Raw genomic sequence first — 72089 nt, 5'->3', positions numbered from 1 at the left:
TCTAGAATGTTCTTAGAACTTTTTCTAGAATACCTGCTGAGTGTCTTCAGGGGTCATAGAATTTACTAAAACGTTCTAGAATACACTCAGAATTTTCAAGAATGCTCTCAGAAATTTTTCCAGAATGTTTCCAGAATGTTCTTGGAATTTTTCCTGAACACCAGGTAGGCATCATTGGGGTTTTAGAAATGTTCTAGAAACAATGGTGAATATTCTCAGAATTTTCTAGAATGTTCCCAGAACATGCAGTGAAAGTCTTTGGGGGTCCTGGAATTTTTTAGAATGTTCTCAGTATTTCTAGATTTTTGTAGAATGTCCTAGAACATTCCAGATTGCCCGGTGACCATCTTGGGGGGCCGAGGACCTCTTCTGATGGGCTGGAAATTACTACGGCCCCCAGAGATCAGCACAGGATGTCCTGGAGTGGCCACACCCCATTGACTCTCCTCCCATGTGTGCAGGTGCTTAGGCTATGTGTGCTGTGTAAATGTCAGCCGGGCTGGGCACAGCACCAGGACACCCGCCGTACCTGGCTGGGGAATTTCCACTCAGACCTGCATCCCAGAATAACCCTAGGATCACTAGGTGGCATTTTGGAACATTCTGGAACATCCTACAAAATCTCTAGGACATTCTGGGAAAATTCTAGAATATTCTAGAATGCTCCAGAAGATTCCAGAATCTGGATTTTTTTTTTCCAACTTTTTCCCTGCCAGGTGTCCAGGCATGGTCTTGTGAGCTCCGGGGAGGTCATTCTGGGTCTCTGTCTCTCAGTGAAAAAACTGGCTTGGAGCAGTTTTGCAGCATGAAATCCTTTAATCCCATTTCCTACTCCAATGACCCCAGGGTTCTGGCTGGCTCCAGCCAAAACAAACTGCCCAGGGGAACCACAGGAGTTTGTGGGGGGCCCCCTGAGAACAGGCAGTGCCGAATCTGGAAGATGCTATGGTGTTCTGGCTTGTACTCTCTTGTACAAAAGTGGTTAAAAGACATCCTCATACTTAAGAATGAGGTATGCCTCCTAAGTAGTGGTTTACCCTGCTGCACCACAATGCTCATCCTTGGCATTTTATCTGATGTTTCCCTGGCATTTGGACTTGATTACCTAAGTTCATTTGTTGGAGCCAGTGTTGTGATGCATTAGGATAATCTGTTGCCACTGATGCTGGCATCCCATATGGCCACTGTTTGTGTCTCAGCTGCTGTACTTCCCATCCAGCTCTCTGCCAATGCATCTGAGAAAGCAGCAGACAACCCAAGTTCTTGAGTCCCTGCCACCCATGAGGGAGACTTGGGTGGAGTTCCAGATCCTGGCTTTGATCTGACCCAGTCCCAGCCATTGTGAGTATTTGGTGGGTTGACCTGCAGATGGAAGATCTCTCTCTCTCCCTCCCTGTCTCTCCTTCTTTATAACTCCATCTTCCAGATAAATAAATCCTTTTCACATATTTGTTTTTCAACATTTTTTCTCCTTACTTGCTAGTATAGCATTCTCCCTTGGTGCTGCTGCTCTCTGTGGACTTGTCCTCCTCAGCCTCTGACTAGAGCACAGCCACCTCTCCAATGCTGACATCCTCTGACACATGTTTCACTCTTCTGTTCTCTCTAAACTGCAGACTCTTGGGCAACCTAAGTAACACTCATGCATAAACTTGCATAGACACACACACTTGAGGACTACTTAGTCTTGGATTTCAGGTTGTAATTAACTTTAATTTTCAGAGGACTGGTGAAAAAACAAGTCTGGAAGCCAGGGTGCAGCCTTATGGTTCAGATGTCTGTGTCCCACATTGGAGTTTTTGGGTTTGATTCCCTGACTCCAACTTTCAGATAATGTAGACCCTGGTAGCTAGCAAGTGATGGTTCAGATGATTAGGTTCCCTGCTCCTGGGCCAGCCCTGACTGCTGTGGACATTTCAGCAGTTAACTAGAGGGTGAATACCACTTCTCTGTCTACTTGTTCATTTCTTTGCATCTCAAAGTAAAAAACAAAACAAGTATGTTTGCATGATCCATTAAAATAACTTCCTCAATGGAAAAAGTAGTGTCATTGTTATTTTTGGGGAAAAATAATGCTTCTTGGTTGTAAATGATATTTGAATAATGCATAACTGTACATCAGACTTCCATTGTGGACAAGGAAGAGAAAGATGGAAGCAATAATTTTTACTTCTGGCTTTGGTACTTGTCATGTAACCTTGAAAAATTCATTTAAACTCATGGGGCCTGAGCATCCTTAAAATTACAGGCTCATCTAGTTGAGGCAGGTGGTGTAAGGGGAGGTGGCAGGAAGCTGAGAGCTTTCCTTGTTTCTGTGCCAACAGAGCTAAGTGACATTAGCAAGTCATTTGACCCCTCTGGATCTTCCTCCCTTGTGAGATAAGATTGTCTTTATAGTTAAAGGATTTATTCTACACAGTCCTATCTTATGGTAAGGTTCACATGACTGTGAAGTGTTTTATAAACTGGCAGTGTAAAAATCAAGTTGGCACCGAAGATGAAATGTTAAACAGCATAGAACTTCTAAGGCTTGTAGTTCTATGAGGAGCTACACAGAAACATTCAAGTTCAGGGGCATTTTTAAATTTAAAAACAGAAACATTGAATCACTGTTCAGAATCAGTATAGTTGCTAAAATTCTTATTTATAATCACTGAGATTGGTAGTGTAATTACTGATAGCATACTCCTAGTGTTGTATATTTTAGTTTATACAATACTTAGACTATATAAAATATAGGTAGCATGGGAAGTGCGATACACAGCAGTCTTGTAGAATGGCAGATGTCCTAAACAGCACTCTGGCCTCAGAATCAGCCCTTAAGGCACTCAGATCTGGCTGAAGAGCCCATGAGAGTATTTTAGGTATGGAAAGCTGTGGGGAGCAACTCGGACTATACTGTTACTGGAATTAAGACTTATTCTATGCATCTGCTCTCCCACAATGTGGTGCTGGGAGAGGAGCATACAGCTTCTACCCAGCTGCCCCTTACCAACTTGATAAGCTGCAAGAGCCGCTCCTGATTGGAGGAGAGCGGCGCGCTCGGCGTGTGAGTAGCAGAGCACGGATTGGTGGAGAGGACTATATAGGAGGAGAGAGACGGCATGGTGGTGTGGGTTGGTTGGAGAGTGCGTTGGAGAGTTCGCAGGGAAGTTCGTTACTTCATTCTTTCTCACTTCTCTCTACTCATTCTTGCTTTGGGAGTTTGCTGTTTACTTATTCTTACTTTACTATAGAAAGGACTTGTAAAAAAAGGGAACAACAAGCGTCCAGTCCGGTGCGGCTCCTCCGTGTGCGGAGGAGCAGCAAATGGTGCCGTGACTCAGATAGGAAACCTAGGAGGGAAAAAACGGGAAGAAGTGGGAAATTACCGGAGAGAGAGACTAGCAAAGAGCCTAGGGGAAGGCCGGACGGAAAGAGTGCCGGTGAAAAGCTAGTTAGAACCCAGGAAAAAAGCCATGGGGGAAGAAAATTAGAAGCTAGGAAAGAGGTATTAACTGGGAACGTCTGGGAGACTCAGTCTTCCATTACGCCCACCGCTCCAACATGTCACAGACGGTACAGACAATGGAGTTCTTTGGCTACTCTTTGCCCACTGGCTACCTCTTCCTCCTGCTAGGCACCATTCTCTATTTCTCCCTAAAGATCATCCATTGTGGGCTGAATGTGGTTTCTCTCTCTTCCTACTCCCCACCTCCTCGCAGCTTTTCTTCTAAGCGAGGGAAACGAGGGGGCAGGAAAATTCATGCATTCGTAAGAGCAGTCGTGGAGACGTCCCCCTGGTTTCTACAGCAGTGGAGGCAGGTGGGACGGAAATTACGTGAGGCTGGGGAATTGATAGAAGTGCTGAAGCTGTGGCAACTCGTTGATCAGGTGCTTCAGGACCCCACGGAAGGGATCGAGTTGTTGCTTAATGAGGGGAGTGAATTGCAGGAAGAATTATGGCAGGGCAGCCAGGCGAGCAGCTATTGTAACAAACAGGTGAGAAGAAAATCAAAGAAGGATTTAGAGAGCCAGGAAGCTTACGTGGGGGAGAAGGAAGCTGAAGAGGGAACCTTGCCCCCGAGAGAGATGCCAAGAATATATCCTGGCCCTACAAGGCTGGCAAATTCAACCATAAAGGATGAATCACCACCCCGGTATCGCCCATTAGTACTACCAAAGTTTCCTCCTGTAAAGAAAAGCCCCTTTTTTCCACATGAGATTGAAGAAGAGTGGGAGGAGGAAAAAGGAGTGATGGAGGGAGTAGGTATGCAGGAGGAGATGGAAAGGCCGAGAACCGAAAGCAAGCAAAGGGGAGCTGTTTATAGAAAACCTGCTTGGGAGCAGTACCAGGAACCAGGCCAGGTGTTTCCTGTAATTCAGGATCAACAGGGAAACAGGGGTTGGACGCCTCTTGACCATAAATTACTTAAAGAGTTGCAACAATCAGTACAATTGTATGGGCCCCATGCAAGTTACACTCAGGCAATCCTTGATAACATTGGGCAGCAAGGCCTAATACCCGAGGATTGGAGAAACTTAGTAAAGGCGGTGTTGGGCGGGGGTGACTTCCTCTTATGGTTAGCTGCTTATAAAGAATTCACGCGAGAATATTCAAAGCAGAACTATCAAGCAGGGAATCAAGCATGGGATGAGGAAATGTTAAATGGAGAAGGGCGATTTGCCAATCCCGATGAGCAGGCCCGATTACCAACAGCTGTCCTCTTACAAGTGAGAGAGATAGCAAGAAGAGCCTGGAAGGTGATACCCAGAAAAGGAGAAATAAGACACAGCCTAACTAAGATAGTACAGGGCCCTACTGAACCTTATGCGACTTCGTGAACAGATTAATGGAAGCAGCAGGAAACATTTTTGAAACTGTGGAAGAAGCAATGCCCTTAGTCAGAAGATTGGCGTATGAACAGGCCAATAAAACATGTCATGAAGCTCTTAGAAAATGGCAGCATAAAGACATCCCTACCTTTTTGAAAATCTGTAGGGATGTCATGGATGATGTAGCTTCTGGATCACATGCTGCAGTAGCTGTAACCCGACAATTTAGACAGAAAATGAGGGGACGAAAATGCTTTAGATGTGGTCGAGAAGGGCATCTAATGAGGGAATGTAGGGCGAAATTTCCAGCCCGAGATCGGCAGGGCATAGAGAACTCGAGAAGACCAGGCCTTTGCCCACGCTGTAGAAGAGGGAATCATTGGGTCAGTGAATGTTACTTTAAAATGAATAGCGCAGGCAATCCCCTGAAGATGCCAAATGAGCCGGGCCCCATAAGAAGATCAGGTGTATATGGACAACAGCAAAAAAACGGAATGTGGGCCCCTGCACCCTGGGGCCAAAACAATCGGTGGGTGCCACGGTCCCAACAATACAAAAACCAAATATTTACTGCGCAGAGTTACGAGCCACCGAATATTCGGTACTAACACCTCAAATGGGGCCACAAGCCATAGAGGTGAGGGCAGAAACAATTTCAGCGGAGCATAAGGGACTTGGAATAATCATAGGAAAAGAAACAAATGCTTTAAGAGGCCTAATGGTCATTACCGGAGTCATTCAATTACCTTTTGATAAGTTAAAAGTGCTAATACAATCTACAAAGGGTATTATTCAAATCAAGCCAGAAGAACCTGTGGCTCAAATGCTGATCATGATTGGAGCACAGGATGTTCATGGACCCCAAGGGGAGAAATTTGCAGCCTTGTCCCTATCTTTAGCAGATCGACCTCTGTGGACCTTAACCATTAGAGGAAAGTCGATTCAGGGCCTGCTAGATACAGGTGCAGATGTAAGTATAATTTCAGAAAATGATTGGCCGAAGTCATGGCCCCTTCAGCCAGGAGATAATACTTTAGTAGGCCTAGGTGCGGCCATGACACCATCAAGAAGTGCTCAGGTGCTTCATTGGCAGGATCAAGAAGGGAACAAGGGAAATGTGCAACCTTATGTTAGTGCACTCCCCATCACATTATGGGGAAGAGACATTTTAGAACAATTGGGACTGACATTAACAAATGAGGACCAATTGGAGAGTTCTACAGGACGGCGTATTATGTATAAAAAGGGATATCAGGAGAGAGGATTAGGCTCCAGAGAAGGCAGAAGGGACCTAGCCCAGCCCAAAGGCGATTTTAAAAGATAGGACACGGGTTTTTCGTGGGGGCCACTGAGATGCAGCTGCTGCCATTGTCATGGCTGGACAACAAGCCAAAGTGGATACCACAGTGGCCCCTTACCCAGGAAAAGTTGGCTGCGGTAAATGATATAGTGTTACAACAATTAGAGGCAGGCCATTTGCAACCATCAACCTCCCCATGGAATACGCCAATATTCGTGATAAAGAAAAAATCGGGGAAATACCAGTTGTTGCATGATTTACGGGCTGTTAATCAGCAGATGCAACCCATGGGGGCATTACAACCCGGACTCCCGGTTCCTACTATGATCCCAAAGCATTGGCCATTAATAGTACTCGATCTGAAGGACTGCTTTTTTAGCATACCTCTACATGAACAAGACATTCAGAGGTTTGCTTTCACCGTACCTTCCATTAATCATCAAGGTCCCGACAAAAGATATGAATGGAAGGTGCTTCCCCAAGGAATGACTAACAGTCCTGCCATATGCCAGCTATATGTTGACCAGGCAGTAGAGCCGGTTCGACAACAGTGCCCAAAAGTACAAATTTTACACTACATGGATGATTTGTTAATAACGGCTGAAAGTGAAAGTCACCTTATGGAAGCATATAAGCTGCTGCTATTATATTTGGAAAAAGTTGGGTTACAAGTAGCGCCAGAGAAGATACAAAAAGGGGAAGTAGTACAGTACTTAGGGCTTTAAGTAACTTCTGAAAAGGTGACCCCATTAGAATTTGAAATTGCAATAGATGGGTTGCAGACCCTTAATGACTTCCAAAAATTATGTGGCAATTTAAACTGGTTGAGGCCCTATTGTAAATTAACCACCGAAGATATGATGCCATTATTCAATATTTTAGAAGGAGATGCCCAGCTTGATTCCCCTCGTAGATTGACAAAAGAAGCCCGCTTGGCGTTACAGAAAATCGAAAAACAAATTAAAGCAATGCAGATTGAAAGATGTGATCCACAACAAGCCCTAGAAATATTAATTTTTATGGAACAGCTGTATCCCTTCGCAGTCATTTGGCAAGGAGGACCCTTGTTGTTTGTATACCCACATTCACATGCACCGCGTGTACTATACACCCAAGGCATAGCGGTGGCTGATTTGATATTAACAGCAATAAAAAAGGTGACAGAAATGGTGGGGAAGACTCCAAAGCGATGTGTAGTTCCCTTTGCTCAAGAGGCAGTAGAAGCCTTTACAAGGGAATGCTGGCAATGGGCATACATAGTTCTCATTCTACAAATAGAGATTGACAATCACTACCCTCGCCATCCATTTGTTAACTTCTGCACACAGGTTTCAATAAAATGGGTGCAGAAGGTGCGAAGGGATCCAATTCAAGGGGCAGTTACCATATTTACGGATGGAGCTAAAGGCGGAACAGGAGCAGCTATATTTAACAATCAACGATATTTTGTCTTAACAGCATCCCCTTCTCCACAACATGCAGAATTGGCTATTATCGCAACAGTATTACGCAGAGAGAGCGCACCCATGAATATTTTGTCTGATAGTGCATATGTGGTGAATGCAGTTCAGATGCTTGCTACACAGTGCCTTATTCTTAAATCCTCCTCAGTCTATTCTTATTTAAGTGAAAATCAGGGGTTATTAAATCAAAGAGAGCATGCTATTTACATAGGCCACATAAGAGCTCATTCTAATTTACCTGGCCCACTTACTCGAGGAAACATGATGGCAGATCATTATTCAAGATTCTTGCTTGCATGCACCGCTTTGGAACAAGCTAAAGAATATCACTCTAAATGGCATGTTAACACCCACACTTTAAGTTTTAAATTTAATATTCCCCGCAAGCAAGCAGAAGATATTATTAGATCCTGTGAAAAGTGCGTTGTTACCATAGTTCCAAAGATTCCTGCGGGAGCCAATCCCCGTGGCCTTAAACCAGGACATATCTGGCAGATGGACGTTACACATATCCCCTCTTTTGGGCGACAAAGCTGTGTTCACGTCACTGTAGATACATATTCAGGTGTAGTTATGGCCACAGCCATGAATAAAGAAGGAGTACACAAGTAATCCAACACTGCTTGCAGGCTTTTGCAGCCTGGGGAGTTCCTCATGTGATCAAAATGGATAACGGCCCAGCATATACATCAACTCGTTTTGCTGCATTTTTGAAAGAATTCGGAATCTCCCATATTACTGGTATTCCATACAATCCACAAGGGTAAGCTGTGGTAGAACGCACTCACTTATATTTAAAAAATTTAATAATTAAACAAAAAGGGGGAATAGGGGAAATGGCCACATCCAACAAGGATGCCTTGGCCCTAGCTCTTTATACAATTAATTTTTTGAACAAGAAAAAGAACGGTAAAACACCTGCAGAAATGCATGCTCAATCAGCTGATAAGGAATCAATACAGTGGGTAATGTGGAAGGATTTACAGGACAACCAATGGAAAGGCCCATTCCCCTTACTCAGAAGAATACGAGGCGCCGTTTGTTTTTTTCCACAGGTGCGGCACAACCAATATGGACCCCTGAGAGAAGAATTCGGTTGGTAAACCTACCAGCAGAAGAGCTAGAAGAAAAAAACTCTATTTGAGGAAGAAAAACAATGAATAACCAATCCCTGGGATCTTGAATATGGGACATTTTTCAACGAACTCTGAAGTAGCACGACAAACAAGACAGTCAATAGCATGAAGATCACGCTGAACTTTACACAGGCGCGTATCAACGCCAAAAAAATAAAAAGAAAGGGGGATCTGTGGGGAGCAACTCAGACTATACTGTTACTGGAATTAAGACTTATTCTATGCATCTGCTCTCCCACAATGTGGTGCTGGGAGAGGAGCGTACAGCTTCTACCCAGCTGCCCCTTACCAACTTGATAAGCTGCAATAGCTGCTCCTGATTGGAGGAGAGTGGCGCGCTTGGCGTGTGGGTAGCAGAGCACGGATTGGTGGAGAGGACTATATAGGAGGAGAGAGACAGCATGGTGGTGTGGGTTGGTTGGAGAGTGCGTTGGAGAGTCGTGGGGAAGTTCGTTACTTTGTTCTTTCTCACTTCTCTCTACTCATTCTTGCTTTGGGAGTTTGCTGTTTACTTATTCTTACTTTACTATAGAAAGGACTTGTAAAAAAAGGGAACAACAAGCATCCGGTCCGGTGTGGCTCCTCCGCGTGCGGAGGAGCAGCAGAAAGCCACTCTGGCAAAAAAGAAAAAAAAAGGACCTAAATAAAAGATCTCTGTGAGTGAGATCCCAGTAGAAAGAACAGGCCATCAAAGAAGGAGGTACCTTTCTCTGAAGGGAGGAGAGAACTTCCACTTTGACTATGATCTTGTCTAAGTAAGATCGAACTCAGTGAACTCAAGAGGCTTCCATAGCCTTGGCAACTCATGACTAGAGCCCAGGGAGATTTCTGATGCCATAAACAAGAGTGTCAGATTGTTAAGTCAACAACAGGAATAACTGTGTGCTTACTCCTTATGTGGGATCTCTGTCCTTAATGTGTTGTCCAATGTGAAGTAATGCTATAACTAGTACTCAAACAGTATTTTACACTTTATGTTCTGTGTGCTGCAAACTGATGAAATCTTAACTTAATATAAACTAAATCGATCTTCTGTGTATAAAGATAATTGAAAATTAATCTTGATATGAATGGAATGGGAGAGGGAGTGGGAAATGGGCGGGGTGCTGGTGGGAGGGAAGTTATGGGGGGGAAGCCTTTGTAATCCATAAACTGTACTTTGGAAAATTATATTTACTAAATAAAAGTTTAAAAAATTTAAAAAATAAAAAATAAATAAAAATATAGGTAGCAATATTTAATGCTTCTCTTACTGTTCCTGGATTGGATTATAGTATATGTTAATAAACCCTTTTTAAAGATTTATTTATTAATTTGAAAGACAGAATTATAGAGAGAGACACAGAAATAGACAGAGATGTTCTGTCTGCTGTTTTACTCCCCACATGGCTGCAAGCAGCTGGAGCTGGGCTAATCCAAAGCCAGGTGCTTCTTCCAGTTCTCCCACATGGATTCAGGGGCCCAAGTATTTGGGCCATCTCCTGCTGCTTTCCCCGGCACATTAGCAGGGAGCTAGATTAGAAGCAGAGCAGCTGGGACATGAACCAGTGCCCATAGGGGATGCCAGCACTACAGGTGGTGGCTTCACCTTATATGCCACAGCACCAGCTACAGCCTATTCATTTTAAATTAATAACTAAAGATTATCTGCTGTTCAGCCTCCAGGCTTTGGCTTGGCCCAGCCTCTGCTGTTGTGGACATTTGGGGAGTGAACCAGAGGTTGAAAGATCTCTTTTCTTATGTCTCTCCCTCTCTAACCTTGCCTTTCAAATAAATAAATGAGTCTTTGAAATAAAAATACATACACACACACACACACACACAGTACCAACACAGTGGGTAAAGCCATGGCCTGCTGTGCCAGCATCCCATATGGGTGCTGATTCAAGTCCCAGCTGCTCCACTTCCAATCTAGCTCCCTGCTAATGTGCCTGGGAAAGCATCAGAAGGTGGCCCAAGTGCTTGAACTACTGCATTCATGTGGGAGGCCTGGAAGAAGCACCTGGCTTTAGATTGGCTCAGCTGAGGCCAATTTGGGAAGTGAACCAGCAGATGGAAGATCTGTCTCTACCACTTCTCTGTAACTCTGCATTTCAAATAAATAATAGATTTTTAAAATGGGGGAAAAGGGCAGTTTTGTTGCCTTCCCTTTCCTTAGAGTAACATAATCAAAATCTGTTAGGCAAATGAATAAGGGAAATTCTGAGATCATGTATTGACCACAGAAGAGAATGGATTCCTTGTGCATTTTCTGCAAGCCCATGCTAGTTAGAACCAAGGGAAGCATAACAAAAAAGGGGAGTCCTATATCCCTCTTATTTGTCTTCTTTGTTCATTGGAGCAGTGGAGAGTTGAGTAATGTAATATTGGTGTTTGTCTCCATACAGTTCACTTCTATTTAGCTGGTTCTTTTTATTTTTGCATTTCTTTTTTATTTATTTTAAGAGATTTATTTGAAAGGCATAGAGACAGGGGTCTTCCATCTGCTGGTTTGATCCCCCAATGTTTGGGTGAGGTTGAAGGCCGATGAGCCCCCTTCCAGTTCTCCCATGTGGTGTGGGGTCCAAGCACCTGTCCATCACCACTGCACCTGTTGGCTGGAGTGGGACAGGAATTTGGGCGGCAAGGACTTCAATCAGCAACTGTGATGCAGGCCCTGCAGTTCTGGTTGCACCCCCAAACCATGGTGCCAGCCTTGATAAACTTTTCTTTAAAGTGGAATTAGGGGTAAAAACGATCTGAGGTGCATGTGCGGTTCCATTGTGAGAGGGGCTGAGGCCCCACGGGTGACCAGGGGCCAATAGGAACACCTGCAGCCTTGGCCCACAGGTCCCAGGCATCTCCCCTCTCCTTCTGCCCCACTGACAGCAGCCCGGCCCAGGCCCAGTCGTGCCTTAGGGATTTCCACCCCAAACTGGTCAATTCAGGTCACTTTGTGATCCCTGAACAGATTCAGTAATGCATGCTTCTTCTCTACTACAAAGATCTTATGTTGGTCATATTTCCAGTTACCAAAATCAAATCAACTCACACCTGGACTCTGAGTATTCAATGACATTAGTTATCAAAATAAATGTATTCAAATATTCAAAGACCACTTCAAAGCTTAACTGCCTTCAAGAGTGTTTGGCACTGGAACAGCCACTGTGGTTTTCTACACATGAGCACTCACTATTTTATATACCATTTAACAATTCAAACATCACTTCAGCTTCAGCAATACACAACAATAGAATGGATGATTCTACATAATAAACATGTTACATTAGTTTGGACTTAAAACCTAGAATTAAAACCATGTGGTAATGTGGATGGATTTAAGGAAAGATGTAGAGCTAGGTAGCTAAGGCCACAGAATCCCAGACCTATTGATTTTAAGTGAGTCTAGAACAACAGCATTCCATTGCATTATCTTCCATCTCAGAGTCCTGCTTTTCCAGTGAGACCCACCCCAAATAGACCACGTATTTCCTGCCTATGTCTTCACGGTGGTGGAAGCTGTTCTGATACAGGCATCTCCTGGACAGTCACCAGCTTCCTGATTTACTACCTGAACTGGAATCAACAGTTGTGAGGGATGTTTCCCAAACACCCAGGCTGAACTGAATGTTTGTCTCTGGCAGTCAAAAACTTCTGCCTTAGGAAACAGAACATGTCCTCTACTCTGGGGCTCCTTTTTCTTCTCATGGGGTTCTGTGGTGATCTGTGGTTTTCAACACAAGTCCTGGGAGCATTCTGACTCAAAAGAAAGACCAGGGATAAGAGTTCTTTCTGGGGGCTGGTGTTGTAGCATAGCAAGTTACACTGCTGCCTGCAGCACTAACATCCCACATGGATGCCAGTTTGACTCCCAGCTGCTCTACTTCTTCCCTAGCTCCTTGCTGGGTAAAGCAGCAGAGAATGGCCCAAGCACTTGGTCCTCTGCCCCCACATGGGAGACCTGGAGGAAGCTGCTGGCTTCAGCCTGGCCCAGCCCTGGCCATTGTGGCCATTTAGGGAGTGAGTCAGCAGATGGACCTCTGTCTTTCCCTCTCTTTTTCTCTCTGTAACTATGCCTTGCAAATAAATACAACTTCAGAAAGTTATTCTCCATCAAGCAATACACCCTTTTCCAGGCAGTTGTAAAGCTGGGAGTCATAGCTTCTCTTATATTTTGGATAATAAGAGTTTTGGTTTGAAAGCATGTTCATCTGAGACAAAGATCACTCATTATCCTTTGTTAGAGAAGGGGGCTCTGCTCTTTGAAAGTGAAAATTAGAAGCGGTAATGTGTGATGAGCTCCACCTGCCAGGTCTGGGGAGACTTATTTGAAAGACAGGACACCAGGAGAGGAAGCTTTTCAGATTCCCTGGCCCTTGCTTTAGTCTTATGTCTTTACTTCTTTTGCTGCATCTTGATGTCAAGAGTGTACTCTTTATGCTGAAATGAGGAATTGTGTCTTACCTCTTTTGGGCCTTTTTCTAAGAAGAGTGTATATATTTTTCTTGCATATAAGGATGGTTCTGGGGTGGGTGGATCATTTTTGGAAGTTTTCACAAGCCAGCCAGTAGCCTATATTTTCTTCACAGAATTCAGTTTTTAGAAAAGCCTCCAATACAGCCAGACCATCTGTATGTAGGGAAGAGAAGGTAGAAAAATAAAAAGAAACATGAGGAATATGAGGAAGCTAATGATCAAATAATCCCTTGTGCTTTTCTAGTACTAGGATTAGCTATTCTCTAGTTTTTACTCAATCCTGTAATCCTGCGGATTTAGCTCTTTAAAGACAAAGATGCCTGTAGGTAAAATACTTCAGTTGGTTCCATAGTACTAAAACAGAAATACTTCAGTTTGTTTTAATGCCAAAAATGTATTTACAGGAGAGGCATAAATCCTCAGGGAACTAAGTCTCTTGCAAACACTGCATGCAATGAAAAGCATCCTCAGCCTCAACCAAGAGCACTGCCATTGCAGAGCTGAAGGCTGATTTATCTTCCCCACCTGGTGTGAATATGCTGCAAAATAAATGGAGATAAACAGACCTTCTAGGTTAAGTCAAATTCTCCCTGGTGAGCTGCTGATTTGAGGACACAGCCTTTCTGCACTCTTGTGATACTTGCAATGGATTCAATTCAAGCCTAATTCACAATTGCTGGCCAGCAGCTCCTGGAATGCTTCTGACCACAACAGTGCTTCCTTCGGGGAAGGTCTGCAAGAGCAGTTCTCTAATGAGTTGTGCTCAGAGCAGTTCCCCTCCCAGCTCAGCAGTGAGCTCTTCAGATTGCAAACACAGGAATCTCAACTTACTTGATGAAAGCTTGCTACCTGCTTTTCTTGCCAATTGTGGCCTTCCCAGGAATGGTGGAGTTTTGCCATAGGTAGCTCAACCTGGTCTTCAATACTCTTATTCTTAAAAAAAAAGACAATTCACTAAGTGGTTATCCTTGAATACACTACTGAGCCTGAATGTATTTTTACCAAATAAAGTTGCCCAATAGCTATAAACCAAAAGCCAACAACAGGCTTGCCCATCTAATATTACACTCAGCCCCGAAGTACTGAGCAGTTTCATCAGTTCCTCAGAATGTAACTACGCTCTGAGGACTAAAGATAGGACTGCCCAAATTTTAATTATCAATACACTGCACAGCTAATAAAGCAGATGCTGTCTCTGGCCCACAAAAGGAGACAATTTCCCTGCAAGGTTAACCGCAATCGGGAGACATTTTGCACCTGATGGAACCCACAGCAGAACTGCCTTGAGCCGGCTCCTCTCCTTTCCTTTCCACCTTCGGTCCTGGATGGGCCAGAGACCATGCACAGGAGGTGCCATTGGTCACCCGTTGCCCCCTGTCTACCTGCAATGCTCCTGGTAGGAAGATGCTGCAGAACAGTGATTTGTCCCATGATTGTCACTGTGTGAGATCAGCCCATCATGAGAAAATGACCATGGATTCCAATGAGATATGAACCGCAGAAGCACTTCCCCCAGCATCAGTGCAGGAGGGTGGATGATGGAAGGCACAGCATGGCCAGGACTCTAGGGACCCTGCAGGACTCTGCTGCCCTGGATGCCTATAGCAGGCAGCTGCATGCCGCCCAGTGTGCCAACAGCGCCCTCCTACGAAACCTTTCCCCCTGTCTGCCCATGCAGACCACACAGATGCTGAGTCAGTGAGTAAATCAGCACCGCACACTTGGTTTTCCTGATGAGACTTGGCCTTCATTACTTCCCCAAGTGCAGCACGTGCTGCAAGCCTCAGCCAGCAGGGCCGGTGGGAGAGGTGGGCGGTCGCACTCACCAGGTCTGTCTCTTCTTCTCCTGACCCTCCTGACTCTGGGGCCTCCACCTGCATTCTAGCCCCAAGGTACAAAACAGCCAAGAAGCTAAATGACCCACATCACCGGCCTACACCGCAACTACCAGCTGCCCAACAATGACCACCGCCTTTATAGCCAGCCTACATGGGGTGGGTCTGGCAGCACTGGTCCTGCCCCAGGGCAGGAAGGATTGGCCCGAGGTTCCCCCGCTGGGCGGAGCCTGAGCTGTCCTGCAGCAGATTCTGGAAGCAAGAGAGCTGCTGATGGCTGAGGCCCTGGCTCAGAGCACACTTAGTGAGACCCCATGCCCGGCAAGGGCGCTGGGGCCCTGGACTTTCCCAGGCTGCAGTCCTAGGGTGGAGGCTGACTCGGCCCTCCTTCCCCAGCCTGCCCACAGGTGGAGCGGGGTTCCCATGGGGCATCTTCCTTCATGGGAGCATGAGTGAACCCCAAATGCCGCGACTCCCAGTTCTGAGTGCTGGCCCGCAGCCTTCCGGGAGGGAGTAGGATACAGAGACTTTGTGGGGAGGTGACACTTGAGCTGGGCCTGTATTTTGGGTTTGCTCTGGATGCACAACCCAGTGCGCCTGAACCTGCAGGTCTGCTGCAGGCCTCCTGGAGGCTCTGGGAGCCGGGCGTCCTGGTGGCAAGGGCAGGAGGGCGGGAGGTCGAGGTGCTGAGCTCCCGCTGGGTGCACCAGGCACTTTGGTTCAGAGTAAGGAGTTGAGGTCACCTCCTGAACCACTGCTGGTCCCAAACTCCTGGTTTGGGATTTGCCAGAACCCTGAAGTAGGGGTGTGGTGGGGGTGGTAGTGGTTGGCTTCAATGCACTGTATTTGTAAATTCTTCAAACACAGCTTCTCCCTACTCCTGCAGGCTATCAGGTGATTGACGAGGACAGAGTCCCTCCGCTGCATAGTGACTGAAGTTTGGAAACTACGTCTAGAACATCACAGTGTGTATTCAGCTGATCATCCTTCAGGCCTGCAGGTGGACAGCAAGAGCAACAGTAAGATATTAACTACTGTAGATACTCTCCTTTCTTTCTGGTAGACCCACCAAAAGAGAATGGGAGATGAGTACTTGAACATTGGAACCAGTCAGCATGCTAGGGTGAGCTGCCAGTACTTGGAGCTCAGGAGTGGACATGGAGAGCAAAACATGCATTGTTACTAAAGAGGACAGTTAGGCATTTTACTGTGAAAAGGGAAATCATTTAGATGTGAACAAGACACCTTAAGTAAATGTCTGTATATTTATTTTTGTTTATTTGCAAGGCAGAGAGAGCCCTTCCATTTATTGCTCATTCCTCAAATGTCTGCACCAACCAGAGCTGGGTCAGGCTGAAGCCAGGAACTCAGTGTGGGTCTCCCACACAGGTGGCAGGGACTCAAGTACTTGAGCCATCAGCTGCTGCCTCCCAGGGTTCTGTTAGCAGGAAGCCAGAAGCAGAAGCAGGGCTAGGGCTTGAGGCCTGGGCATTCTGACTGGGATGTGGAAGGCTTTACCACTATGCCAAACACATGCTCCAGTAAGGTGTTTCAACATGTTTGCAAAATGTAAGAATGTGGTTTTAAATATATGCTCTTCATCTTAAAAATTTGCATAATCTTATATTCAGTTTCATGATTCAATACTTATTATTAAATACAAGTAACATTTAGATACATGCTTTACTCACCAATACAAACCTCAGTAACTTTTTCACTTAGAACCTTGAATAATAGCATTCATTCAGACTGAAGTTCACTCATAAGCTGGGAATTCTGACAAAGAGACAGTAGGGAAAAAATCTAGATGTGTATCTGATACCTAAGAAGGTTCTGAACCTGATTGACAGAATCTGAATAACTGTTCGGAGAGTCACTTCATACCTCTCCCCTCTGTAATGAGAAGACTGTGTCCTTTGGCCACTTTCACATGATGTTATGTAAATCTAACCTGAAAAGCCTTTTATAAATTCTGAAGTACCATACAGAAGCATATTATGCATTTCCATATGTGTGAAAAAAGGCAATGTCAAAGGCATAGCTATTCCAGAGAGAAGTTAGGAGGATTAGCTCAGTTTTTAAGTGTGTAAGTACCATTAAATATCAACATATTTAAAATAGATTTATATATAGAGTGTGGAGTTCATGATAGATATTGAATAAATGCACTCTGGATAATAAGCAAATATCAGAAATAATGCCACACCCATCAGTGTTTAAACTCTTCAGACAGCTCCATGCCAGGGAAGTGCAGTGATCCCTGTAAATTAACAAAAATCAATCTGTGTATACCCATGGAAGCCACTGGTTTATATGCAGCCTATACTAGAGGTTTTTGTGTTTAGTTAAATTACTTGATTTTTTAATGAATGCTTTCAGACTGATACCTGATGCTGAGTGGCAGACAATTTTTTCTGAAAAGTATGTGGTTGAGAAATATAAATATAAATCAGTTTATAATTTTTGTGTCTGAATATTTTTATGCATTGAGACAGTACCTGCAATAATCAGAAGACTTTTCCTCAAAAGGTTGCTACATTGATGCATCTTCATTTATGTATGTAATGTATGTTTAGGTAAAAGGAAGAGAGAGAGAGAGAGAGAGAGATCTATCTTTCATCTGCTGGCTCACTTCCAGATGGCCACAATAGCTGGGGTGAGCCAGGCCGAAGCCAGGACCCTGGAACTCTGTCCCAGTCCCCCATGTGGGTGCAGGAACCCAAACTCTTGGGCAATCTTTGGTGCTTTCCCAAGCAAAGAGCTGGACGAGAAGTGAAGGAGGTGAGTCTCAAAGCAGTGCCATAAGGCATCCTGCTGTTGCAGTTGGCAACTTACTCCTTTGTGCCACAATGCTGGCCCTGGATTGATGACGTATTGAAGTGCTGCCACTGGCTTTTGGCTAAATAGGATGACTTAACATGTTTTCCACTCTGTGGAAGAGGAACAAATAAGGCAGTTGGTTGTAAAAGTTGCCCATGGAAACCACAGCCTGAGAAAGATGAATCAACTCACCTTGCATTTTCCACCTTGCATCTACACCACCCTTTTCTGGACAAACATCTGATTGTATGCCCTTGTGATGGAGGTTCTCAGGGTGCTGGAACTTTTTGTAATTTTTTTAAAAATATAGATTAAGAAGAAGGCAAATAAACAAAAAATTACAAACTGCTGCCAATACCAAGAAGAGATTATTGAGAGTAAAAGGTCACCTGTTGGAGCCAGCACTGTGGCACATCAGGTTAAAGCCCTGGCCTGAAATACAGGCATCCCATATGAGTGCTGGTAGAGTCCCAGCTGCTCCACTTCCAGTCCAGCCTCCTGCTAATGCACCTGGGAAAACAGTAGAGGATGGCCCAAGTCCTTGGGCCCTTTTGCTCATGTGGGTGACCCAGAAAAAGCTCCTGGCTCCTGGCTTCTGATCAGCTCACTCTCTACCTCTGCATATAACTTTTTCAAATGAATAAAATATTTTTTTAAAAAAGGTATCCTGCCATACTTCTTTCTTCCCTGTTAATTCCTAGGAATTAAAAATTGTTACGGGGCAAGCACTGTGGCAAAATGGGTTATAGCAACACCTGCAGCACTGGCATCCTCTATGGGCCCCATTGCATGTTCTACTTCTGATGCAGGTCTCTGAAAACATACTGGGAAAGCAGTAGAATATGGTAGAAATCCTTGAGTCTTGCACCCAAGTGAGAGACCTGGATGAAATTTCCCTGACCCCTGGCTTTTTTTTTAAAGATTTGTTTATTTATTTGAAAAAGTTACAAACACCCACCCACAGAGAAAGAGAGAGAGAGAGAGAGAGGTCTTCCATCTGATGGTTTACTCCCCAGCTGGTTGCAATGGCTGGAGCTGCCCTGATCTGAAGCCAGGAGCTAAGAGCTTCAAGTTCTCCCATGCATGTGCATGGGCCCAAGCACTTGGGCCATTTTCTACTGCTTTCCCAGGACATAGCCAGGAGCTAGATCAGAAGTGGAGCAGCAAGGACTCCAACCAGTGCCCATATGGGATGCCCATAATGTTTTCTTTAATTGGAGAAATGTTCCTTTGATAGAATGAGCGTATGACCCCACAATATTCTCTACTTACTCATAATAGGGTCTGAGATGTAAAAGTCATGATTAATTTCTTAGAAGAAAATTTACATACCCAGAAGCAAAGAGTGAAAATTAACATTTTGTTTTTCTCATGAATGAATCAGAGTTTCAAAACTAATACTTAACTTGTATTTTAGAGGAGTTAATGACTTAACCATCTCTTCTATTAGAAATACTACGTTGTGGCCAGTGCTGTGGCACAGCAGGTTAAAGCACTGGCCTGAAGTGCCAGCATCCCATATGGGCTCCGGTTCTAGTCCCAGCTGCTCCTCTTCTGATCCAGCTCTCTGCTATGGCCTGGGAAAGCAATAGATGGCCCACATCTTTGGGCTGTTCTGAAGCTCTTAGCATAGTGAACATATCTTAGATTCTCATTAGTGAAATCTTTAGAAATGTCAGAAAGCATATAACTTTCTTTAACGATCTGAAACAGAGATGAGATAAATAAGGGCAGAACTGCTCAGCAGCCACACTGCAGGAATATGTATCTTTCTGACGATATCTTCATCTGCTTCTTGCAGTTGCAGCTAGTCTATGAGCTCTTGGTCTGTTTTCTGCCCTTGGGAGGGCCTAGGGTGCTCTATATTGTCTGTAAGGATTCAAAATTTGTTGTATATTAGTGTCTAATCATAAAATTTCCAAAGTGAAAAGCTGGATGTAATAAACTATTCCAGACTGCAAAAAAAAAAAAAAACAAGAAAATACAAACATAGTGTACTGTCTATTAAGTACAGCGGTAAATCTCTATTATAGAGATACACATGTCTACACAATTCTCTCTTTCTTTCCCTCTGAAAGTCTACATTCAGCTCTCGATAGTACGATTACTTAGGAATAGATTTCATATACTTAGTTTCATAGTCAGTGAACTCAGAATTATTATTGTAGTATTGAGGATTGTACTGACTAAAACACTATGTTTATTCCATGTTAAATAACATCATCGTATCTTTGGATTCCATTTATCCTGCTACTGATGTATTCACAGGAGAGGGGAGGTGGGAGGAAAACCCAAGATCCATCAGGGTGGAGGAGGAATGTCAGAGGCTGTGGTTCTATTGTACTGCAGCTTGGGTTCTGGAAGAACACATTAATGGACCCAGATGGTGTGAAGCTAACTGAAGGGCTATGTTCTGTACAATTGTCTGTGGTACTGCATTTTCATTTATGTAAAATTTATTTCCTTCAAGTAATATATTAATTTGGATGAAAATGAAGATGTTAAGGAATTTTCAGAATGGGTCTGTTTAACCCTCATTGGCTTTGTTTTTAGGCACTTAACTCAGAAAAGAAAAGATAGAAAAATACATTTTGGGTTCTCTTCATCTGTACCATGGCACTCTTTGGTTAAGATTTGTCATTTTGTCATATTTGATTCTCTAGACTCCCTGAAAAATCCCCTACTTCATTAGATGGAGTCCGTGTCTCACCATGGCAGTGAAAAGTTTAAAATGTTCCAGCTTTGCATTTAGCTAGGCCGTGGACACATGCCATGGCACTTGCCAGCCAATTGTGTCAGGGGCATCATCTGAATCAGAATTACTTGCATGAAAACAATGAGTTGCAGATTCTTCCAGTGAAAGTGGAGAGGAGCAAGAGCTGCAGAACATTGCCAGGGTTGAATGTGCCATGGGATGCTATGTGGTGGCTGGTGTCTGGGGTGCTGGTTCTGCAGAAGATAGGGCTTATGGGGGCTGGTGCTGTGATATAGCAGGTAAGGCTGCCTCCTGCAGTGCCAGCATCCCATATGGTCACCGGTTGGAGTCCAGCCTGCTCCACTTCCAATCCAGGTGTGCTGTGGCCTGAGAAAGCAGTAGAAAATGGCCCATGTCCTTGGACCCCTGAACCCACATGGGAGACCTGGAAGAAGCTCCTAGCTCCTGGCTTTGGATCAGCTCACTCTGCCCATTGCATCCAATTGGGGAGTAAACCAGCAGATGGAAGATTCTCTCTCTCTCTCTCTCTCTCTCTCTCTCTCTCTGTGCCTCTCCTCTCTCTCTGTAACTCTGACTTTCAAATAAATAAATCTTTTTGAAAAGAGCTTATGCTGATGGGTAGTGGTCATGGAAAATGTATGGGACATTTTGCAGCAAGATTTTGGATGAATTTTCCAACCCCTGAACCTCCTAGAGATTAGAATAGACTTCTAATGCGTAACTTCCTCTTATGCTTAATTAGGTTTTTGTTTTGAATTGTTTTTGATGAAACAGCAAGGAATTCTGAGTTATAGACTTCCTATTTCAGAGACAGGAGAACAGTGATGCCTGCATTTTAATTAAATAATGCCTATCACCCTTTCTTAAGCAACAAATGATCACAGATTCTCTCTTTGCTGCTAAGTAATGAGCATGGTGATTCTTCCCACCATAACCACCTTCCCACCTACACTCCCTCCCCTCTTCCTCCTTCCTCTCCTATTGACATGGAATGCCTTACATAGCTAGGCTGAACTTTTAATCCACTTGGCCCTAGGTGTTCATACACTTCAACTCTGTGTGATTATTCATATGCCCTTTTTATGACAAGGCTTATGTCAGAATGACAAATTATATATTCACCTAATACTGAGAGTCATCAAATTGATTTCTATTTTCTTCTCTCTTAGGCAGTTCTTGAGGGGCAGAAATATTTATTTTGTATATCATGTATTTATTCAACTAAAAGACTGACTGTCAAGATGCTGAGTTTTAGTGTCAAAGCAAATATGTTTCTAGACCCCATGAAGTTTACAGTCTGGCAAGAAAGAGCCATCTACCCAAAGAATATTGTTTAACATAGTAAATGCTGGTGTGAAGTCAGTGGATAAAGATTGAAGCATTCTTAATCTAGCACTAACTCTAATCCCATGATCTCTAATTGAGAGAAGTAATCAGAAACACAGAACTCCATGTTACCCAGTTATCTCTTTGAATTTCTGATTAAAAAATAAAACATATCAAACAACACACAAATACCTAGGAGTGCATAATATTTATATACTATCTTGATATTAAAAATAAGAAAAAATAACCATGAAATAATAGCAACTTTGAATCTCCTTTGTTTTCTAGACAAGTTATAATCCTATGTGGTTCTTTATAGTAAAATATTACAGTAAATTACAGTACATCATTACAGTAAATTATTACAGTAAATAATTACAGTAAATTATTTTTGTAGGTACTCTTCATCTCACTCACATTTTTTTCCTTTTGATAAATCAGATTTTAAAAACTGAGACCCAAGAGAAAAGATTTTTAAGCTAGTGTTATATGTTGATTGGCTCTCTAAAAAAGATTTATTTATTTATTTGAAAGTCAGAGTTACACAGAGTAGAAGGGGAGAGAGAGACAGAGAGACATCTTCCATCTTTTGGTTCACCCACCAATTGGTCACAATGGCTCGAGCTGTACTGATCTGATGCCAGCAGCCAGGAGCTTCTTCTGGGTCTCCCACACAGATGCAGCTGCCCAAGGACTTGGGCCATCTTCCACCGCTTTCCCTGGCCATAGCAGAGAGTTGGATCGAAAGCAGAGTAGCCGGGTTCAACCTCCACCCATATGCAATGTCAATGCTTTACATGCTATGCCACAGTGCTGGCCCCTTGATTGGCCCTTAACTTAGACTTTTTTATGATATTAAAAAACACCATGCTTTTCTAAGCTCTTTCCATTCAGTTTCTATTTTGTAAACTCCAGATAATACTGTCCCCAGAATTAATCTAAGGTATAAATGCTATGATATAAGGCATTTAACCCCTTAACCTGTCTCTGAATACGCAGCTATGTTAGCTCTGTGTCCATTCTTCTGTCTCTGTACTAGATGAATAAAAAGACAGTTTAAAATGATTTGAAAAGAACTATAAGGGGTCGGTGCTGTGCTGCTGCTGCCAATTGGGGAGTGAACCAGCCAATGGAAAACACCTCTCTCTCTCTCTCTGTCTCTGCCTCTCCTTCTCTGTAACTCTGACTTCCAAATAAATCAATAAATCTTAAAAGAACTATAAACATCAATAAAACACAAATGAAAATTGTATTCTCAAAACTGGATATTAAACCATGCCTTCTACACCTCTGTTAAAAGCTACATTCTATCATAGTCATTTATGATTTCTAGGGCCAAAGTAGTAAATAAGATTTTTCTGGAAGAGACAGAGGTTATGAGGGAGCCAGGATTTGGGGTCAGTTAGCAGCAGTGAGTGTCACTCTTTCAGATTTGATTCAGGAAAGGAAGAAAGCAACTGATCCCTGAGATTTTGGTGGGGGGAAGGAAAGGAAGGAGGGACTGAATAAAAGCAAAGGCCCTCTGGTTGTGGGCACCCAGCCCTGACTACAGCCTTTGGGAGGGTCAGCTGGTGTCTCTAGGGATGCTGCAGCCTGTACTCCATTTCCCAGAGTTCCCAGGAGCTCGGATGTATTATGCCTTCTGAATGCCTGTGCACATGCGCGTGCTGCTGCCATTCTCTGGGGCCTGAGTTGGAACAGAGGGAGTTCATTCCCTGATCAGGGTCAGCCCTGGGGGCTGTGCTTCTCCTTCTCTGGCATTTACTCCATTTCCTGCTCTGCACGTGCGATCCCAGGCAGTTTCCAAGTGCTCACCCTAAGCCTGCCTCCTGCTGCGTCTTCCCTCTTCATCCTCCACCTGTGGGTCCCACTTACCAGGGAGTCTCTTCCCGCCACTCCCCGAATCGCTCCCCGCGTGTCCAGAAGAAAGGGTACCTGCTCCAGGGACTTTCTGCTGCAGGTTTGGCATGCAGGAAGGGGCGGGGACATGTGTGGGAGAAGGGTGGGTGCCAGGGTGCCATCGATCATGGCAGCTTCCCCCGAGGTCAGGACTGGGACCCGGGCTGTTCTGTCTCCCACCTCCACTTCCCAGGCTCCCAGTGCCTGGAATCTCTCCTGCAGGACCTCACCCAAACTGTCCCTAATGTGCTTTATTTAGTGGTTACAGGAGAGAGGGGGCAGCATTCTGGGAACATGCACACGCAGGGAAGGAAGGCAGAAAGACTCCGGCTCTCCACAGTTAAATAAGCTGGGTTCCCACTGTGGGTGGTCTCAGAATGCAGTCTGGCCAGGCCTCTTGATGTTTCCTGGGCTGGTTCCTGCAGGGTGGGGCTGGGTGGCCTTCAGCAGGGAGCCTGGGGCAGCAGAGGGGTGGGAAGGAGGATCTGACTAGGATCTGCCCCACTGCTCTCATCTTGCACCTCATCTTCCTGGTGGGGAGCAGTGTGAAGTGTGCATTGATCCCTCTCATATTAATTATCAGATTTTTCCAATGTGGAATTTGAAGCTGTTCCAGAAACCTGGGGTGGGAAAACTCCCTTCTTTCAAACAGGCACAGAGACAGTGGAGGATCCAAGGAGTTTCTATTAATGGCCCTAGGCTCAGCTGGAATGATTTCCTGAGAACTGAGCATCAAATTCAAGTTTCTTAGCTGTTACAGCATTGGTGGGTTTAAATGGCAGCCTTCATGACTTAGGTCCACATTTCCAATGGTCAGGGGGTCCAGTATGTTTGTAAAAGAGATGCCAGGGACAGATTTATTAGGATAGCTTTATGACTGGAGTTTACAGAAGCAGAACTTAGGACATCTTCCCTCCCTAGATAAGATTTCAGTGGGCAGCTGTTTCACTCGTTAATTGTGAGCATCCACTTTTAAAGGTTTGTGTTGGATGGGGTCCACTTCTCTTTCTTTGATGATGTATTTGGCTGCTTTTCATATTCTGTCTTCAGCTATTTCTTCTCCTGTTAGCAAGGCTGTCAACTGTTTTGACCTGCCACTGATCCCTTTGCAAAATAAGAAGAGAACTAAAATTAATGCAAGTCTACTGTGTTGTCAATAACTGGAGCTACTTTTTTAAAGATTTATTTATTCATTTGAAAGAGTTACACAGAGAGAGGAGAGAGAGAGAAAGAGAGAGAGACGTCTTCTGTCCGATGGTTCACTCCCCAATTGGCAGCAACAGCTGGAGCTGTGCCAGTCTGAAGCCAGGAGCTTCTTCTGGGATGAAGCTGGTTTTTAAAATAATTATTTATTTATTTGAAAGGCAGAGTTACAGAGTGGTAGAAGCAGAGATGGATGGCTGGAGCTGTTTGGATCCAAAACCAGAAGCCAGGAGCTTTGTCCAGGTCTCATAGGTGGGTGCAGGAGATGAGGGATTTGGGCCATCTTCTACTGTTTTCCCAGGCCACAGCAGAGAGCTGGATGGGAAGTGCAGCAGCCAGGATCCCAACCGGCACCCAGATAGGATGCTGACACTGCAGGCAGTAGCTTTACCCACTATGCAACAGTGTTGCCCACTAACTGGAGCCCTTTTAATCTGAGTTTGCATAAAGTGGAGAATTACAACATCATAAATACAGATAAGTAACATCTTTTTCTCTGCCCAGTACTTTACAGTTACCCAGTGATCCACTGAGAATCTTACATTCCACACTGTGTAATTAAGAAGGCCAGTTACTTGTCTTATTTTGGGTTCTGTGGTTAAACCCATGACATTTTTGAAATGGGAGGATATTAGTTCTACAATTTCATAAAGACTGCTCTGTGGAAGCATCAATAGAAGTTATAACTGTGAGAGTGGTAAGAAAGAAGAATGGAAGAAATAAGTACCCCTTACGTCACACAGAGATGTCCACAAATGGAGTAGAAGATGTGCCCTTGAAAACTATGGCTGACTTTCTGGGACAAACTGTGTTTGAGTGCTTCACATGTTCTGATAGAAAGGTGTTGCCACCAGGTTATTAGTATATTTATTTAGTTAGTTTTTAAAGATTTATTTATTTATTTGAAAATCAGAGCTACACAGAGAGATAAGGAGAGATAGAGAGAGAGAGAGAGAGAGAGAGAGAGAGAGAGAGAGATGTCTTCCATCAGGTTCATTTCCCCAATGGCTACATCATTGTGAACTTTGCTCAGTTCCTGACCTATACCTTTCCTTTAACCTAGTACTTTGCCATGTAGTAGCCCATGAAAACTGCAGACTGCATAAATGAATGAATATTTGGAGGGTTGTGATTTCTTAGAGGAACATCATGAGACAGAAGGAATAAAACAAAACAAAAGTATCCTCCGTATATAGAAGATATACTGTTTTTGCAAGCTATAGAGAAGAGGAAGAAGGAAAGTAGTGAGACTGGAAAGGTTGTGGCAAAGGTAATAGGCACTAGTCAAGAATTCAACAAGCCCATTAGGAAAGTATTAAGGATTCTTTACTTCCATGTAGACTCTGCCCTCTAATGGTGAACAGGGTCCTCTAAACCCACTTGTTGCACAAATGAAAACCCAAGCATTGTCTTCTCCCACAGATGGAGTCTGCTATTGGTTTTGATTTACATTTCCCTAATGGCTAGTGATATTGGGCATGTTCATCTATGTCTTGACCATTGAGATTTCTTCTTCTGAGAAACATCTATTCTGATCATTGCCCATTTCTTACGTGTACATTTTGCTTCTTGTTTGGAGTTTTTCCAGTTCTATATATGTATGTTCTGGCTATCAATGTTTTCTCATAGTCAGAGTTTTCAATGTTTCCTGCCATTCTGTCCATTGTATCTTCACTCTGTTGATTACTTTGTTATGAAGATGTATCTTAATTTGATATGCTCAAATTTGTATATTTTATTTTGTTACTTGTGCTTTTGGAATCTGACCCAAAACTGTTGTCTATGCTAATGTTTTACAGTTTCTCATATGTTTACTTAGGTTTTGGGTTTTTTTTAACATACATAATTTTATTACAAATTTTTTTTAAAAAAAACAACACAGAATGCAACATCCTAACAAAAAATCCAAATTTACAAATGATACTAATTCCTACAACTTTGCTGTGCTACCATACACAAGTCAAGAAATTAAAGAAACCATTAAATATTTAGGAACATTCAACATCAGAAGCTTTAAAATCTAACTGTATGTAGTAGCCCCTCAAAAAGCTACAACCTGCATTTTTTAAAAAAAGTATTTTCTCTACAAAGAATCTTATCAGCTATACAAAAATCTGTACAGTTTTTTTATACTGAAGCTAATATTGAGCTGCACTTGAATTCACATTCTTAGCAAAACAACTGCCTGAGCACACACGCACACTCCACACTCATCATTACAGGATAGCCATTTATTCTTCATCTTCATCCTCTTCCTCATCATCTTCATCTTCTTCCTCTTCCTCTTCTTCCTCCTCATCTTCAGGTTCATTCTTCTTCTTTGAGCCTGTGGGCCTACCAGGGCCCTTCTTTCCCGCTTCACTTTTGCCCTTGGCACGGTATGCAGCAATATCCTTTTCATATTTCTCCTTTAGCTTAGCTGCTTTCTGTTCATATGGTTGTTTATCTTTGGCTGACTGTTCAGACCACATCTCACCCAATTTTTTTGCAGTGTCCCCAATGGACAGGCCAGGGTGTTCACTTTTGATCTCTGGGCGATGTTCAGAGCAAAAGAGAAAGAAGGCAGATGGTGGTCTTTTAGGAGCATTAGGATCCTTTTTCTTTCCCTTCTTATCACCCTTGGGAGGAACGTAATTTTTCAACTCCCTGTCATAACGAGCTTTATCACTTTTTGCCATATTTTCAAACTTGGACTTTTCCTTTGCAGACATGGTCTTCCATCTCTCCGAGCATTTCTTAGAGAATTCTGTGAAACTGACCGAAGAGTCAGGGTGTTTCTTCTTGTGCTCTTCCCGGCACATCTGCACGAAGAAGGCATAGGAGGACATTTTGTCCCTCGGCTTGTTGGGGTCTCCTTTACCCATGACAACAGAACGGCGGCCACCTGGTGCGAGTTGTTCCTCAGACTCCCGCAGAGCGGCCAGATCCGACGGCATTGCTTCCTTCCCTCAGCTCCGGCATGAACTCAGGATGTGAGGGCGATCTGGCTGCGACATCTGTCACCCCATTGATCGCCAGGGTTGCTTCGGCTGATCTGGCTGGCTAGGCGGGTGTCCCCTTCCTCCCTCACCAATCCACGTGCGTCCCTCCCGAAGCTGTGTGCTCGGTCGAAGAGGACGACCTTCCCCGCTAGAGGAGGACCGGTCTTCGGTCAAGGGTATACGAGTAGCTGCGCTCCCCTGCTAGAACCTCAAAACAAGCTCTCAAGGTTTTGGTTTTATATTTAGACTTTTAATTTACCTTGAGTTGCTTTTACATAGTGTATGAGGTGTTGGGGTATCTTTTCAGGCTTCTACATATGGATAATCACTTTCCTTTAAACCATTTGCTAAAGGGATTCTTCTTTCTCCTGTTTGTTTTATTTCCTTTATTAAATAGGGGTTGGCTGTAGAAAAGTCAGTTTATTTCAGCTGCCTATTTTTTCCATTGAACTATGTGTCTGTTTTTCCAACAGTGCTAACACTGCTTCTATTTTTTTAAGATTTCTTTATTTGAAAGGCCAGATGCTTCTTCCAAGTCTCTCATGTGGGTGCCAGCACTCAAGAACATGGTCCATCTTCCACCAATTTCCCAGGTGCATTAGTAGGGAGCTGGATTGGAAGTGGAGAACCTGGTCTTCTAGCAACAACATATGGGATGCATGCACAGCAGGACAAGGCATTAACCTACTACACCACAGCATCAAACCCTTCCTTATTTACTTCTGCTGTGATCTTTCATTATTCACTTTTCTACTGCCCCACAACTTGACTCATTCCTGTTTTTTTTTTTTTTTTTTTTTTTTTTTTTTTTTTTTTTTTTTTTTTTTTCTGGGTCCTGGATGATGGTAGTAGGTTGCTTCTGGGATATCTTTTTTATGTTAGTAGATACTTGGTAATCTAAAATCATAGTTTTTACTTTCTATATTTCTCTGCTAATCACAAGGACCTTCTAGATGACAGCAGAAAATGCTAGCAGAAATGAGGATATATTAATTTGCTAAGAAAATACCACAGAGAATATGATTTAAATCATGGAATTTTACTTCTCAGAGTTGTAGAGTTTGAAAATATCAGATCAAGATGCTAATAGGCTCGATTTTTCCAGAAGCCCTTCTCTGATGTGACAGACACATCTATCATTTGATCTGCTTAAAAGCACTTTCTTCAGGTAGAGTTATGTTGGTGGTTAGCACTTCAGTGTTTGAGTTTTAGGGAGGCACATTTCAGTCCACAACAGCAAAGGGGTCCTGTGGTCTACTTCAATGACAGCCATCTCTGCGGAGGACAGAAAGTTTGAAATCAGCATTAGGAGTTCTCACAGTATTACTGTCAGTGCTATCTCCATCAAATGTGCATTCATGTACACACAAACAAAACTACCTGTACACATAAACACATTCAACAGTGGAAATGCCTGATGGTTGTGTACAGGTAACATCAATATAATAATCCATAAGATGGCCTATTAGCAGACATTAAAAGAGAATTAGAAAGAATGACAACAAAATCTGCAGTTACCTATATTTATGTCTATATGTATGATATTCAGTATTTATAGTTGCTAAAAGATGAATACTGATGTGTGGAAATAAAAGCTAAACCTTACCTTGCAATATTGCAGCCTAGTCTACATGAAAGATGTCTTCCTAAAACCTTTCCCTGGGCCCACTCTGTGGCATAGTAGATTAAGCATCCACCTGCAGCACCAGCATCCCACATGGGCACCAGTTTGAGTCCCTGCTCCTGCATTTCCAATTCAGCTCTTTGCTAATGGTCTAGGAATGCAGTGGAATATGCCCTGAGTGCTTGGGCCCCTGCACCCATGTGAGAGACCTGGAGGAAGCTGCTGACTCCTGGCTTCCGGCACCTGGCTTCAGATCGGCCCAGCTCCAGCCATTCTGGCCATTTAGGGGTGAACCAGTGGATAGCAGACCTCTCTTTCTCTTCCTCTCTATATCTGTCACTCTGCCTCACAATAAATAAATACATCTTTTAAAAATCTTTCCCTTTTTAAATTTCTTAATTGTTTTAAAGATTTATTTATTTATTTATTTACAAGTTGAGTTACAGACAGAGAGGAGAGCCAGAGAGAAAGAGAGAGGTCTTCCATCTGATGTTCACTCCCTAATTGATTGCAACTGCCAGAGCTGTGCTGATCCGAAGCCAGGAGCCAGGAGCTAGTTCCAGGTCTCCCAGATCGGTACAGGGGCCCAAGGACTTGGGCCATCTTCTACTACTTTGCCAGGCCATAGCAGAGAGCAGGATCAGAAGTGGAGCAGCTGAGTATTGAACCGGCCCCCATATGGGATGCTGGAGCTTCAGGCCAGGGTGTTAACCTGCTCCACCACAGCACCAGTCCAACATTTTAAATTTCTGATACTCTAAAGTAGCAAAGGACTGCATTACATCTAGGAAAGATGTATTTAAAAATTATAAATCTAGTGCATTTTAGCAGAAGTCCTAACAAATACTTCTGATTTTCTCAACATTATGTATAAATAAATGATAGAATCAGTCATTGTCAGATTAATAGAAGTAGTTTGAGAGGATTGTCTCTCTTTCAATTGTGTTGAATAGTTTGAGAAGCATTAGTTCTTTAAAAGACTTGTAGAATTCAATAGTGAGGCTGTCTGATCCTGGACTTTTCTTTCTTGGGAGGGTCTTTATTACTCATCCAATCTCTGTCTTGGTTTTTGATTTGTTTAGCTTTTCTATGTGTCTTCATGACTCAATTTTGGTATATTGTGTATGTCCAGGAATCTGTTGATTTTTCCTCTAGGTTTTCCAATTTGTTAGCCATCACAACAGGTGCCCGCATCATATATTGCAGTGCTAATCTGAGTTTTGGGTACTCCACTTCCAAATCAGTTTCATGTTAATATCCCTGGGAAGAAATGGATAATAGCTCAAATTCTTTCCTTCTTGTCATCTAATTTGGAGAACTGTAACCTCAATGGGGACTTGAAACCTGGTCTTGCACAGTTGTAGCCATATAGAAAGTGAACCAGCAGATGGGAGATCTCTCTGCTTCTCTTTCCTTCTCTCTTTGTCTCTGTGTCTCTCTGCCATTTTTTATCATATTAAAATATTTAATTACTTATTTGAAAGAGTTACAGAGAGAGGGAGAGACAGAAATCTTCCACCACCTAATTCATTTTTGAGATGACTTTAATAGCCAGAGTGTGGCCAGGTTGAAGCCAGGAGCTTTTCCTCCGATGTGCGTGGCAGCATCCCAGCACTTGGGCCAACTTTCCCTGCTTTTTCAGTCCATTGGTAAGGAGCTGGATCAGAAATGGAATAGCTGGTACTTGAACTGGTGCACATACAGGATGCCAATATAACAGATAGCAACTTTGTCCACTGCACCACAACCACCAGCTCCTCTTTCTGGCTTTCCAATAAATAAATCTTTTGAAAAAGAATTTAAGGTAGTAAAAGTCATCATGACTGAGCAATGGCAAATTTATTGAAGTGATCGACTTTCTTAAAGGTCTATTTATGAATTTGAAAGGCAGCACTAGAAAGAGAGAGTGGGAGAGATGGATCTTCCTCCTGGTTTGTTCACTCCTCAAATGGCTGCAATGACTGTGGCTAGGACAGACTAATATCAGGAGCCAGGGGCTTCTTCCAGGTCTCTCACATGGGTGCAGGAGCCCCAATATTTGAGTCACCCTGTGCTGCTTTTCCAGACACATTAGCAGGGAACTGGATCCGTTTGGAGCATTAATGTCTATGATACTCTCCTTGCAGTTGAAGGATTTAGAATCCGTTTCAATTATGGGTGGGCTAAGTACAACAGCTCCCAATTGTCCAAGGTTTGGATTAGATGGGTTCTGAGAAATTTTGTTAAAATAGTTATTAATCATAACTCTCAGTTTAAGCTTTTCTTACCAAATTTTCATGTTTGCTGATGTTTATATCTATGGGAAAATTGGGTCTCTGGATTGCAACCAATGAAAGCATCCAGACTAACAGTAATAAGGTCAACAGTCAGCAGAATGATGTCCAGCTGAACTGAAATAGCTTTTCTTATTTGGTAGAGGGGTTACCTCCTGCATTATACTGACATACTGACATAGACAGTAGATATTGGAGCCTGTCTCTTCTGCCAAATGGAGAATGCCGCATTTTGATCCATCGTATATATATTTATATATTATAATATATATTATATATTTCTATACATAATATGGAATTACATATAATTATCATAAATATATAATATATAATTATATATAAATATTATATATGAATTTATTTATATATAAATATATAATTATTTCTGATCCAGCTCCATACCAATGGATTGAAAAAGCAGTGAAAGATGGTCCAAGTGCCTGGGTTGCTGCCACACACATTGGAGGAGGAGCTCCTGGCTTCAACCTGGCCACACTCTGGCTATTGAAGTCATCTCAATAATATATATATATATATATATATAATATATATAATAGTTATAGTAAATTATATAATATTATCTGTTTATAATTATTATATATTATATAATATATTATATGATAAAGCATAATATATTTTATATATGAATATATTTATATACATAAATATATATAAATAAATGTAAATATATATATATAGAATTTATTTACGTATTTGACAGGTGTACTTACAGACAGTGAGAGGAAGAGACAGAGAGAAAGGTCTTCCATATGCTCATTTACTCCCCTAATGACTGCAATGTCTGCAGCTGGGCCAATCTGAGCTAGGAGCTTCCAGGTCTCCCACATTTTGGCAGGGACCAAAGCACTTGGAACAGCTTCTACTGCTTTCCCAGGCTATTGCAGAGAGCTGGATGGGAAAAGGAGAAATGGGGACTAGAACTGGTGCTCATATGGGGTGCCAGCACTGCAGGTAAAGGATTACACCACTGCACCACAGTGCTGGCCCCAGTCTATCCTTTATTAAGAAGATCTCAGTAATCATGTTCAGGTATTGCTGTCCTATATTCATGGCCAAAGTCCTAGCAGGCAACATGGTTTGGAGAATCGTAAGCACAAGGTGTGTAGGAGACTTCATTTCTCATACAGCACAGTTAATAACAAGGTTCCAAGAGGGGAAATTACTTGCATCATAGTCTTTGAGAACTAATGGACATCACAGGTGATCTAAAGAATTTAGAAGGTTTGTGAGCCCCTAGAGTGAAAAAGTCACAGGGAGCACAAGGACAGTGCCTAGAGTTTATTTTGATGGATTTTAGCCCCTTTCATTGGAGGGAGGCCCGAAGAAGCTGGACTGATTAGTAAACCTCAGAAGTGTCTTTTCAAGGTGAAGGCAAACTGAGACTGAGGGGTTTTTGGAAAAACGTTGAACAAAAGACATTTCCCACACTTGGTTAAAACACATCATTTATCTACTGATTTTCATCAAATCTGTTAACATTAGGTATAAGGTACAGTGGACATGGTGGATGGCATATAGCAATATGATTTTAGTAATATATCATGAGGTGCTTTTTTTAAATGGATTTAGCAGGTAAAATTGGGCTACCTAATGGGATGTAGCTGGAATAATCACCTTTTTGTTAAATAAATCTGAGGTAATATATGTTAGTGTATGAAGACATTGAGTTTTCTGTTATTGGGCCTTCTTGGTTATTTTAATCTGGGATCTGCGAATTCTCATTTTCTTTATTTTATTCCTCATCATGTCGGACCAACTCTGCTGCTTTGGGGATTTTTTTAGTACATCTGACATTTGGAAATTTAGACAATAGTATAGTTAAAAAGAGATGTACCAAGTAAAGTATTTTTATTCTGATACATATTTTGGAATTCTTCTAAAATTCCTATTGAGTATCCTTGTTAAATTTAGTTGCATCCCAGGTTAAGACTTATTGGAGGCAGGCGCCATGGCTCAATAAGCTAATCCTCCACCTGCGGTGCAGGCACACCAAGTTCTAGTCCTGCTGGGAGAGCCAGATTCTGTCCCAGTTGCTCCTCTTCCAGTCCAGCTCTCTGCTATGGCCCAGGAGTGCAATGGAGGATGGCCAAAGTGCTTGGGCCCCTTACCTGCATGGGAGACCAGGAGGAAGCACTTGGCTCCTGGCTTTGGATCAGCGCCATGTGCCAGCCACAGCACACTGGCGGCAGCGGTCACTAGGGGGTAAACCAACAGAAAAAGGAAGACCTTTCTCTCTGTCTCTCTCTCTCACTGTCCACTCTGCCTGTCAAAATAAAAAATAATTTTTATAAAAAGACTTATTGGAGCCACTTTAGTGATTATACCCATGAAACTTTGTTAATAAATGCAAATAGAACCTGGGAAAATTGATGTATATCTTATGCTGTAGAGACTTAAGATTGAACATCTTTTTTTAATCTTTTTTAATTATATAATTTAAAAACAAATTTGAGATTTTTTTTTTACTTTACTAAGTCACAGCTCTGGCCCCATTAATATGACTTAACAATGTTTTTTCCTCTCAGACTTATCTCTATTGTTTCAGTTAACTGCATGCCTTTTCTTTACATTCAGATTCCCTCAGCTCTCAAAGCTTATTCATCTTAATTCTGTTGTTCCTATTTCCCTCCCTTTTATTCTGTCCCTAGGCTAATTGAGGTCATGATTCTCCATTCCTTCTGTGTGGTGTCACAGTAGGCTTGAAGTGTTCTTTTTCTCTTCTGATTTCTAAAGAAAGAAATTATGTATTCCCCCAGTTTAGATATTTTAATAATGCACTCTAAAACAAAGGTTAAATGTTCTTAATTTGACAAGAATTTTCAGGGCCAGTGGTGTGGCATAGTGGGTAGAGCCACCACTTGCAGTGCTGGCAGCTCATATGGATCCAGATCTCTGCTAAAGCCTGGGAAAGCAGTAGAAGATGGCCCAAGTCCTGGGCCCCTGCACCCATGTGGGAGACCTGGAAGAAGCTCCTTGCTCCTGGCTTTGGATTGGCACAACTCTGGCCATTGCAGCCAACTGGGGAGAGAACCAGTGGATGGAAGACCCCTCTCTCTTCTCTGCCTCTCTCTGTGCAACTCTGACTTTCAAATAAGTAAATAAATCTTTAAAAAAAGAATTTTTTCTAATTTTAGATTTGTTCTACTTCATTGCCACTTCAGGGTGTGTGTAAGGAGTGCATATCCAGTTTTTCTATTTTGGAATTTTGGGATTTTGTATTAGCTCTGCTGTGTATTCATTTTTCTTGAGCATTGGTGATATCTTCTCCTTAGTTGTATTAAGAGAGAGAGCAATAGCCCTCATGTCTTTTTAGGTAAGTAAGACATATTAAAAACAGAGCATTCAGTATACATTCATAGTATTTTGACTTGTTCAATTGATTTTCCTGAACTCCCTTGGATATTCTTGGTCTTTGCTGTACAACTTTCTATACTCATTAATTCTTTGATATTCCCAAATCCAGAAAATGAATGACTCAACAGCTGTGTTCCTGTATTTGCTGGGACTCAGGGTAAGAAGCAAAGTGGAGGTGTTCAGGAATCTAAAGGTACATGCTACATAGCAAAGCACATCATTTCCTATACAAAGTGACTGGGAAATCCAGAATCTTTTGCACACATATTGGATCCTGAACTATTACTGGACTATTCAGTAAGATTTTAATGTATTTATTTTCTGTGTGTGTGTTTGTATTTCTAAATAAACTCTGCTGGGCTACTTAACATTAACATGTATTGCAGAATTCTTTCATCAGTTTTTACTTTTAAAAAGTTTCTTTTTCAGTTTTATGGGAGAGGGTAGAAGTTTTCTGCTATGTAACTGAAAATTTATTCATTCATTAAACTTAAAAATATTTGTTGCAAATGGGTGGAATACTATTAATTCTTGTGTGATTTTCATGAAACTAAATACATTCTCTATTTTGTTTTGCTTAAAATTTCTGCATGTGTGGACTTCTTTTTTCCTTATTGCCCCAAATCCCTTTGTGTATTGGGATGGCAAATGGGTTTTACACTGGACAAAACATGTTATTTTGGCAAAGAAGTACTTAGCATTCCTGCTTCAAGTATTCAAATATTGCATTGGAAATCAGTATATTTGTTTACTGTACAAATGTCCTTCATACAATTTTGTAATCTTCTGGGATGGGAGAGGAAGCAGGAAATAGGAGGATTATGGGTGGGAGGGATGTTTTGGGGAGGGGAAGCCACTGTAATCCAAAAGCTGTACTTTGGAAATTTATATTTATTAAAAAAATTAAACAATTTTGTAATCTTCATCTTCCTTTTTATTTCATCCTTTTTAAAAAAAGATTCATTTATTTTACTTGAAAGTCAGAGTTACACAGAGAAGGAGAGAGAGAGAGGGAGAGCAGTCTTCCAACCACTGGTTCACTCCCCATTTGGCCACAATGGCTGGAGCTCTGCCAATACAAAGCCAGGAGCCAGCAGCTTCTTTTGGGCCTCCTATGCAGGTGCAGGAGCCCAAGGGCCTGGGCCATCCTCTACTGCTGGATAGTAAGTCTTACTTGCCTAAAAAGATGGATAGTAATTTGAGTAGCCAGGACTTGAACTGGCACCCAATTGGAATGTCAGCACTGCAAGCCACAGCTCTACTTGCTACTCCACAGCATCGGCCCCCTAAATTCTTATGAGTATTGCTACACGATTGGAATTTATAATTGATAATGCTGAACAATTGAAACTGTCTTATTTACAATTGTAGGACTGGATATGGCAGTTTTACTTGAAGTAAAGTATGTAGCCTGCTTATTGTATGATTTTCGGAAAAGCATGTATTTATATATAACAGCAGATCTGTTAATCATTTAAAAGTGAATTGTCATGATTACCCAGATGTAAAGAATGCAATATGTGCTAATGAGTTAGCAGTCACAGACATTTAGAATTAGAGGGATTTTAGAACTTTTTCAATACTGCAGTTTTTATGAAAAACTAATAATTTTTTTATTTGACAGGTAGAGTTATATACAGTGAGAAATCAGAAAGGTCTTCCTTCCATTGGTTCAGTCCCCAAATGGCTGCCACAGTTGGAGCTGTGCCCATCCAAAGCCAGGAGTCAGGTGCTTTCTCCTGGTCTCCCATCCGGGTGCAGGGCCCAAGCACTTGGGCCATCCTCCACTGCCTTCCTGGGCCATAGCAGAAAGCTGGACTGAAAGAGGAGCAACCAGGACTAGAACACTTTGCCCATAAGGGATACCAGCACCACAGGTGGAGAATTAACCAAGTGAGCCACGGCGCTGGCCCCCGATAAATTTACTCTTAACAAAATATCAAAATATCTTATTTAGTATAAAGTTAGTAGTGAAAAGAGACTACCTTGTTGAACACAGAAATTTGAGATTATATTTCTTGGTATTAATTTGCATCTTAAGGCTTATTGCCTAGTTTATTTCAATATTTCAATCTAATATTACTAATAATATCTTGTACTTAGTGGTTCACTGTGTGCCAGACAATATTCTTTTGATTTTTTAAAGGATTTATTTATTTATTTATTTGGAAGTCAGAGTTACACAGATATTGAACAAGAGGAAGAGAGAGAGAGAGAGAGGTCCTCCATCTGCTGGTTCACTCCCCAGATGGCCTAAAAGGTCAGAGATATGCCAATCTGAAACCAGGAGCCAGGACCTCTTCAGGGTCTCCCATGCAGATTCAGGGGCCCAAGGACTTGGGCCAACTTCCTACTGCTCTCCCAGGCTATAGCAGACAGCTGAATGGAAAGTGGAGCAGCCTGGACTTGAACCGGCCTCCATATGGGATGCCCCCACTGCATGCAGTGGCTTTACTGGCTACACCACAGCACTGGCCTCAAGACAATGCTCTAAAATGATGCATTAATTATTCCCAAATATTGAAAAGTGGCATGGTACACATTTGAATGTGTTGTTTTGTACTAGTTGTAGAAACAGTTTAAAATATATTTATATTTAAAAATGTAAGCTTTGATCTAAAGGTTTACTTTCCCTTAAGGTGCCTGTTTGGAAACTGAGAGATCATTGAAGTCTCAAGATAGAGTACAACTGATCTTATCCAAGCCTCCTTTATCACATGAGGATGCTAAATGCCAAGCCCAGAGAAGTTAAGTGAACTGTTCAAGGTCACATAGGTAAGTTGTGGCAGGGATAATTCTGTATTAGCATTAGGTATCCTGATACATAGGCCACTGTTCTGTCAATTTTGTACTCCTTCTGGAGTTAAAGATTCTAAGTTGTGGAAAATTGAATTTGGAAATTTAGTGGTTGCTATGTTGTTATGGTGAGAAATTTCTGTGTATAGCTATGAGTTGCTTAAATTTTATTCAATATATTTTTCTAGTATGTTTGCTATTTATTTGAAATGTATAACAAGTAGCTTCATCTATTTGCCAAAAGAATTTTTTGAAGATTTATTTATATTATTTGAAAGTCAGAATTACACAGAGAGAGAAGGACAGGCAGAGAGAGTGGTCTTCCATTCACTGGTTCACTCCACAGTTGGCCTCCATGGCTGGAGCTGTGCTGACTGGAAGGCAGGAGCCAGGAGCCTCTTCCTGGTCTCCTATGCAGGTGCAGGGGCCCAAGGATTTGGACCATTTTATAATGCTTTCCCAGGCCATAGCAGAGAGCTGGATAGGAAGTGGAACAGCCAGGTCTTGAACTGATGCCCCTATGGAATACCAGCACTGCAGGTGGCAGCCTCACCCACTATGGCACAGTGCCAGCCCTTGCCAAAAGAATTTATAGAAGCTATTCCATATATACACTTAACAATTATTTAGTTACTTGACACGAACTATCCCTGCATATTTGAAAATTTTGAATGGTATCACTTGGGTTTTAAGAATGTTATATTTTAGGTCTCTTAATATTTTTAGTGATGATGTTTTAAAGGCCCTTTCTGTTTTATGAAAAATGATAAGGATTTTGTTTTACAATGGCCATAGTATTACTACTTAAAGCAATAGATTAAATAACACTTTTAAACAAAGTCATTTAATACTGAATTCTAACACACTGGTATATTTTAAAGTGAGAAACCGGATTTCTTTCAGATATTCTAAAGAAGAATGATAATCAAAATTGAAGACATCTACAGTTTTTAATCACTTGTTTTAAATATTGGTCATAATGGTCCAATTTTGAGTTTAATTTTAATTAGCTTTTAAATGATTCAATATGTTTTATAGAAAAAATTCGGAGAACATAATTATATACTCAACCTCCCTCCCTTCTTTTTCCTTCTTTGTCATTTTTTTTTAGCTTATGAAATGACATTTTCAGTTTACATTACATTAAAAAGGGTTGTTGAGTCAAGGGACAAGTTTAACAGGCAAAAAGCAAAAAGATCCTAATTTAGAGGGAATACAGACAATGGCTCTAAACAATATTTGAATATCACATCTAAACAATATTTGAATAAATTGATAAATATTTTAATTTCTCCTACTAAAATGCTCAAAGTCTTTAATGATTTATCAAATATTAGTGCAAAATTATGGATTTAAATGATCCCAAAAAGTGATGAATTTTTGTGTAATAAAGTCCAATTTTTGTCAAGGCTTTTTGACAGTCTCACAGAAAACTTATGTTTGTGAATGGGAAGAATAATACCAAAATATCCATACTACCAAAAGCAATTTGCAAATTCAATGCAATCCCAATCAACATACCAACGATGTTCTCAGAGCTAGAAAAAATGATGCTAAAATTCACATAGAAACATGAGAGATGCTTAACATCTAAAGCAATATTATAAAGCAAAAAAAAGCTGGAGACATCACACCATATTTTAAGACATATTACAGGGGTCAGCACTATGACAAAGCAGGTAAAGTCACTGTCTGCAGTGCCGGCATCTCATATGGGTGCCAGTATGTTTCCCAGCTGCTCCACTTCTTATACCCCTCTCTGGTTATAGCCTGAGAAAAAAGTAGAAAATGGCCAAAGTCTTTGGGCCCCTGCACCTGCATAGAGACCTGGAAGAAGCTCCTGACACTTGGATTCAGATCAACAGAGCTCCGGCCATTGTGGCCATTTGGGGAGTAAACCAGTGGATGGAAGACCTCTCTCTCTCTCTGCCTCTACCTCTCTGTAACTCTGCCTTTCAAATAAATAAACTGCAAAAAAAAAAAAAAAGAAGAAGTGTTAGCACTGATATAATAACAGACACATAGTTCAATGGAAAAGACTTGGTAGCATAGAAATAAACCCAAATTTCTACCAGCAACTCATATTTAACAAAGGAACTAAAATGAACTGGAGAAAGAAGAATCTCTTTCACAAGTGGTGCAGAGGAACTTGATTATCCATATGTAGAAGCCTGAAAAGAGACTCCAACATCTCTTACACTATGTGAAAGTGAACTCATAGTGAATTAAAATGTAATCATAAGACCCAAACCCAAGTAAACATAGGGGAACTCTAAATATTGTCAACACACAATAGCTTTTCGGTAAGATTCCAATAGCAATAGTCACAAAAATAAAAACAGAGACATTTGAGTATATCCAACTAAGATACTTCTTCACAACAAAGTAAACATCAGAGTGTAGATACAATGAACAGATGGCAGGAAAAATTAAAACTCTGAATGTTTACAGATTTCCAGAACATTTACATGAATTGGAAAAACTCCAAAAAATACAGTGAAGAAACATCTGAATAGACATTTCTCAGAAGAAATGTAAATGGTCAAAACATGTGAATATGCCCGATGTCACTAGCCATTATGTAAATATAAATCAGAACACCATATCAGTCTCCAACACCTGTGGGAGAATACAACACTCAGGTGTTTGTGTGTGCAGCAAGTGGGTTTAGAGGACCCTGTTCACCTCTGGAGAGCAGAGTCTACAGGGAGGTAAAGAAACCTTACTGCGCAGGGGCATGCTAATCTTCTCTGTATCGTTCCAATTTTAGTATATGTGCTGCCGAAGCGAGCGCATGTGCTGCCGAAGCGAGAAAGAGATGAAAAGAATTTATCTCAGCTAGCCACTAATATTCAAGAAACAAGGTCTTCAGGAAAGCCAACTCAACTGACATTTTCATGTCATTGTTAAATAAAGGAAAAATTATCTAGGTTCAGCAATACGTAGTTTATAAGAGAAAGACTACAGAGTAATTTCCTTGGCATAGAAATAACTTTGTCTTTTTTTTTTATCTATGAGGGCTTGCTATCACCACCACACACCCACATCCCATATACAAATGCCTGGCTTGAGTGGTAGCTTCTCTGCTTTGAGGCAAGTTTCTGCTAGTGTGCACCCTGGGAGGAGATGGAGGATGGCAGAAGTGCTTGGGTCCTTGCACCCAAATGGGACATCCAGAATGAATTCCCAGTTCCTGGTTTTGGCTTGGTCAAGCTTTGGCTATTGCAAGTGTCTGGGGAGTGAAACAGTGGTTCCCTCTTCCTGTCACTCTGCCTTTCAAATCAATAACTGTTGTTGGTAATGACTAATAATGATATTCACTGATTGTCAAATTTTGAATCTATTAATTATAGACAATTTCTCTTTGTAATTTTAAACTTTCATAATGTTCTGTTGCCAATTTCATCACTAGAAATAAAAACTTTTCCTCAAAAAAAAAGAAACCTTACTGCTTTCCTAATGTGCTTATTAAGTTCTTGACCAGCGCCTGTTAGTCTTGCTACAAACTTTCTAGTCTTACTACTTTCCTTCTTCTTCCTCTTCTCTGTGACTTGTAAAATAGTATACATTCTATATACTGTGGATACTTTTGATTTATTTTATTCCTTCAGTCTCCTATGAAGTTCCTCCACAAAAGCACAGCCCTTAAGATATTCATTCATTTATGCAGTCTGCAGATTTCATGAGCTACTAAATTCCAAGTAGTATGTTAAAGGCAAGATCTGGGCCTAAGAGAAAAGTGGTCTAAATTCTGTGCCTAGAAGAGGATTTGGGACATAGTAGAACTTCAGTGAAGTGCTATGTGAATGACATGCACTCATTAAATGAGTAATCTAAAGCATACACTTCATTTAAGCAACACAGCAGCCCTACTCACCTCAGGTAGAGCAATTGAGAGGAATAATGTGAACAAAAATAAGACATCAATAAGTTGAATAATAACAGAGAAAAAACAAAATGAGATAGATGCCAACATTACTGAGCTATTTTTGAGGAATTAAATTGATAGAGGGGCTGGCATTGTGGCCAAGTGGGGAAAGCTGCAATCTGTGAGGCCAGCATAACATCTGAGTTCCACTTTGAGTTTAGGAATCTCCACTTCCAATTTAGCTCACTGCTAAACACCTGGGAAACCAGCAGAAGATGGACGAAGGACTTGGGTCCTTGCCACTGATGTGGGAGACTTGGATGAAGTTCCTGACTCCAGCATGCCCCAGGCTCAACTGTTGAAACTCTCTGGGGTGTGAGCCAGCAGATGAAAGCTATCTATGTCTTTCCCTCTCTCTCTAAATCCACCTTTCAAATAATAAAGATTTAATAAACAAATTAACTGATTTCAAAATACACAAAAACGTGAACAATACTATATCATTTTTATGCCAAACTGATAAAAAATAACAAATGCTAGAGAGCACATGGGAAAAGAAAACCGTCATATTTGGTGGGTGAAAACACAAGTTAGTACAGATGTTATGCAGAACAGTATGGTCATTCCTTAAAAAGGATAAAAATTGGGCCGGCGCTGTTGTGCAGTGAGTTAAAGCCCTGGCCTGAAGGGCCAGCATCCCATTTGGGTGCCAGTTCTAGTTCCAGCTGCTCTTCTTCCAATACAGCTTTCTGCTATCTCCTGGGATAGCAGTAGAAGATGGCCCAAGTCCTTGGGCCCATGCACCCATGTGGGAGACCCAGAGGAAGCTCCTGTCTCCAGGTTTCAGAATGGCATAACTCTGGCCTTTGTAGTCATCTGTAGAGTGAACCAGCTGATGGAGGACCTCTCTGTGTCTCTACCTCTATTGTAACTCTTTCAAATAAATAACAAAAATTTCAAATAAGATAAAAATGGACCTACCATTTGAGAGTTATCCTGCTCTTGGCTATATATAATAAGGAAATTTTATTAGAAGGAAAGGAGGAGAGCATATCAAAGATACAGCAATTTTCCCATAACACAGCCACTATAACACAGTTCACTGCAGCCAGGATTTGAAACCAATCTAGCTGTCCATCAGTGAAAAACAATGGACAGGGCAACCTCTTTTAGATACAAAAAAAGAACAAAATATTATTAAATTAATTGAAATAAGCCAGAAGCAGGAACACAAATGTCACCTGGTCCTTGTCACATGTGGAAGTGAAAGAAAATAATGGATCTGAACACAGAACTGTGATTACTAGAGGCTGAGAAGGGAAGCAGCTAGGGATAGAGGGGGATTGGATAATAGGCATCAAAAATCAAAGAGGCAGAAAGAACTTCTGGTGTTCCATAATATAATGAGATGACTACATTCAACCATATTAGGTTCTGTGTAAAGAACTGAAGGAGAGGAGCTGGTAGTCTCAAATCATGGAGAAGAATTAGAAACTGTAGTTGCTTGGGGGCCAGCATTGTGGCACAGTGGGCTAACACCCTGGCCTGAAGCACCAGCATCCCATGTGGGTACCAGTTCTAGTCCTGGCTGCTCCTCTTCTGATCCAACTCTCTGCTATGGCCTGGGAAAGCAGTAGAAGATGGCCCAAGTCCTTGGGTCCCTGCACCCAAGTGGGAGATCTGGAAGAAGCTCCTGGTTCCTGGCATCAGATTGGCAGAGCTCCGGCCATTGTGGCCATCTGGGGAGTGAACCAGCAGAGGAAGACCTCTCTCTCTCTCTGCTGCTACTTCTCTCTGTAACTCTGTCTTTCAAATAAATAACTCTTTAAAAACTTAATAAAACTGTAGTTGCTTAGCTTGATCACTTTTTACTGCATAAATGTGTGCAAATATTGCACTACACCCTGTAATAATGCATGACTAGGACACATTAATCACAAATTATTTCAATGAAATTTTAAAAATTAGAAGCATTTCTTTATATTAACAATGAACTATTTGAAAATGAAATTAGAGAAACATTTCCATGCATAGCAGCATAAGAACCAGGAACCAATGTCTTCAATGTTATCAGTGATGAATCAGATTCACAGACCCCAGCACTCAGTTTTTGCCATATACCTTACCATGGCAATTGTGGGCATATAGTAGTAAATCAATGGACAGGAATCCTTTGTCTCTAAATCTGCTAAATAAATAAACATGGAATTCATCAAAGAAAAAGAGATATCAATTTGGATGCCAGGCACAAAAACACATGCACTTGAGCTATCCTCCAGTTTGTGATGCCAACAAATCTTTCAGACATGTTACATTTTCAGAGACTTTTCTGTAATCTTGCTAAGCTTTCTGGAAATCTGCCTTATAGCAAAGGGTTTCCCAATTCCATTACACTCATGATTTTTCTTTTGTGTGATATATTAGTTTACCATCTAGAGATAATTTATGGTACAAAACTTTTCTATGCATGCATGTTTTCTCATTTGTGAGTCTATTCATGGGAATTGAAGACTGATTTATAACAGAAATACATTTTCCAAATTCATTGCATAGACTTTTGTTCCTTATGAATTCTCTGAAGTCTGTTGATGTCTAATTTCTGGCTAAAGGTTTTATTGTATTTACAGCATGCAAAGACTATCACCTTTTGTGAATTCTGTATCTATACAAGCCTGAAATAAAGAAAATGTTTTTGCACAATCAGTATACGCCTAAGAAACCACCTGTGTCAATTCTCTGATGTACCATTGACTTCTGACTCTAATAATATTTATAAGCTTTCTCCTTTACATGAGTCTCTGTTGGATAGGATGTGATTTCCAGCAAAAGGTTTTGTCACAATACTTACATGAATTTTGGAGAAAAGCTCTTCCACATTCATTATATTGTTAAGGTCTCTCCCTTGTTCAAATTCCATGATGGATTATGAGGCATTACCTATGTGAAATGACTTTCTCACATTTATTTCATTCATTAGATATATATGTTGTGCATTCTGATATAAGGAGAGATTTGGGCAGAGCTTTCCAACACTCATTACACCCATAAGGTTTCTCTCCCACGTGAATTCCCTGTTGTCGTATGAGGTATGGCTTCTAATTAAAGGGATTTTACTTTCAAAGGAGTTTTTCCCTATATGAATTTGATGATGTACAATGAGGGCTGAATTATGGTAAAAGGCTCTGAGTCATTACATTCATAAAATTGCTCCCCATGAGAATTCTTTTATGTTTGATGAGGTCTGATTTGCACCACAAAGGCTATTCACATGTATTACATTCATGCATTTCTCCCCTTGGTGAATTCTCTAATATTTCATGAGATATAACTTGCACAAAAAGGTCAAGTAGAAAATTCCCTGTGTGGATTCTCTGATATCTTATGAGTTATGAAGTACAGCAAAGAGGCTTTCCACCATCCTTCCATCCATAAAACCTACCTAAATTGAGCAACAAAGATATAGAAAACGTAAACACACACATAACCGGATGGAAATGATATCAGTAATAAAGACCCTCGCCGCCAAGAAAACCCCAGGACTGGATGGCTTCACTGCTGAATTCTAACAGACATTTAAAGCACTAACTGCAATTCTTCTCAAGTTATTCAAAACAATTGAGAGAGAGGCGATTCTCCCGAATTCTTTCTATGAAGCCAACATCACCTTCATTCCTAAACTTGAAAAAAGTGCAACAAAGAAAGTAATTATAGACCAATTTCCCTGATGAACATACATGCAAAGATCTGCAACAGAATTCTGGCCAATTGAATCCAACAATGCATCAGAAAGATCATCCACCCAGACCAAGTGGGATTTATCCTTGGTATGCAAGGATGGAACCAAAGGCTTTTCCACAGTCATTTCATTTATAAGCTTTCTCCATGGTGTGAAGGCTCTGATACTTTCTGAGGTTTGACTTCTCAGCAAAGGTTTTTCCACAGTCATTGCAATCATAAGGTTTCCCCCAGTACAAATTGTCTGATGCTTTGTGAGCTTTGATTTCTCAGCAAAGGCTTTTCCACAATGATTGCATTCATAAGGTTTCTCCCCTCTGTGAATTCTCTGATGATTTATGAGTTTTGCCTTCTGGCCAAAGGATTTTCCATAGTCATTGCGTTCATAAGGTTTCTCACCTGTGTGAATTCTCTGATGATTTATGAGGTGTTTCTTCTGGCCAAAGAACTTCCCACAGTCATTACATTTGTAAGATTTCAACCCTGTGTCAATTCTCTGATGTCTAATGAGATCTGACTTCTGGTGAGTGGTTTCCACACAATCATTACACACATGAGGGTTTTCCACAATATGAGTGCTGTGATGGAGGGTATGGCAGAATTTAATACTGAATGACTTCCCACAAGGTTTACATGCATAGGATTTCTTCCCTATATTTGGTCTATGATTCAGTCTAACATGTGATTGGTAAATGACAGGTTCCACAGTCCCAATATACTTATAAATGTTCTCTCTTTTCAGGTGAATACAATCAGAATTCCACAGTCAGTCAGCTGGGAGGGGTGGATGAATCCGGAAACAGCTGGTTTCCTTGTACTAAAACAAGCGCCATATCACAAAGGACTCTTACATTTCTTTTTCTTTTTTGCATTTTTCACATTTTCTTATTTATCATGGTTTGTAATAAATTTTCTGATGTGGGTTGTGGTTTTGAGGCTGGCTTAAGGAGTTCAGGGAACCAGAGGAATGGTCTTTTTCAATTAGGGCACAGCTGTTGGCTCTCTCCAATTCTGGCTTTCTGTCATTGCTTTGGGTGCCTCAGCCAATTTTTCGTTTTGAGCAACTTTTTCCTAAATGTTTTGTTGGTCTGAGTTGGTTTTGCCTTTTTCCTTTTCAAATTGTGTATTCTGATGCAATACAAACAAGGGTTTAGAACGAGGATCCATTATGAAATTGAAAAACAGAACATACTGGGTTTTGATGATTAGAAATCATAGGCAACATGACCAAGATGAGTTTTTGGGTTTTGGAAAATGACATAGAACCCTTCCACTGAGGGGCAGATATTAATTTCCTCCAAATCGAGAGAGAGTGCGATATTCAGGTGAATTCAATCAGAATTCCACAGCCAGTCAGCTAGGAGGGGTGGATGAATCCGGAAACAGCTGGTTTCCTTGTGTCTAAATCCAGCCAAATATCACAAAGGACTCTTGCATTTCTTTGACTTTTTTCTCATTTTTCTTTTTTTCATGGTTTGTAATGAATTTTCTGATGTGAGCTTTGGTTTTGAGGCTGCAATATAGAGTTCAGGGCACCGGAGGAATGGTCTTTTTGAAACACGGCACAGCTGTTGGCGTGCTCCAATTCTGGCTTTTGTCATTGTTTTGGGTGCCTCAGCTAACTTTTGGTTTCTTGAGTGGCAATTTCCTAAATGATTTCTGGGTCTCAGTCGGTTTTGCCTTCTTATTCCCAAATTTTGTATTCTGATGCAATACAAGCAAGATTTTGGACAGAGTAGCCATTATGAAAGAAAAAAAAAAACGCAGCAAATTGCCCTTTCAGGATTAGAAATCTATAGGCAACACGATCAAGATGAGTATCTGTGTTTTGGAAAATGGCATGGAAAGCTTCTGCTGAGGGGACAGATTCTAATTCCCTCCAAATTGAGTGTGAGAGCGATTTTGAGGTGAATTCAATCAGAATTCCAAAGTCAGTCTCTGGAAGGGGGGGATGAATCTGGTAACAGCCAGTTTCCTTGTGTCTAAATACAGCCAAATATCAAAAAGGACTCTTGCATTTCTTTGGCTTTTTCACATTTCCCTTATTTATCATGCTTTGTAATGAATTTTATGATGTTAGGTTTGGTTTTGTGGCTGCAATATGCAGTTCAGGGCACTGGAGGAATAGTCTTTTTCAAACAGGGTACAGCTGTTGGCTTGCTCCAATTCTGGCTTGCTGTCATTGTTTTGGGTGCCTCAGCTGAAATTTGGTTTCTTGAGTTTCACTGCGATTTTCAGGTTAATTCAGTCAGATTTCCACAGGCAGTCAGCTGGAGGGGTGGATGAATCTGGGAACAGCCAGTTACCTTGCAACTAAATCAAGCCCAATATCATTATGGATTCTTGCATTTTTTTGGCTTTTTTCTCTTTTTTCTTATTTATCATGGTTTGTAATGAATTTTCTGATGTGAGCTTTGGTTTTGAGGCTGGCATATTGAGTTCAGGGCACAAGAGGAAGGTTCTTTTTCAATCAGGGCACAGCTGTTGGCTTGCTCCACTTCTGGCTTGCTGTCATTGTTTTGGGTGCCTCAGCTGATTTGTGGTTTCTTGTGTGGCAATTTCCCAAATGTTTTCTGGGTCTGAGTTGGTTTTGCCTTCTTCCTTCCCAATTTTGTATTCTGATGCAATGCAAAGAAGAGTTTGGACAGAGTAGCCATTATGAAATAAAAAACAGAGCAAATAGGCATTTGAAGCTTATGAATCTATAGGTAACATGACCAAGGTGAGTTTTTGTGTTTTGGAAAATACAGTGGAACACTTTGGCTGAGGTGACAGATATTAATTGCCTCCAAACTGAGTTTCACTGTGATTTTCAGGTTAATTCAGTCAGAATTCCACAGGCAGTCAGCTGGAGGGGTGGATGAATCTGGGAACAGCTGGTTTCCTTGCGAATAAATCAAGCCCAATATCATTATGGATTCTTCTTTTTTTTTTTTGGCTTTTTTCTCTTTTTCTTATTTATCATGCTTTGTAATGAATTTTCTGATGTGAGCTTTGGTTTTGAGGCTGGCATATTGAGTTCAGGGCACAAGAGGAAGGTTCTTTTTCAATCAGGGCACAGCTGTTGGCTTTCTCAAATTCTGGCTTGCTGTCATTGTTTTGGGTGCTTCAGCTGACTTTTGGTTTCTTGAGCAGCAATTTCTAAAATGATTTCTGAGTCTGAGTCGGTTTTGCTTCTTATTCCCAAATTTTGTATTCTGATGCAATACAAGCAAGACTTTGGACAGAGTAGCCATTATGAAAGAAAAAAAAAAAACACAGCAAATTGCCCTTTCAGGATTAGAAATCTATAGGCAACACAACCAAGATGATTTTCTGTGTTTTTAAAAACAACATGGAACGCTTCTGCTGAGGTGACAGATTCTAATTCTCTCCATATTGAGTGTGAGTGCGATTTTGAGGTGAATTCAATCAGAATTCCAAAGTCAGTCTGTGGAAGGGGGGGATGAATCTGGAAACAGCCAGTTTCCTTGTATCTAAATCCTGCCAAATATCACAAAGGAGTCTTGCATTTCTTTGGCTTTTTCACATTTCCCTTATTTATCATGGTTTGTAATGAATTTTCTTATGTGAGCTTTGGTTTTGAGGCTGCAATATGGAGTTCAGGGCACTGGAGGAATGGTCTTTTTCAAACAGGGTACAGCTGTTGGCTTGCTCCAACAATTCTGGCTTGCTGTCATTCTTTTGGGTGCCTCAGCTGATTTGTGATTTCTTGTGTGGCAATTTCCTAAATGTGTTCTGGGTCTGGGTTGGCTTTGCCTTCTTCCTTCCCAAATTTTGTATTCTGATGCAATACAAACAAGAGTTTGGACAGAGTAGCCATTATGAAATAAAAAACACAACAAATAGGCGTTTGAAGCTTAGAAATCTACAGGTAACATGACCAAGGTGAGTTTTTGTGTTTTGGAAAATAAAATGGAACACTTTGGCTGAGGTGACAGATATTAATTGCCTCCAAACTGAGTTTCACTGCGATTTTCAGGTTAATTCAGTTAATTCAGTTAGGATTCCACAGGCTTGCATTTCTTTGGCTTTTTCACATTTCCCTTATTTATCATGGTTTGTAATGAATTTTCTGATGTGAGCTTTGGTTTTGAGGCTGCAATATGGAGTTCAGGGTACTGGAGGAATGGTCTTTTTCAAACAGGGCACAGCTGTTGGCTTGCTCCAATTCTGGCTTGCTGTCATTGTTTTGGGTGCCTCAGCTGAAATTTGGTTTCTTGAGTTTCACTGCGATTGTCAGGTTAATTCAGTCCGAAATCCACAGGCAGTCAGCTTTAGTGGTGGATGAATCTGGGAACAGCCAGTTACCTTGCAACTAAATGAAGCCCAATATCATTATGGATTCTTGCATTTCTTTGGCTTTTTTCTCTTTTTTCTTTTTTTTCATGGTTTGTTATGAATTTTCTGATGTGAGCTTTGGTTTTGAGGCTGGCATATTGAGTTCAGGGCACAAGAGTATGGTTCTTTTTCAATCAGGGCACAGCTGTTGGCTTGCTCCACTTCTGGCTTGCTGTCATTGTTTTGAGTGCCTCAGCCGATTTGTGGTTTCTTGTGTGGCAATTTCCCAAATGTTTTCTGGGTCTGAGTTGGCTTTGCCTTCTTCCTTCCCAAATTTTGTATTCTGATGAAATGCAAAGAAGAGTTTGTACAGAATAGCCATTATGAAATAAAAAACACAACAAATAGGCGTTTGAAGCTTAGAAATCTACAGGTAACATGACCAAGGTGAGTTTTTGTGTTTATGAAAATAAAATGGAACACTTTGGCTGAGGTGACAGATATTAATTGCCTCCAAACTGAGTTTCACTGCGATTTTCAGGTTAATTCAGTCAGAATTCCACAGGCAGTCAGCTGGAGGGGTGGATGAATCCGGGAACAGCTGGTTTCCATGTGAATAAATCAAGCCCAATATCATTATGGATTCTTGTATTTCTTTGGCTTTTTTCACTTTTTTCTTATTTATCATGGTTTGTAATGAATTTTCTGATGTGAGCTTTGGTTTTGAGGCTGCAATATGGAGTTCAGGGCACTGGAGGAATGGTCTTTTTCAATCAGGGCACAGCTGTTGGCTTGCTCCACTTCTGGCTTGCTGTCATTGTTTTGGTTGCCTCAGCCGATTTGTGGTTTCTTGAGTGGCAATTTCCTAAATGTTTTCTGGGTCAGAGTCGGTTTTGCCTTCTTATTCCCAAATTTTGTATTCTGATGCAATACAAGCAAGATTTTGGACAGCGTAGCCATTATGAAATAAAAAACACAACAAATAGGTGTTTGAAGCTTACAAATCTACAGGTAACATGACCAAGGTGAGTTTTTGTGTTTTGGAAAATAAAATGCAATACTTTGGCTGAGGTGACAGATATTAATTGCCTCCAAACTGAGTTTCACTGCGATTTTCAGGTTAATTCAGTTAATTCAGTTAGGATTCCACAGGCTTGCATTTCTTTGGCTTTTTCACATTTCCCTTATTTATCATGGTTTGTAATGAATTTTCTGATGTGAGCTTTGGTTTTGTGGCTGCAGTATGGAGTTCAGGATACTGGAGGAACGGTGTTTTTCAAAGAGGGTACAGCTGTTGGCTTGCTCCAATTCTGGCTTGCTGTCATTGTTTTGGGTGCCTCAGCTGATTTTTGGTTTCTTGTGTGGCAATTTCCTAAATGTGTTCTGGGTCTGGGTTGGCTTTGCCTTCTTCCTTCCCAAATTTTGTATTCTGATGCAATACAAGCAAGATTTTGGACAGCGTAGCCATTATGAAATAAAAAACACAACAAATAGGTGTTTGAAGCTTACAAATCTACAGGTAACATGACCAAGGTGAGTTTTTGTGTTTTGGAAAATAAAATGCAATACTTTGGCTGAGGTGACAGATATTAATTGCCTCCAAACTGAGTTTCACTGTGATTTTCAGGTTAATTCAGTTAATTCAGTTAGGATTCCACAGGCTTGCATTTCTTTGGCTTTTTCACATTTCCCTTATTTATCATGGTTTGTAATGAATTTTCTGATGTGAGCTTTGGTTTTGAGGCTGCAATATGGAGTTCAGGGCACTGGAGGAATGGTCTTTTTCAATCAGGGCACAGCTGTTGGCTTGCTCCACTTCTGGCTTGCTGTCATTGTTTTGGTTGCCTCAGCCGATTTATGGTTTCTTGAGTGGCAATTTCCTAAATGATTTCTGGGTCTGAGTCGGTTTTGCCTTCTTATTCCCAAATTTTGTATTCTGATGCAATACAAGCAAGATTTTGGAGAGTAGCCATTATGAAAGAAAAAAAAAAAAAACACAGCGCATTGCCCTTTCAGGATTAGAAATCTACAGGCAACACGACCAAGATGAGTTTCTGTGTTTTGGAAAATGACATAGAACGCTTCTGCTGATGGGACAGATTCTAATTCCCTCCAAAATGAGTGTGAGTGCGATTTTGAGGTGAATTCAATCAGAATTCCAAAGTCAGTCTGTGGAAGGGGGGGATGAATCTGGAAACAGCCAGTTTCCTTGTGTCTAAATCCTTTCAAATATCACAAAGGACTCTTGCATTTCTTTGGCTTTTTCACATTTCCCTTATTTATCATGGTTTGTAATGAATTTTCTGATGTCAGCTTTGGTTTTGAGGCTGCAATATGGAGTACAGGGCACTGGAGGAATGGTCTTTTTCAAACAGGGTACAGCTGTTGGCTTGCTCCAATTCTGGCTTGCTGTCATTGTTTTGGGTGCCTCAGCCAATCTGTCATTTCTTGAGTGGCAATTTCCTAAATGTTTTCTGGGTCTGGGTTGGCTTTGCCTTCTTATTCCCAAATTTTGTATTCTGACGCAATACAAACAAGAGTTTGGACAGAGTAGCCATTATGATAGAAAAGAAAAAAAAACACAGCGCATTGCCCTTTCAGGATTAGAAATCTACAGGCAACACGACCAAGATGAGTTTCTGTGTTTTGGAAAATGACATAGAACGCTTCTGCTGAGGGGACAGATTCTAATTCCCTCCAAAATGAGTGTGAGTGCGATTCTGAGGTGAATTCAATCAGAATTCCAAAGTCAGTCTGTGGAAGGGGGGTATGAATCTGGAAACAGCCAGTTTCCTTGTGTCTAAATCCAGCCAAATATCAAAAAGGACTCTTGCATTTCTTTGGCTTTTTCACATTTCCCTTATTTATCATGGTTTGTAATGAATTTTCTGATGTCAGCTTTGGTTTTGAGGCTGCAATATGGAGTACAGGGCACTGGAGGAATAGTCTTTTTCAAACAGGGTACAGCTGTTGGCTTGCTCCAATTCTGGCTTGCTGTCATTGTTTTGGGTGCCTCAGCCAATCTGTCGTTTCTTGAGTGGCAATTTCCTAAATGTTTTCTGGGTCTGGGTGGGCTTTGTCTTCTTATTCCCAAATTTTGTATTCTGACGCAATACAAACAAGAGTTTGGACAGAGTAGCCATTATGAAAGAAAAAAAAAAAAAAAACACAGCGCATTGCCCTTTCAGGATTAGAAATCTACAGGCAACACGACCAAGATGAGTTTCTGTGTTTTGGAAAATGACATAGAACGCTTCTGCTGAGGGGACAGACTCTAATTCCCTCCAAAATGACTGTGAGTGTGATTCTGAGGTGAATTCAATCAGAATTCCAAAGTCAGTCTGTGGAAGGGGGGTATGAATCTGGAAACAGCCAGTTTCCTTGTGTCCAAATCCAGCCAAATATCACAAAGGACTCTTGCATTTCTTTGGCTTTTTCACATTTCCCTTATTTATCATGGTTTGTAATGAATTTTCTGATGTGAGCTTTGGTTTTGTGGCTGCAATATAGAGTTCAGGGCACCGGAGGAATGGTCTTTTTGAAACAGGGCACAGCTGTTGGCTTGCTCCAATTCTGGCTATTGTCTTTGTTTTGGGTGCCTCAGCTGAAATTTGGTTTCTTGAGTTTCACTGCGATTGTCAGGTTAATTCAGTCAGAATTCCACAGGGAGTCAGCTTTAGTGGTGGATGAATCTGGGAACAGCCGGTTTCCTTGCAACTAAATCAAACCCAATATCATTATGGATTCTTGTATTTCTTTGGCTTTTTTCTCTTTTTTCATGGTTTGTAATGAATTTTCTGATGTGAGCTTTGGTTTTGAGGCTGGCATATTGAGTTCAGGGCACAAGAGTATGGTTCTTTTTCAATCAGGGCACAGCTGTTGGCTTGCTCCACTTCTGGCTTGCTGTCATTGTTTTGAGTGCCTCAGCCGATTTGTGGTTTCTTGTGTGGCAATTTCCTAAATGTTTTCTGGGTCTGAGTTGGCTTTGCCTTCTTCCTTCCCAAATTTTGTATTCTGATGCAATGCAAAGAAGAGTTTGTACAGAACAGCCATTATGAAATAAAAAACACAACAAATAGGCGTTTGAAGTTTAGAAATCTACAGGTAACATGACCAAGGTGAGTTTTGTGTTTATGAAAATAAAATGGAACACTTTGGCTGAGGTGGCAGATATTAATTGCCTCCAAACTGAGTTTCACTGCGATTTTCAGGTTAATTCAGTCAGAATTCCACAGGCAGTCAGCTGGAGGGGTGGATGAATCCGGGAACAGCAGGTTTCCTAGCGACTAAATCAAGCCCTATATCATTATGGATTCTTGCATTTTTTTGGCTTTTTTCTCTTTTTTCTTATTTATCATGGTTTGTAATGAATTTTCTGATGTGAGCTTTGGTTTTGAGGCTGCAATATGGAGTTCAGGGCACAAGAGGAAGGTTCTTTTTCAATCAGGGCACAGCTGTTGGCTTGCTCCAATTCTGGCTTGCTGTCATTGTTTTGGGTGCCTCAGCTGATTTGTGGTTTCTTGTGTGGCCATTTCCTAAATGTTTTCTGGGTCTGAGTTGGTTTTGCCTTCTTCCTTCCCAGATTTTGTATTCTGATGCAATACAAGCAAGATTTTGGACAGAGTAGCCATTATGAAAGAAAAAAAAAAAACACAGCGCATTGCCCTTTCAGGATTAGAAATCCATAGGCAACACAACCAAGATGAGATTCTGTGTTTTGGAAAATGACATGGAACGCTTCTGCTGAGGTGACAGATTCTAATTCCCTCCAAATGGAGTGTTAGAGCGATTTTGAGGTGAATTCAATCAGAATTCCAAAGTCAGTCTGTGGAAGGGGGGTATGAATCTGGAAACAGCCAGTTTCTTTGTGTCTAAATCCTTTCAAATATCACAAAGGACTCTTGCATTTCTTTGGCTTTTTCACATTTCCCTTATTTATCATGGTTTGTAATGAATTTTCTGATGTGAGCTTTGGTTTTGTGGCTGCAGTATGGAGTTCAGGATACTGGAGGAACGGTGTTTTTCAAAGAGGGTACAGTTGTTGGCTTGCTGCAGTTCTGGCTTGCTGTCATTGTTTTGGGTGCCTCAGCCGATTTTTGGTTTCTTGTGTAGCAATTTCCTAAATGTTCTCTGGTTCTGAGTCGGCTTTGCCTTCTTCCTTCCCAAATTTTGTATTCTGATGCATTACAAGCAAGATTTTGGACAGCGTAGCTATTATGAAATAAAAAACACAACAAATAGGTGTTTGAAGCTTACAAATCTACAGGTAACATGACCAAGGTGAGTTTTTGTGTTTTGGAAAATAAAATGCAATACTTTGGCTGAGGTGACAGATATTAATTGCCTCCAAACTGAGTTTCACTGCGATTTTCAGGTTAATTCAGTTAATTCAGTTAGGATTCCACAGGCTTTCATTTCTTTGGCTTTTTCACATTTCCCTTATTTATCATGGTTTGTAATGAATTTTCTGATGTGAGCTTTGGTTTTGAGGCTGCAATATGGAGTTCAGGGTACTGGAGGAATGGTCTTTTTCAAACAGGGCACAGCTGTTGGCTTGCTCCAATTCTGGCTTGCTGTCATTGTTTTGGGTGCCTCAGCTGAAATTTGGTTTCTTGAGTTTCACTACGATTGTCAGGTTAATTCAGTCAGAAATCCACAGGCAGTCAGCTTTAGTGGTGGATGAATCTGGGAACAGCCAGTTTCCTTGCAACTAAATCAAGCCCAATATCATTATGGATTCTTGCATTTCTTTGGCTTTTTTCTCTTTTTTCTTTTTTTCATGGTTTGTTATGAATTTTCTGATGTGAGCTTTGGTTTTGAGGCTGGCATATTGAGTTCAGGGCACAAGAGTATGGTTCTTTTTCAATCAGGGTACAGCTGTTGGCTTGCTCCAATTCTGGCTTTCTGTCATGGTTTTGGGTGCCTCAGCCGAGTTTTGGTTTCTTTAGCGGCAATTTCCTAAATGATTTCTGGGTCTGAGTTGGTTTTGCATTCTTCCATCCCAAATTTTGTATTCTAACGCAATACAAACCAGAGTTTAGACAGCAGATCCATTATGAAATAAAAAAACAAAACAAATAAGCCAGTCAGCTGGGAGGGGTGGATGAATCCGGAAACAGCCTGTTTCCTTGTGACGAAATCAAGCCCACTATCAAAAAGGACTCTTCCATTTCTTTGGCTCTTTTCACATTTTTCTTCTTTATCATGGTTTGTAAGGAATGTTCTGATGTGAGCTTTGATTTTGAGGCTGGAATATGGAGTTCAAGACACGGAAGGAATGGTCTTTTTCAATCAGGGCACAGCTGTTGGCTTGCTCCAATTCTGGCTTTCTGTCATTGTTTTGGGTGCCTCAGCCAAGTTTTGGTTTCTTGAGTGGCAATTTCCTAAATGATTTCTGGGTCTGAGTTGGTTTTGCCTTCTTCCTTCCCAAATTTTGTATTCTGACGCAATACAAACCAGAGTTTAGACAGCAGATCCATTATGAAATAAAAAACAAAACAAATAAGCCAGTCAGGTGGGAGGGGTGGATGAATCCGGAAACAGCCTGTTTCCTTGTGACTAAATCAAGCCCACTATCAAAAAGGACTCTTGCATTTCTTTGGCTCTTTTCACATTTTTCTTCTTTATCATGGTTTGTAATGAATTTTCTGATGTGAGCTTTGATTTTGAGGCTGGAATATGGAGTTCAGCACACGGAAGGAATGGCCCTTTTCAATCAGGGCACAGCTGTTGGCTTGCTCCAATTCTGGCTTTCTGTCATTGTTTTGGTTGCCTCAGCTGATTTGTGGTTTCTTGTGTGGCAATTTCCTAAATGTTTTCTGGGTCTGAGCTGGTTTTGCCTTCTTCCTTCCCAAATTTTGTATTCTGATGCAATACAAGCAAGATTTTGTACAGAGTAGCCATTATGAAAGAAAAAAAAAACACAGCAAATTGCCCTTTCAGGATTAGAAACCCATAGGCAACACATCCAAGATGAGATTCTGTGTTTTGGAAAATGACATGGAACTCTTCTGCTGAGGTGACAGATTCTAATTCCCTCCAAATGGAGTGTGAGAGTGATTTTGAGGTGAATTCAATCAAAATTACAAAGTCATTCTGTGGAAGGGGGGTATGAATGTGGAAACAGCCAATTTCTTTGTGTCTTAATCCTTTCAAATATCACAAAGGACTCTTCCATTTCTTTGGCTGTTTCACATTTCCCTTATTTATCATGGTTTATAATGAATTTTCTGATGTGAGCTTTGATTTTGAGGCTGGAATACGGAGTTCAAGACACGGAAGGAATGGTCTTTTTCAATCAGGGCACAGCTGTTGGCTTGCTCCAATTCTGGCTATTGTCTTTGTTTTGGGTGCCTCAGCTGAAATTTGGTTTCTTGAGTTTCACTGCGATTGTCAGGTTAATTCAGTCAGAATTCCACAGGCAGTCAGCTTCAGTGGTGGATGAATCTGGGAACAGCCAGTTTCCTTGCAACTAAATCAAGCCCTATATCATTATGGATTCTTGCATTTCTTTGGCTTTTTTCTCTTTTTTCTTATTTATCATGGTTTGTAATGAATTTTCTGATGTGAGCTTTGGTTTTGAGGCTGGCATATTGAGTTCAGGGCACAAGAGGAAGGTTCTTTTTCAATCAGGGCACAGCTGTTGGCTTGCTCCACTTCTGGCTTGCTGTCATTGTTTTGGGTGGCTCAGCTGATTTGTGGTTTCTTGTGTGGCCATTTCCTAAATGATTTCTGGGTCTGAGTTGGTTTTGCCTTCTTATTCCCAAATTTTGTATTCTGATGCAATACAAGCAAGATTTTGGACAGAGTAGCCATTATGAAAGAAAAAAAAAAAAACACAGCGCATTGCCCTTTCAGGATTAGAAATCCATAGGCAACACAACCAAGATGAGATTCTGTGTTTTGGAAAATGACATGGAACGCTTCTGCTGAGGTGACAGATTCTAATTCCCTCCAAATGGAGTGTTAGAGCGATTTTGAGGTGAATTCAATCAGAATTCCAAAGTCAGTCTGTGGAAGGGGGGTATGAATCTGGAAACAGCCAGTTTCTTTGTGTCTAAATCCTTTCAAATATCACAAAGGACTCTTGCATTTCTTTGGCTTTTTCACATTTCCCTTATTTATCATGGTTTGTAATGAATTTTCTGATGTGAGCTTTGGTTTTGTGGCTGCAATATGGAGTTCAGGGTACTGGAGGAACGGTCTTTTTCAAAGAGGGTACAGTTGTTGGCTTGCTGCAATTCTGGCTTGCTGTCATTGTTTTGGGTTCCTCAGCCGATTTTTGGTTTCTTGTGTGGCAATTTCCTAAATGTTCTCTGGTTCTGAGTCGGCATTGCCTTCTTCCTTCCCAAATTTTGTATTCTGATGCAATACAAGCAAGATTTTGGACAGAGTAGCCATTATGAAAGAAAAAAAAATACAGCAAATTGCCCTTTCAGGATTAGAAACCCATAGGTAACACAACCAAGATGAGATTCTGAGTTTTGGAAAAAGACATGGAACGCTTCTGCTGAGGTGACAGATTCTAATTCCCTCCAAATGGAGTGTGAGAGCGATTTTGAGGTGAATTCAATCAGAATTCCAAAGTCAGTCTGTGGAAGGGGGGTATGAATCTAGAAACAGCCAGTTTCCTTGTGTCTAAATCCTTTCAAATATCACAAAGGACTTTCCATTTCTTTGGTTTTTTCACATTTCCCTTATTTATCATGGTTTGTAATGAATTTTCTGATGTGAACTTTGATTTTGAGGCTGGAATATGGAGTTCAAGACACGGAAGGAATGGTCTTTTTCAAACAGGGTACAGCTGTTGGCTTGTTCCAATTCTGGCTTTCTGTCATGGTTTTGGGTGCCTCAGCCGAGTTTTGGTTTCTTGAGCGGCAATTTCCTAAAGGATTTCTGGTTCTGAGTTGGTTTTGCCTTCTTCCTTCCCAAATTTTGTATTCTGACGCAATACAAACCAGAGTTTAGACAGCAGATCCATTATGAAATAAAAAACAAAACAAATAAGCCAGTCAGCTGGGAGGGTTGGATGAATCCGGAAACAGCCTGTTTCCTTGTGACTAAATCAAGCCCACTATCAAAAAGGACTCTTCCATTTCTTTGGCTCTTTTCACATTTTTCTTCTTTATCATGGTTTGTAATGAATTTTCTGATGTGAGCTTTGATTTTGAGGCTGGAATATGGAGTTCAAGACCCAGAAGGAATGGCCCTTTTCAATCAGGACACAGCTGTTGGCTTGCTCCAATTCTGGCTTTCTGTCATGGTTTTGGGTGCCTCAGCCGAGTTTTGGTTTCTTGAGCTGCAATTTCCTAAATGATTTCTGGGTCTGAGTTGGTTTTGCCTTCTTCCTTCCCAAATTTTGTATTCTGACGCAATACAAACCAGAATTTAGACAGCAGATCCATTATGAAATAAAAAACAAAACAAATAAGCCAGTCAGCTGGGAGGGATGGATGAATCTGGAAACAGCCTGTTTCCTTGTGACTAAATCAAGCCCACTATCAAAAAGAACTCTTCCATTTCTTTCGCTCTTTTCACATTTGTCTTCTTTATCATGGTTTGTAATGAATTTTCTGATGTGAGCTTTGGTTTTGAGGCTGGCATATTGAGTTCAGGGCACCGGAGGAATGGTCTTTTTCAAACAGGGCACAGCTGTTGGCTTGCTCCAATTCTGGCTATTGTCTTTGTTTTGGGTGCCTCAGCTGAAATTTGGTTTTTTGAGTTTCAGTGCGATTGTCAGGTTAATTCAGTCAGAATTCCACAGGCAGTCAGGTTTAGTGGTGGATGAATCTGGGAACAGCCGGTTTCCTTGCAACTAAATCAAACCCAATATCATTATGGATTCTTGCATTTCTTTGGCTTTTTTCTCTTTTTTCTTATTTATCATGGTTTGTAATGAATTTTCTGATGTGAGCTTTGGTTTTGAGGCTGGCATATTGAGTTCAGGGCACTGGAGGAAGGTTCTTTTTCAATCAGGGCACAGCTGTTGGCTTTCTCAAATTCTGGCTTGCTGTCATTGTTTTCGGTGCCTCAGCAGATTTGTGGTTTCTTGAGCGGCAATTTCCTAAATGTTTTCTGGGTCTGAGTTGGTTTTGCCTTCTTATTCCCAAATTTTGTATTCTGATGCAATACAAGCAAGATTTTGGACAGAGTAGCCATTATGAAAGAAAAAAAAAAAAAAACACAGCGCATTGCCCTTTCAGGATTAGAAATCCATAGGCAACACAACCAAGATGAGATTCTGTGTTTTGGAAAATGACATGGAACGCTTCTGCTGAGGTGACAGATTCTAATTCCCTCCAAATGCAGTGTGAGAGCAATTTTGAGGTGAATTCAATCAGAATTCCAAAGTCAGTCTATGGAAGGGGGGTATGAATCTGGAAACAGCCAGTTTCTTTGTGTCTAAATCCTTTCAAATATCACAAAGGACTCTTGCATTTCTTTGGCTTTTTCACATTTCCTTATTTATCATGGTTTGTAATGAATTTTCTGATGTGAGCTTTGGTTTTGTGGCTGCAATATGGAGTTCAGGGTACTGGAGGAACGGTCTTTTTCAAAGAGGGTACAGTTGTTGGCTTGCTGCAATTCTGGCTTGCTGTCATTGTTTTGGGTGCCTCAGCCGATTTTTGGTTTCTTGTGTGGCAATTTCCTAAGTGTTCTCTGGTTCTGAGTCGGCTTTGCCTTCTTCCTTCCCAAATTTTGTATTCTGATGCAATACAAGCAAGATTTTGGACAGAGTAGCCATTATGAAATAAAAAACACAACAAATAGGTGTTTGAAGCTTACAAATCTACAGGTAACATGACCTAGGTGAGTTTTGTGTTTATGAAAATAAAATGGAACACTTTGGCTGAGGTGACAGATATTAATTGCCTCCAAACTGAGTTTCACTGCGATTTTCAGGTTAATTCAGTTAATTCAGTTATGATTCCACAGGCTTGCATTTCTTTGGCTTTTTCACATTTCCCTTATTTATCATGGTTTGTAATGAATTTTCTGATGTGAGCTTTGGTTTTGAGGCTGCAATATGGAGTTCAGGGTACTGGAGGAATGGTCTTTTTCAAACAGGGCACAGCTGTTGGCTTGCTCCAATTCTGGCTTGCTGTCATTGTTTTGGGTGCCTCAGCTGAAATTTGGTTTCTTGAGTTTCACTACGATTGTCAGGTTAATTCAGTCAGAAGTCCACAGGCAGTCAGCTTTAGTTTCCTTGCAACTAAATCAAGCCCAATATCATTATGGATTCTTGCATTTCTTTGGCTTTTTTCTCTTTTTTCTTTTTTTCATGGTTTGTTATGAATTTTCTGATGTGAGCTTTGGTTTTGAGGCTGGCATATTGAGTTCAGGGCACAAGAGGATGGTTCTTTTTCAATCAGGGTACAGCTGTTGGCTTGCCCCAACAATTCTGGCTTGCTGTCATTGTTTTGAGTGCCTCAGCCGATTTGTGGTTTCCTGTGTGGCAATTTCCTAAATGTTTTCTGGGTCTGAGTTGGCTTTGCCTTCTTCCTTCCCAAATTTTGTATTCTGATGCAATGCTAAGAAGAGTTTGGACAGAGTAGCCATTATGAAATAAAAAACAGAGCAAATAGGCATTTGAAGCTTATAAATCTATAGGTAACATGACCAAGGTGAGTTTTTGTGTTTTGGAAAATACAGTGGAACACTTTGACTGAGGTGACAGATATTAATTGCCTCCAAACTGAGTTTCACTGCGATTTTCAGGTTAATTCAGTCAGAATTCCACAGGCAGTCAGCTGGAGGGGTGGATGAATCCGGGAACAGCTGGTTTCCTTGCAGCTAAATCAAACCCAATATCATTATGGATTCTTGCATTTCTTTGGCTTTTTTCTCATTTTTCTTATTTATCATGGTTTGTAATGAATTTTCTGATGTGAGCTTTGGTTTTGAGGCTGCAATATGGAGTTCAGGGCACAAGAGGAAGGTTCTTTTTCAATCAGGGCACAGCTGTTGGCTTTCTCAAATTCTGGCTTGCTGTCATTGTTTTGGGTGCCTCAGCTGATTTGTGGTTTCTTGAGCTGCAATTTCCAAAATGTTTTCTGGGTCTGAGTCGGTTTTGCCTTCTTATTCCCAAATTTTGTATTCTGATGCAATACAAGCAAGATTTTGGACAGAGTAGCCATTATGAAAGAAAAAAAAAAAAAACACAGCGCATTGCCCATTCAGGATTAGAAATCCATAGGCAACACAACAAAGATGAGATTCTGTGTTTTGGAAAATGACATGGAACGCTTCTGCTGAGGTTGACAGATTCTAATTCCCTCCAAATGGAGTGTGAGAGCGATTTTGAGGTGAATACAATCAGAATTCCAAAGTCAGTCTGTGGAAGGGGGGTATGAATCTGGAAACAGCCAGTTTCTTTGTGTCTAAATCCTTTCAAATATCACAAAGGACTCTTGCATTTCTTTGGCTTTTTCACATTTCCCTTATTTATCATGGTTTGTAATGAATTTTCTGATGTGAGCTTTGGTTTTGAGGCTGGCATATTGAGTTCAGGGCACAAGAGGATGGTTCTTTTTCAATCAGGGCACAGCTGTTGGCTTGCTCCACTTCTGGCTTGCTGTCATTGTTTTGAGTGCCTCAGCCGATTTGTGGTTTCTTGTGTGGCAATTTCCCAAATGTTTTCTGGGTCTGAGTTGGCTTTGCCTTCTTCCTTCCCAAATTTTGTATTCTGATGCAATGCAAAGAAGAGTTTGTACAGAATAGCCATTATGAAATAAAAAACACAGCAAATAGGCGTATGAAACTTAGAAATCTACAGGTAACATGACCAAGGTGAGTTTTTGTGTTTATGAAAATGAAATGGAACACTTTGGCTGAGGTGACAGATATTAATTGCCTCCAAACTGAGTTTCACTGCGATTTTCAGTTTAATTCAGTTAATTCAGTCAGAATTCCACAGGCAGTCAGCTGGAGGGGTGGATGAATCCGGGAACAGCCGGTTTCCTATCGACTAAATCAAGCCCAATATCATTATGGATTCTTGCATTTTTTTGGCTTTTTTCTCTTTTTTCTTATTTATCATGGTTTGTAATGAATTTTCTGATGTGAGCTTTGGTTTTGAGGCTGCAATATGGAGTTCAGGGCACAAGAGGAAGGTTCTTTTTCAATCAGGGCACAGCTGTTGGCTTGCTCCAATTCTGGCTTTCTGTCATGGTTTTGGGTGCCTCACCTGATTTGTGGTTTCTTGTGTGGCCATTTCCTAAAGGTTTTCTGGGTCTGAGTTGGTTTTGCCTTCTTCCTTCCCAAATTTTGTATTCTGATGCAATACAAGCAAGATTTTGGACAGAGTAGCCATTATGAAAGAAATAAAAAAAAACACAGCGCATTGACTTTCAGGATTAGAAATCCATAGGCAACACAACCAAGATGACATTCTGTGTTTTGGAAAGTGACATGGACGCTCTGCTGAGGTTGACAGATTCTAATTCCCTCCAAATGGAGTGTGAGAGCGATTTTGAGGTGAATTCAATCAGAATTCCAAAGTCAGTCTGTGGAAGGGTGGTATGAATCTGGAAACAGCCAGTTTCTTTGTGTCTAAAACCTTTCAAATATCACAAAGGACTCTTCCATTTCTTTGGCTTTTTTACATTTCCTTATTTATCATGGTTTGTAATGAATTTTCTGATGTGAGCTTTGGTTTTGAGGCTGCAATATGGAGTTCAGGGCACCGGAGGAATGGTCTTTTTCAAACAGGGCACAGCTGTTGGCTTGCTCCAATTCTGGCTATTGTCTTTGTTTTGGGTGCCTCAGCTGAAATTTGGTTTTTTGAGTTTCAGTGCGATTGTCAGGTTAATTCAGTCAGAATTCCACAGGCAGTCAGCTTTAGTGGTGGATGAATCTGGGAACAGCCGGTTTCCTTGCAACTAAATCAAACCCAATATCATTATGGATTCTTGCATTTCTTTTGCTTTTTTGTCATTTTTCTTATTTATCATGGTTTGTAATGAATTTTCTGATGTGAGCTTTGGTTTTGAGGCTGCAATATGGAGTTCAGGGCACAAGAGGAAGGTTCTTTTTCAATCAGGGCACAGCTGTTGGCTTTCTCAAATTCTGGCTTGCTGTCATTGTTTTGGGTGCCTCAGCTGATTTGTGGTTTCTTGAGCGGCAATTTCCTAAATGTTTTCTGGGTCTGAGTTGGTTTTGCCTTCTTATTCCCAAATTTTGTATTCTGATGCAATACAAGCAAGATTTTGGACAGAGTAGCCATTATGAAAGAAAAAAAAAAAAAAAACACAGCGCATTGCCCTTTCAGGATTAGAAATCCATAGGCAACACAACCAAGATGAGATTCTGTGTTTTGGAAAATGACATGGAACGCTTCTGCTGAGGTGACAGATTCTAATTCCCTCCAAATGCAGTGTGAGAGCAATTTTGAGGTGAATTCAATCAGAATTCCAAAGTCAGTCTATGGAAGGGGGGTATGAATCTGGAAACAGCCAGTTTCTTTGTGTCTAAATCCTTTCAAATATCACAAAGGACTCTTGCATTTCTTTGGCTTTTTTACATTTCCTTATTTATCATGGTTTGTAATGAATTTTCTGATGTGAGCTTTGGTTTTGTGGCTGCAATATGGAGTTCAGGGTACTGGAGGAACAGTCTTTTTCAAAGAGGGTACAGTTGTTGGCTTGCTGCAATTCTGGCTTGCTGTCATTGTTTTGGGTGCCTCAGCCGATTTTTGGTTTCTTGTGTGGCAATTTCCTAAGTGTTCTCTGGTTCTGAGTCGGCTTTGCCTTTTTCCTTCCCAAATTTTGTATTCTGATGCAATACAAGCAAGATTTTGGACAGAGTAGCCATTATGAAATAAAAAACACAACAAATAGGTGTTTGAAGCTTACAAATCTACAGGTAACATGACCTAGGTGAGTTTTGTGTTTATGAAAATAAAATGGAACACTTTGGCTGAGGTGACAGATATTAATTGCCTCCAAACTGAGTTTCACTGCGATTTTCAGGTTAATTCAGTTAATTCAGTTAGGATTCCACAGGCTTGCATTTCTTTGGCTTTTTCACATTTCCCTTATTTATCATGGTTTGTAATGAATTTTCTGATGTGAGCTTTGGTTTTGAGGCTGCAATATGGAGTTCAGGGTACTGGAGGAATGGTCTTTTTCAAACAGGGCACAGCTGTTGGCTTGCTCCAATTCTGGCTTGCTGTCATTGTTTTGGGTGCCTCAGCTGAAATTTGGTTTCTTGAGTTTCACTACGATTGTCAGGTTAATTCAGTCAGAAGTCCACAGGCAGTCAGCTTTAGTGGTGGATGAATCTGGGAACAGCCAGTTTCCTTGCAACTAAATCAAGCCCAATATCATTATGGATTCTTGCATTTCTTTGGCTTTTTTCTCTTTTTTCTTTTTTTCATGGTTTGTTATGAATTTTCTGATGTGAGCTTTGGTTTTGAGGCTGGCATATTGAGTTCAGGGCACAAGAGGATGGTTCTTTTTCAATCAGGGTACAGCTGTTGGCTTGCCCCAACAATTCTGGCTTGCTGTCATTGTTTTGAGTGCCTCAGCCGATTTGTGGTTTCCTGTGTGGCAATTTCCTAAATGTTTTCTGGGTCTGAGTTGGCTTTGCCTTCTTCCTTCCCAAATTTTGTATTCTGATGCAATGCTAAGAAGAGTTTGGACAGAGTAGCCATTATGAAATAAAAAACAGAGCAAATAGGCATTTGAAGCTTATAAATCTATAGGTAACATGACCAAGGTGAGTTTTTGTGTTTTGGAAAATACAGTGGAACACTTTGACTGAGGTGACAGATATTAATTGCCTCCAAACTGAGTTTCACTGCGATTTTCAGGTTAATTCAGTCAGAATTCCACAGGCAGTCAGCTGGAGGGGTGGATGAATCCGGGAACAGCTGGTTTCCTTGCAGCTAAATCAAACCCAATATCATTATGGATTCTTGCATTTCTTTGGCTTTTTTCTCATTTTTCTTATTTATCATGGTTTGTAATGAATTTTCTGATGTGAGCTTTGGTTTTGAGGCTGCAATATGGAGTTCAGGGCACAAGAGGAAGGTTCTTTTTCAATCAGGGCACAGCTGTTGGCTTTCTCAAATTCTGGCTTGCTGTCATTGTTTTGGGTGCCTCAGCTGATTTGTGGTTTCTTGAGCTGCAATTTCCAAAATGTTTTCTGGGTCTGAGTCGGTTTTGCCTTCTTATTCCCAAATTTTGTATTCTGATGCAATACAAGCAAGATTTTGGACAGAGTAGCCATTATGAAAGAAAAAAAAAAAAAACACAGCGCATTGCCCATTCAGGATTAGAAATCCATAGGCAACACAACAAAGATGAGATTCTGTGTTTTGGAAAATGACATGGAACGCTTCTGCTGAGGTTGACAGATTCTAATTCCCTCCAAATGGAGTGTGAGAGCGATTTTGAGGTGAATACAATCAGAATTCCAAAGTCAGTCTGTGGAAGGGGGGTATGAATCTGGAAACAGCCAGTTTCTTTGTGTCTAAATCCTTTCAAATATCACAAAGGACTCTTGCATTTCTTTGGCTTTTTCACATTTCCCTTATTTATCATGGTTTGTAATGAATTTTCTGATGTGAGCTTTGGTTTTGAGGCTGGCATATTGAGTTCAGGGCACAAGAGGATGGTTCTTTTTCAATCAGGGCACAGCTGTTGGCTTGCTCCACTTCTGGCTTGCTGTCATTGTTTTGAGTGCCTCAGCCGATTTGTGGTTTCTTGTGTGGCAATTTCCCAAATGTTTTCAGGGTCTGAGTTGGCTTTTCCTTCTTCCTTCCCAAATTTTGTATTCTGATGCAATGCAAAGAAGAGTTTGTACAGAATAGCCATTATGAAATAAAAAACACAGCAAATAGGCGTATGAAACTTAGAAATCTACAGGTAACATGACCAAGGTGAGTTTTTGTGTTTATGAAAATGAAATGGAACACTTTGGCTGAGGTGACAGATATTAATTGCCTCCAAACTGAGTTTCACTGCGATTTTCAGTTTAATTCAGTTAATTCAGTCAGAATTCCACAGGCAGTCAGCTGGAGGGGTGGATGAATCCGGGAACAGCCGGTTTCCTATCGACTAAATCAAGCCCAATATCATTATGGATTCTTGCATTTTTTTGGCTTTTTTCTCTTTTTTCTTATTTATCATGGTTTGTAATGAATTTTCTGATGTGAGCTTTGGTTTTGAGGCTGCAATATGGAGTTCAGGGCACAAGAGGAAGGTTCTTTTTCAATCAGGGCACAGCTGTTGGCTTGCTCCAATTCTGGCTTTCTGTCATGGTTTTGGGTGCCTCACCTGATTTGTGGTTTCTTGTGTGGCCATTTCCTAAAGGTTTTCTGGGTCTGAGTTGGTTTTGCCTTCTTCCTTCCCAAATTTTGTATTCTGATGCAATACAAGCAAGATTTTGGACAGAGTAGCCATTATGAAAGAAAAAAAAAAAAAAACACAGCGCATTGCCCTTTCAGGATTAGAAATCCATAGGCAACACAACCAAGATGAGATTCTGTGTTTTGGAAAATGACATGGAACGCTTCTGCTGAGGTGACAGATTCTAATTCCCTCCAAATGGAGTGTGAGAGCGATTTTGAGGTGAATACAATCAGAATTCCAAAGTCAGTCTGTGGAAGGGGGGTATGAATCTGGAAACAGCCAGTTTCTTTGTGTCTAAATCCTTTCAAATATCACAAAGGACTCTTGCATTTCTTTGGCTTTTTTACATTTCCCTTATTTATCATGGTCTGTAATGAATTTTCTGATGTGAGCTTTGATTTTGAGGCTGGAATACGGAGTTCAAGACACGGAAGGAATGGCCTTTTTCAATCAGGGCACAGCCGTTGGCTTGCTCCAATTCTGGCTTTCTGTCATGGTTTTGGGTGCCTCAGCCGAGTTTTGGTTTCTTGAGCAGCAATTTCCTAAAGGATTTCTGGGTCTGAGTTGGTTTTGCCTTCTTCCTTCCCAAATTTTGTATTCTGACACAATACAAACACGAGTTTAGACAGCAGATCCATTATGAAAGAAAAAAAACAAAACCAATTAGCGTGTCATGCTTCGAATTCTAGAGGCAGCACGACCAACATGAGTTTTTGTGTTTTGCAAAAAGAAATGGAACCCTTTTGCAGAGGGGAACGATAATTAATTCGCCAAATCAGTTTGCCAGCGTTTTTCAGGTGAATTGAATGAGTTTTCCAAAGCCAGTCAGCTGGGAGGGGTGGATGAATCCGGAAACAGCCTGTTTCCTTGTGACTAAATCAAGCCCACTATCAAAAAGGACTCTTCCATTTCTTTGGCTCTTTTCACATTTTTCTTCTTTTTTTTAAACTTTTATTTAATGCATATAATTTTCCAAAGTACGACTTATGGATTACAATGGCTTCCCCCCGATACCGTCCCTCCCACCCACAACCCTCCCCTTTCCCACTCCCTCTCCCCTTCCATTCACATCAAGATTCATTTTCAATTATCTTAATATACAGAAGATAAGCTTAGTATACATTAAGTATGGATTTCAACAGTTTGCTCCCACACGGAAACATAAAGTGAAAAATAATAGATGATTTTTTTTTAAATGATGGTGAAATCAGAGCAGACCTATTGTCATGTTTAATCCCAGTGAGAGTCAAGTTGGGAATTGATAATTTCTCTTTTTTTTTTTTTTTTTTTTTACAGAGGATCAGTTTAGTATGCATTAAGTAAGGATTTCAACAATTTGCACCCCCATAGAAACACAAAGTGAAATATACTGTTTGAGTACTCGTTATAGCATTAAATCTCAATGTACAGCACATTAAGGATAGAGATCCTACATGAGGAGTAAGTGCACAGTGACTCCTGTTGTTGACTTTACCAATTGACACTCCTGTCTATGGCATCAGTAATCTCCCTATGCTCCAGTCATGAGTTTCCAAGGCTATGGAAGCCCTCTGAGTTCTCCGACTCTTATCTTGTTTAGACAAGGTCATAGTCAAAGTGGAGGTTCTCTCCTCCCTTCAGAGAAAGGTACCTCCTTCTTTGATGACCTGGTCTTTCCACTGGGATCTCACTCACAGAGATCTTTTGCCAGAGTGTCTTGGCTTTCCATGCCTGAAATACTCTCATGAGCTTTTCAGCCAGCTCCGAATGCCTTTAGGGCTGATTCTGAGGCCAGAGTGCTATTTAGGACATCTGCCATTCTATGAGTCTGCTGAGTATCTCACTTCCCATGTTGGATCACTCTCCCCTTTCTTTACTCCATCAGTTAGCGTTAGCAGGTACTAGACTTGTCTATGTGCTCCCTTTGACTCCCAGTCCCTTCACCATGACCAACTGTGAACTGAAACTGATCACCTGGAACAGTGAGATGGCATTGGTACATGCCACCTCGATGACACTGAATTGGAATCCCCTGGTATGCTTCCAACTCCACCACTTGGAGCAAGTCAGCCTGAGCATGTCCCAAATTATACATCTCTTCCCTCTCCCATTCCCACCACCATGTTCAACAGGGATCACATTTCAGTTAATTTTCAACACTTAAGAATAACTGTGCATCAATTACAGATCTAAACCAGTCATATTAAGTAGAACAGATAAAAAAACTACTAAGAGGGATAATGTATTAAGTTGTTCATTAACAGTCAGGGCTATGCTGATCAAGTCACCATGGTTTGTAATGAATTTTCTGATGTGAGCTTTGATTTTGAGGCTGGAATATGGAGTTCAAGACCCAGAAGGAATGGCCTTTTTCAATCAGGGCACAGCTGTTGGCTTGCTCCAATTCTGGCTTTCTGTCATGGTTTTGGGTGCTTCAGCCGAGTTTTGGTTTCCTGAGTGGCAATTTCCTAAAGGATTTCTGGGTCTGAGTTGGTTTTGCCTTCTTCCTTCCCAAATTTTGTATTCTGACGCAATACAAACACGAGTTTAGACAGCAGATCCATTATGAAAGAAAAAACAAAACCAATTAGCGTGTCATGCTTAGAATCCTAGAGGCAGCACGACCAACATGAGTTTTTGTGTTTTGGAAAAAGAAATGGAACGCTTTTGCAAAGGGGAATGATAATTAATTCCCCAAATCAGTTTGCCAGCGATTTTCAGGTGAATTGAATGAGTTTTCCAAAGCCAGTCAGCTGGGAGGGGTGGATGAATCCGGAAACAGCCTGTTTCCTTGTGACTAAATCAAGCCCACTATCAAAAAGGACTCTTCCATTTCTTTGGCTCTTTTCACATTTTTCTTCTTTATCATGGTGTGTAATGAATTTTCTGATGTGAGCTTTGATTTTGAGGCTGGAATATGGAGTTCAAGACACGGAAGGAATGGTCTTTTTCAATCATGGCACAGCTGTTGGCTTGCTCCAATTCTGGCTTTCTGTCATGGTTTTGGGTGCCTCAGCCGAGTTTTGGTTTCCTGAGCGGCAATTTCCTAAAGGATTTCTGGGTCTGAGTTGGTTTTGCCTTCTTCCTTCCCAAATTTTGTATTCTGACGCAATACAAACACGAGTTTAGACAGCAGATCCATTATGAAAGAAAAAACAAAACCAATGAGCGTGTCATGCTTAGAATTCTAGAGGCAGCACGACCAACATGAGTTTTTGTGTTTTGGAAAAAGAAATGGAACCCTTTTGCAGAGGGGAACGATAATTAATTCCCCAAATCAGTTTGCCAGCGATTTTCAGGTGAATTGAATGAGTTTTCCAAAGCCAGTCAGCTGGGAGGGGTGGATGAATCTGGAAACAGCCTGTTTCCTGGTGACTAAATCAAGCCCACTATCGAAAAGGACTCTTCCATTTGTTTGGCTCTTTTCATATTTTTCTTCTTTATCATGGTTCATTATGAATTTTCTGATGTGAGCTTTGATTTTGAGGCTGGAATATGGAGTTCAAGACCGGAAGGAATGGTCTTTTTCAATCAGGGCACAGCTGTTGGCTTGCTCCAATTCTGGCTTTCTGTCCTGGTTTTGGGTGCTTCAGCCGAGTTTTGGTTTCCTGAGCGGCAATTTCCTAAATGATTTCTGGGTCTGAGTTGGTTTTGCCTTCTTCCTTCCCAAATTTTGTATTCTGACGCAATACAAACACGAGTTTAGACAGCAGATCCATTATGAAAGAAAAAACAAAACCAATTAGCGTGTCATGCTTAGAATTCTAGAGGCAGCACGACCAACATGAGTTTTGTGCTTTGGAAAAAGAAATGGAACCCTTTTGTAGAGGGGAACGATAATTAATTCCCCAAATCAGTGTGCCAGCGATTTTCAGGTGAATTGAATGAGTTTTCCAAAGCCAGTCAGCTGGGAGGGGTGGATGAATCCGGAAACAGCCTGTTTCCTTGTGACTAAATCAAGCCCACTATCAAAAAGGACTCTTCCATTTCTTTGGCTCTTTGCACATTTTTCTTCTTTATCATGGTTTGTTATGAATTTTCTGATGTGAGCTTTGATTTTGAGGCTGGAATATGGAGTTGAAGACCGGAAGGAATGGTCTTTTTCAATCAGGGCACAGCTGTTGGCTTGCTCCAATTCTGGCTTTCTGTCATGGTTTTGGGTGCCTCAGCCGAGTTTTGGTTTCCTGAGTGGAAATTTCCTAAATGATTTCTGGGTCTGAGTTGCTTTTGCCTTCTTCCTTCCCAAATTTTGTATTCTGACGCAATACAAACACGAGTTTAGACAGCAGATCCATTATCAAATAAAAAACAAAACCAATTAGCGTGTCATGCTTAGAATTCTAGAGGCAGCACGACCAACATGAGTTTTGTGCTTTGGAAAAAGAAATGGAACGCTTTTGCAGAGGGGAACGATAATTAATTCCCCAAATCAGTTTGCCAGCGATTTTCAGGTGAATTGAATGAGTTTTCCAAAGCCAGTCATCTGGGAGGCATGGATGAATCCGGAAACAGCCTGTTTCCTGGTGACTAAATCAAGCCCACTATCAAAAAGGACTCTTCCATTTCTTTGGCTCTTTTCACATTTTTCTTCTTTATCATAGTTTGTTATGAATTTTCTGATGTGAGCTTTGATTTTGAGCCTGGAATATGGAGTTCAAGACACGGAAGGAATGGTCTTTTTCAATCAGGGCACAGCTGTTGGATTGCTCCAATTCTGGCTTTCTGTCATGGTTTTGGGTGCCTCAGCCGAGTTTTGGTTTCCTGAGCGGCAATTTCCTAAATGATTTCCGGGTCTGAGTTCGTTTTGCCTTCTTCCTTCCCAAATTTTGTATTCTGACGCAATACAAACACGAGT

At 41.1% G+C, this 72089-nt stretch overlaps 1 long non-coding RNA gene and 1 pseudogene across 4 annotated transcripts; one reads left to right on the top strand and one right to left on the bottom strand.

Moving 5' to 3' along the window:
- The first annotated feature begins 14455 nt into the window (after nt 1-14455).
- LOC149122695 (uncharacterized) lies at nt 14456-41434 on the top strand. 4 transcript variants are annotated; one of them, XR_016219344.1, is made up of 4 exons: nt 14456-15411; nt 15891-16023; nt 37861-37996; nt 41036-41434. It is a non-coding gene; the product is annotated as an uncharacterized LOC149122695 (long non-coding RNA). The 4 variants fall into 4 exon arrangements; XR_016219345.1 differs by lacking the exon at nt 41036-41434 and adding an exon at nt 40788-41022 and having other exon boundaries at nt 14456-15163; XR_016219343.1 differs by lacking the exon at nt 41036-41434 and adding an exon at nt 40788-41020.
- On the bottom strand, nt 40744-40811 carry LOC138848071 (U6 spliceosomal RNA; annotated as a pseudogene).
- Nucleotides 41435-72089: the final 30655 nt, after the last annotated feature.

The sequence above is a fragment of the Oryctolagus cuniculus genome, chromosome 13, assembly GCF_051225735.1.
Source record: "Oryctolagus cuniculus isolate XC-2025 breed Fujian yellow rabbit chromosome 13, ASM5122573v1, whole genome shotgun sequence".
Classification (NCBI taxonomy): domain Eukaryota; kingdom Metazoa; phylum Chordata; class Mammalia; order Lagomorpha; family Leporidae; genus Oryctolagus; species Oryctolagus cuniculus.
Note: the sequence above shows the minus strand (reverse complement) of the source record. Positions and strands in the feature narration are given on the sequence as shown.